Genomic DNA, 72,089 nt, shown 5'->3' with positions numbered 1-72,089 from the left:
CGAAAGCGCCGTTAGTCAGCACATATATTACCAGGCATGCATAGGCGACGCGTAACGCGACAAATGAACGATTAGGCACAGAAACATTTTCCCCACAACATTGAAAAAGTGGCACTGAGAATTCATTTTTGCGACCAAAATTGAAGTGTCTCGAAAGCGCCGTTACTTAGCACAAATATTACCAGGCATGCATAGACGACGCCTAACGCGACAAACGAACGATTAGGCAAAGGAACATTTTCCCCACAACATTGAAAAAGTGGCACTGAGAATTGATTTTTGCGACCAAAATTGAAGTGTCTCGAAAGCGCCGTTTCTCAGCACATATATTACCAGGCATGCATAGACGGCGCCTAACGCGAAAAATGAACGATTAGGCACACAAAAATTTTCCCCACAATATTGAAAAAGTGGCACTGAGAATTCATTATTGCGACGACAATTGAAGTGTCTCGAAAGCGCCGTTACTCACCACATATATCCCCAGGCATGCATAGACGGCGCCTAACGCGAAAAATGAACGATTAGGCACACAAAAATTTTCCCCACAACATTGAAAAAGTGGCACTGAGAATTCATTTTTGCGACCAAAATTGAAGTGTTTCGAAAGCGCCGTTAGTCAGCACATATATTCCCAGGCATGCATAGACGACGTCTAACGCGAAAAATGAACGATTAGGCACAGAAACATTTTCCCCACAACATTGAAAAAGTGGCACTGAGAATTCATTTTTGCGACCAAAATTGAAGTGTTTCGAAAGCGCCGTTACTTAGCACATATATTACCAGGCATGCATAGACGACGCCTAACGCGACAAATGAACGATTAGGCACAGAAACATTTTTCCCACAATATTGAAAAAGTGGCACTGAGAATTCATTATTGCGACGAAAATTGAAGTGTCTCGAAAGCGCCGTTACTTAGCACATATATTCCCATGCATGCATAGAAGACGCCTAACGTGAAAAATGAACGATTAGGCACATAAAAATTTTCCCCAAGACATTGGAAAAGTGGCACTGAGAATTCATTTTTGCGACGAAAATTGAAGTGTCTCGAAAGCGCCGTTACTTAGCACATATATTACCAGGCATGCATAGACGACGTCTAACGCGAAAAATGAACGATTAGGCACAGAAACATTTTCCCCACAACATTGAAAAAGTGGCACTGAAAATTCATTTTTGCGACCAAAATTGAAGTATCTCGAAAGCGCCGTTACTCAGCACATATATTCCCAGGCATGCATAGACGACGCCTAACGCGAAAAATGAACGATTAGGCACAGAAACATTTTCCCCACAACATTGAAAAAGTGGCACTGAGAATTCATTATTGCGACGAAAATTGAAGTGTCTCGAAAGCGCCGTTACTCAGCACATATAATACCAGGCATGCATAGACGACGTCTAACGCGAAAAATGAACGATTAGGCACAGAAACATTTTCCCCACAACATTGAAAAAGTGGCACTGAGAATTCATTATTGCGACGAAAATTGAAGTGTCTCGAAAGCGCCGTTAGTCAGCACATATATTACCAGGCATGCATAGACGACGCCTAACGCGAAAAATGAACGATTAGGCACAGAAACATTTTCCCCACAACATTGAAAAAGTGGCACTGAGAATTCAGTTTATGCGACGACTATTGAAGTGTCTCGAAAGCGCCGTTACTTAGCACATATATTACCAGGCATGCATAGACGACGCCTAACGCGAAAAATGAACGATTAGGCACAGAAACATTTTCCCCACAACATTGAAAAAGTGGCACTGAGAATTCATTTTTGCGACCAAAATTGAAGTGTCTCGAAAGCGCCGTTACTTAGCACATATATTACCAGGCATGCATAGACGACGCCTAACGCGACAAATGAACGATTAGGCACAGAAACATTTTCCCCACAACATTGAAAAAGTGGCACTGAGAATTCATTTTTGCGACCAAAATTGAAGTGTCTCGAAAGCGCCGTTACTCAGCACATATATTACCAGGCTTGCATGCGTGGCTGTTCTCGATAAACACATATACGCCCAACGACGTAGTGAACATCACCTGATCCGTGGCCTTGTGTCTAGGAAACTCGGCAGGAATCGATCAGGGAGGTAGAGGCGTCAGCCTGCTGCCGGCGGTTGGCGGGGACCAGCTAGTGTAACCGTGCGCTTGTGAAAGGCGCGCAGGTCGGGTCACAGCCCGGCACTGCTTTGAAAAGTACTCACCCTTTTTGACGGATTCCGAAATTTCGGTGGCACCATTGTTTTCGACGCTCCTGCTGTCTCCTTTTTTTCCAATGTTATTGGCATTGTGTAACATTTTGAGCACCTTCCTCTGTGCATGTAGTCCCATTCACATGCGTGTTGACCCAAGTTGTCCGCTGGCTTCTGGAACTAGGTGTGTGTTGACTGCTATCTTGCTCTGCAAACGATAGGGTTCTCAGAGAAAGTGGGTTGTGAGACATCTTGGGAAACATTTTCAGGGACAAACCCACAATAAATGTGAACACACCTACCATGAAGGCTTACCTCGCCGATTTTAATGGATCCGCAAGGCATTCTTCTTGCTTAGGTTTTGGCCTATGTTAATGTATAGGTTGTACTGAAGACTGTTGAATACCAGCGTCATGCTGGCGACGAAATGAATACCATGGAGCCATCACACGTTGACGTCAACGGCGTGAAACCCGGGTGATGGCGACGCTGTTATGAGACGATCGAACCATGCTGTTTCCATGCGAAGACCGAAGAAGTTGGGCACGTCGAAATTCTCAACTTGCCAATTCTGACCAATGTACCCAATGGCACAAGCCTAATCGGAAATTGTTTATGGCTCAGGCTGTTTGTACGACCGCGTGCCACGCCGTGATCGATTGCCGGCCTTCTGTGCCGCGTATCTTTCTGACGTTTCTTCGTTTGTTCCGCAGTTTACGTTGCCCGCCGTGCGGCAATTGTCAGTGTGGCGACGTGTCATGCGTGGCTGTTCGCGATAAACACATATACGCCCAACGACCTGCTGAGCATCACCTGATCCGTGGCCTTGTGTCTAGCACACTCGGCAGGAATGGATCAGGGAGGTAGAGGAGTCAGCCTGCTGCCGGAAGTTGGCGGGGACCAGCTTGTGTACCGGTGCGCTTGTGAAAGGGCGCGCAGGTCGGGTCAGAGCCCGCAGCTGCTTTGACAAGTACTCATCCTTTTTGACGGATTGCGAAACTTTGGTGGCAGCCTCGTTTTCGTCGCTGCCGTCTTCCTTTTTTCAATGTTATTGGCATTGTGCGACATTTTCAGCGACCTTCCTCTGTGCATCTAGTCCCATTGACCTGCGCGTTGACCCAAGTTGTCCGCTGGCTCTTCTGGAACTAAGTGTGTGTTGACTGTTATATTGCTCTGCAGACGATAGGATTCTCAGAGAATGTGGCTTGTGAGACATCTTGGGAAACATTTTCAGGGACAAACCTACAATTAATGTGGACACACCTACAATGAAGGCTTACCTCGCCGATTTCAATGGATCCGCAGGGCATTATTCTTGCTTAGGTTTCGGCCTATGTTAATGTATAGGTTGTACTGAAGACTGTTGAATACCAGCGTCATGCTGACGACGCAATGAATACCGTGGAGCCATCACACGTTGACGTCAACGGTGTGAAACCCGGGTGATGGCGACGCTGTTATGAGACGATCGAACCATGCTGTTTCCATGCGAAGACCGAAGAAGTTGGGCACGTCAAAATTCCCAAGATGCCAATTATTACCAATGTACCCAATGGCACAAGCCCAATCGGAAATGGTTTATGGCTCAGGCTCTTTGTTCGACCGCGTGCCACGCCGTGTTCGATTGCCGGCCTTCTGTGCCGCTTTCTGACGTTTATTCGTTTGTTCCACAGTTTACGTTGCCCGCCGTGCCGCAATTGTCAGTGTGGCGACGTGTCATGCGTGGCTGTTCTCGATAAACACTTATACGCCCAACGACCTAGTGAACATCACCTGATCCGTGGCCTTGTGTCTAGGACACTCGGCAGGAATCGATCAGGGAGGTAGAGGCGTCAGCCTGCTGCCGGCGGTTGGCGGGGACCAGCTAGTGTACCCGTGCGCTTGTGAAAGGGCACACAGGTCGGGTCAGAGCCCGGAACTGCTTTGAAAAGTACTCACCCTTTTTGACGGATTGTGAAATTTCGGTGGCAGCATTGTTGTCGTCGGTGCCGTCTTCTTTTCTTTTTTCAATGTTATTGGCATTGTGTGACATTTTCAGCCACCTTCCTCTGTGCATGTAGTCCCATTAACATGCGTGTTGACCCAAGTTGCCCGCTGCCTTCTGGAACTAAGTGTGTGTTGACTGCTATCTTGCTCTGCAGACGATAGGGTTCCCAGAGTATGTGGGTTGTGAGACATCTTGGGAAACATGTTCCGGGACAAACCCACAATAAATGTGAACACACCTACCATGAAGGCTTACCTCGCCGATTTTATTGGATCCGCAAGGCATTCTTCTTGCTTAGGTTTTGGCCTATGTTAATGTATAGGTTGTACTGAAGACTGTTGAATACCAGCGTCATGCTGACGACGCAATGAATACCAAGGAGCCACCACACGCTGACGTCAATGGCGTGAAACCCGGGTGATGGTGACGCTGTGACCAGACGATCGAACGATGCTGATTCCATGCGAAGACCTCAGAAGTTGGCCGCCTCACAATTCCCAAGTTGCCAATTCTGTCCAATGTACCCAATGGCACAAGCCCACTCAAAAATGGTTTATGGCTCAGGCTGTTTGTACGACCGCGTGCCCCGCCCTGTTCGACTGCCGGCCTTCTGTGCCGCTTACCTTTATGACGTTTCTTCGTTTGTTCCACAGTTTACGTTGCCCGCCGTGCCGCAATTGTCTGTGTGGCGACGTGTCATGCGCGGCTGTTCTCGATAAACACATATACGCCCAACGACCTAGTGAACATCACCTGATCCGCGGACTTGTGTCTAGGACACTCGGCAGGAATCGATCAGGGAGGTATAGGCGTCAGCCTGCTGCCGGCGTTTGGCTGGGACCAGTTAGTGTACCCGTGCGCTTGTGAAAGGGCGCGCAGGTCGGGTCAGAGCCCGGAACTGCTTTGAAAAGTACTCACCCTTTTTGACGGATTGCGAAATTTCGGTGGCAGCATTGTTGTCGTCGGTGCCGTCTTCTTTTCTTTTTTCAATGTTACTGGCATTGTGTGACATTTTCAGCCACGTTCCTCTGTGCATGTAGTCCCATTAACATGCGTGTTGACCCAAGTTGTCCGCTGGCTTCTGGAACTAGGTGTGTGTTGACTGCTATCTTGCTCTGCAAACGAGAGGGTTCTCAGAGAATGTGGGTTGTGAGACAACATGGGAAACATTTTCCGGGACAAACCCACAATAAATGTGAACACACCTACCATGAAGGCTTACCTCGCCGATTTTAATGGATCCGCAAGGCATTCTTCTTGCTTAGGTTTTGGCCTATGTTAATGTATAGGTTGTACTGAAGACTGTTGAATACCAGCGTCATGCTGACGACGCAATGAATACCATGGAGCCACCACACGCTGACGTCAATGGCGTGAAACCCGGGTGATGGCGACGCTGTTGTGAGACGATCGAACCATGCTGTTTCCATGCGAAGACCGAAGAAGTTCGGCACGTCTAAATTCCCAAATTGCCAATTCTGACCAATGTACCCAATAGCACAAGCCCAATCGGAAATGGTTTATGGCTCAGGCCGTTTGTACGACCGCGTGCCACGCTGTGTTCGATTGCCGGCCTTCTGTGCCGCTTATCTTTCTGACGTTTCTTCGTTTGTACCACAGTTTACGTTGCCCACCATGCCGCATTTTTCAGTGTGGCGACGCGTCATACGTGGCTGTTCTCGATAAACACATATACGCCCAACGACCTAGTGAACATCACCTGATCCGTGGCCTTGTGTCTAGTACAGTCGGCAGGAATTGACCAGGGAGGTAGAGGCGTCAGCCTGCTGCCGGCGGTTGGCGGGGACCAGCTAGTGTACCCGTTTGCTTGTGAAAGGGCGCGCAGGTCGGGTGAGAGCCCGGAACTGCTATAAAAGTACTCACCCTTTTTGACGGATTGCGAAATTTCGGTGGCAGCATTGTTTTCGTCGCTGCCGTTTTCTTTTTTTTCAATGTTATTGGCATTGTGTGACATTTTCAGCCACCTTCCTCTGTGCATGTAGTCCCATTCACATGCGTGTTGACCCAAGTTGTGCGCTAGCGTCCGGAACTAAGTGTGTGTTGACTGCTATCTTGCTCTGCAGACGATAGGGTTCTCAGAGAATGTGGTTTGTGAGACATCTTGGGAAACCTTTTCAGGGACAAACCCACAATTAATGTGAACACACCTACAATGAAGGCTTACCTCGCCGATTTCAATGGATCCGCAGGGCATTCTTCTTGCTTAGGTTTCGGCCTATGTTAATGTATAGATTGTACTGAAGACTGTTGAATACCAGCGTCATGCTGACGACGCAATGAAAACCATGCCGCCAACACACGCTGACACCAATGGCGTGAATCCTGGGTGATGGTGACGCTGTGACGAGACGATCGAACGGTGCTGATTCCATGCGAAGATCTCAGAAGTTGGGCGCCTCACAATTCCCAAGTTGCCAATTCTGACCAATGTACCCAATGGCACAAGCCCACTCAAAAATGGTTTATAGCTCAGGCTGTTTGTACTACCGCGTGCCCCGCCCTGTTCGATTGCCGGCCTTCTGTGCCGCTTATCTTTATGACGTTTCTTCGTTTGTTCCACAGTTTTCGTTGCCCGCCGTGCCGCAATTGTCTGTGTTGCGACGTGTCATGCACGGCCGTTCTCGATAAACACATATACGCCCAACGACCTAGTGAACATCACCTGATCCGTGGACTTGTGTCTAGGACACTCGGCAGGAATCGATCAGGGAGGTATAGGCGTCAGCCTGCTGCCGGCGGTTGGCGGGGACCAGCTAGTGTACCCGTGCACTTGTGAAAGGGCGCGCAGGTCGGGTCAGAGCCCGGAACTGCTTTGAAAAGTACTCACCCTTTTTGACGGATTCCGAAATTTCGGTGGCAGCATTGTTTTCGTCACTGCCGTCTCCTTTTTTTCCAATGTTATTGGCATTGTGTAACATTTTCAGCACCTTCCTCTGTGCATGTAGTCCCATTCACATGCGTGTTGACCCAAGTTGTCTGCTGGCTTCTGGAACTAGGTGTGTGTTGACTGCTATCTTGCTCTGCAGACGATAGGGTTCTCAGAGAATGTGGCTTGTGAGACATCTTGGGAAACATTTTCAGGGGCAAACCCACAATTAATGTGAACACACCTACAATGAAGCCTTCCCTCGTCAAATTCAATGGATCCGCAGGGCATTCTTCTTGCGTAGGTTTTCGCCTATGTTAATGTATAGGTTGTACTGAACACTGTTGAATACCAGCGTCATGCTGAGAACGCAATGAATACCATGGAGCCACCACACGTTGACGTGAACGGCGTGAAACCCGGGTGAGGGCGACGCTGTTATGAGACGATCGGACCATGCTGTTTCCATGCGAAGACCGAAGAAGTTGGGCACGTCAAAATTCCCAAGATGCCGATTCTGACCAATGTACCCAATGGCACAAGCCCAATCACAAATGGTTTATGGCTCAGGCCGTTTGTACGACCGCGTGCCACGCCGTGTTCGATTGCCGGCCTCCTGTGCCGCTTATCTTTCTGACGTTTCTTGTTTGTACCACAGTTTACGTTGCCCGCCGTGCCGCAATTGTCACTATGGCGACGTGTCATGCGTGGCTGTTCTCGATAAACACATATACGCCCAACGACGTAGTGAACATCACCTGTTCCGTGGCCTTGTGTCTAGGAAACTCGGCAGGAATCGATCAGGGAGGTAGAGGCGTCAGCCTGCTGCCGGCGGTTGGCGGGGACCAGTTAGTGTACCCGTGCGCTTGTGAAAGGGCGCGCAGGTCGGGTCAGAGCCCGGAACTTGTTTGAAATGTACTTACTCTTTTTGACGGATTGCGAAATTTCGGTGGCAGCATTGTTTTCGTCGCTGCCGTCTTCTTTTGTTTCGAATATTGGCATTGTGTGACATTTTCAGCAACCTTCCTCTGTGCATGCAGTCCCATTCACATGCGCGTTGCCCCAAGTTGTCCGCTGGCTTCTGGAACTAAGTGTATGTTGACTGCTATCTTGCTCTGCAGACGATAGGGTTCTCAGAGAATGTGGCTTGTGAGACATTTTGGGAAACATCTTCAGGGACAAACCCACAATTAATGTGAGCACACCTACAATGAAGGCTTACCTCGCCGATTTCAATGGATCCGCAGGGCATCTTCTTGCTTAGGTTTTGGCCTATGTTAATGTATAGGTTGTACTGAAGACTGTTGAATACCAGCGTCATGCTGACGACGCAATGAAAACAATGGAGCCAACACACGCTGACGCCAATGGCGTGAATCCCGGGTGATGGTGACGCTGTGACGAGACGATCGAACAATGCTGATTCCATGCGAAGACCTCAGAAGTTGGGCGCCTCACAATTCCCAAGTTGCCAATTCTGACCAATGTACCCAATGGCACAAGCCCACTCAAAAATGGTTTATGGCTCAGGCTGTTTGTACGACCGCGTGCCCCGCCCTGTTCGATTGCCGGCCTTCTGTGCCACTTATCTTTCTGAGGTTTCTTCGTTTGTTCCACAGTATTACGTTGCCCGCCGTGCCGCAATTGTCAGTGTGGCGACGTGTCATGCGCAGCTGTTCTCGATAAACACATATACGCCCAACGACCTAGTGAACATCTCCTGATCCGTGGCTTTGTGTCTAGGAAACTCGGCAGGAATCCTTCATTGCGGAATGCTGACGACGCAATGAATACCGTGGAGCCATCACACGTTGACGTCAACGGTGTGAAACCCGGGTGATGGCGACGCTGTTATGAGACGATCGAACCATGCTGTTTCCATGCGAAGACCGAAGAAGTTGGGCACGTCAAAATTCCCAAGATGCCAATTATTACCAATGTACCCAATGGCACAAGCCCAATCGGAAATGGTTTATGGCTCAGGCTCTTTGTTCGACCGCGTGCCACGCCGTGTTCGATTGCCGGCCTTCTGTGCCGCTTTCTGACGTTTATTCGTTTGTTCCACAGTTTACGTTGCCCGCCGTGCCGCAATTGTCAGTGTGGCGACGTGTCATGCGTGGCTGTTCTCGATAAACACTTATACGCCCAACGACCTAGTGAACATCACCTGATCCGTGGCCTTGTGTCTAGGACACTCGGCAGGAATCGATCAGGGAGGTAGAGGCGTCAGCCTGCTGCCGGCGGTTGGCGGGGACCAGCTAGTGTACCCGTGCGCTTGTGAAAGGGCACACAGGTCGGGTCAGAGCCCGGAACTGCTTTGAAAAGTACTCACCCTTTTTGACGGATTGTGAAATTTCGGTGGCAGCATTGTTGTCGTCGGTGCCGTCTTCTTTTCTTTTTTCAATGTTATTGGCATTGTGTGACATTTTCAGCCACCTTCCTCTGTGCATGTAGTCCCATTAACATGCGTGTTGACCCAAGTTGCCCGCTGCCTTCTGGAACTAAGTGTGTGTTGACTGCTATCTTGCTCTGCAGACGATAGGGTTCCCAGAGTATGTGGGTTGTGAGACATCTTGGGAAACATGTTCCGGGACAAACCCACAATAAATGTGAACACACCTACCATGAAGGCTTACCTCGCCGATTTTATTGGATCCGCAAGGCATTCTTCTTGCTTAGGTTTTGGCCTATGTTAATGTATAGGTTGTACTGAAGACTGTTGAATACCAGCGTCATGCTGACGACGCAATGAATACCAAGGAGCCACCACACGCTGACGTCAATGGCGTGAAACCCGGGTGATGGTGACGCTGTGACCAGACGATCGAACGATGCTGATTCCATGCGAAGACCTCAGAAGTTGGCCGCCTCACAATTCCCAAGTTGCCAATTCTGTCCAATGTACCCAATGGCACAAGCCCACTCAAAAATGGTTTATGGCTCAGGCTGTTTGTACGACCGCGTGCCCCGCCCTGTTCGATTGCCGGCCTTCTGTGCCGCTTACCTTTATGACGTTTCTTCGTTTGTTCCACAGTTTACGTTGCCCGCCGTGCCGCAATTGTCTGTGTGGCGACGTGTCATGCGCGGCTGTTCTCGATAAACACATATACGCCCAACGACCTAGTGAACATCACCTGATCCGCGGACTTGTGTCTAGGACACTCGGCAGGAATCGATCAGGGAGGTATAGGCGTCAGCCTGCTGCCGGCGTTTGGCTGGGACCAGTTAGTGTACCCGTGCGCTTGTGAAAGGGCGCGCAGGTCGGGTCAGAGCCCGGAACTGCTTTGAAAAGTACTCACCCTTTTTGACGGATTGCGAAATTTCGGTGGCAGCATTGTTGTCGTCGGTGCCGTCTTCTTTTCTTTTTTCAATGTTACTGGCATTGTGTGACATTTTCAGCCACGTTCCTCTGTGCATGTAGTCCCATTAACATGCGTGTTGACCCAAGTTGTCCGCTGGCTTCTGGAACTAGGTGTGTGTTGACTGCTATCTTGCTCTGCAAACGAGAGGGTTCTCAGAGAATGTGGGTTGTGAGACAACATGGGAAACATTTTCCGGGACAAACCCACAATAAATGTGAACACACCTACCATGAAGGCTTACCTCGCCGATTTTAATGGATCCGCAAGGCATTCTTCTTGCTTAGGTTTTGGCCTATGTTAATGTATAGGTTGTACTGAAGACTGTTGAATACCAGCGTCATGCTGACGACGCAATGAATACCATGGAGCCACCACACGCTGACGTCAATGGCGTGAAACCCGGGTGATGGCGACGCTGTTGTGAGACGATCGAACCATGCTGTTTCCATGCGAAGACCGAAGAAGTTCGGCACGTCTAAATTCCCAAATTGCCAATTCTGACCAATGTACCCAATAGCACAAGCCCAATCGGAAATGGTTTATGGCTCAGGCCGTTTGTACGACCGCGTGCCACGCTGTGTTCGATTGCCGGCCTTCTGTGCCGCTTATCTTTCTGACGTTTCTTCGTTTGTACCACAGTTTACGTTGCCCACCATGCCGCATTTTTCAGTGTGGCGACGCGTCATACGTGGCTGTTCTCGATAAACACATATACGCCCAACGACCTAGTGAACATCACCTGATCCGTGGCCTTGTGTCTAGTACAGTCGGCAGGAATTGACCAGGGAGGTAGAGGCGTCAGCCTGCTGCCGGCGGTTGGCGGGGACCAGCTAGTGTACCCGTTTGCTTGTGAAAGGGCGCGCAGGTCGGGTGAGAGCCCGGAACTGCTATAAAAGTACTCACCCTTTTTGACGGATTGCGAAATTTCGGTGGCAGCATTGTTTTCGTCGCTGCCGTTTTCTTTTTTTTCAATGTTATTGGCATTGTGTGACATTTTCAGCCACCTTCCTCTGTGCATGTAGTCCCATTCACATGCGTGTTGACCCAAGTTGTGCGCTAGCGTCCGGAACTAAGTGTGTGTTGACTGCTATCTTGCTCTGCAGACGATAGGGTTCTCAGAGAATGTGGTTTGTGAGACATCTTGGGAAACCTTTTCAGGGACAAACCCACAATTAATGTGAACACACCTACAATGAAGGCTTACCTCGCCGATTTCAATGGATCCGCAGGGCATTCTTCTTGCTTAGGTTTCGGCCTATGTTAATGTATAGATTGTACTGAAGACTGTTGAATACCAGCGTCATGCTGACGACGCAATGAAAACCATGCCGCCAACACACGCTGACACCAATGGCGTGAATCCTGGGTGATGGTGACGCTGTGACGAGACGATCGAACGGTGCTGATTCCATGCGAAGATCTCAGAAGTTGGGCGCCTCACAATTCCCAAGTTGCCAATTCTGACCAATGTACCCAATGGCACAAGCCCACTCAAAAATGGTTTATAGCTCAGGCTGTTTGTACTACCGCGTGCCCCGCCCTGTTCGATTGCCGGCCTTCTGTGCCGCTTATCTTTATGACGTTTCTTCGTTTGTTCCACAGTTTTCGTTGCCCGCCGTGCCGCAATTGTCTGTGTTGCGACGTGTCATGCACGGCCGTTCTCGATAAACACATATACGCCCAACGACCTAGTGAACATCACCTGATCCGTGGACTTGTGTCTAGGACACTCGGCAGGAATCGATCAGGGAGGTATAGGCGTCAGCCTGCTGCCGGCGGTTGGCGGGGACCAGCTAGTGTACCCGTGCACTTGTGAAAGGGCGCGCAGGTCGGGTCAGAGCCCGGAACTGCTTTGAAAAGTACTCACCCTTTTTGACGGATTCCGAAATTTCGGTGGCAGCATTGTTTTCGTCACTGCCGTCTCCTTTTTTTCCAATGTTATTGGCATTGTGTAACATTTTCAGCACCTTCCTCTGTGCATGTAGTCCCATTCACATGCGTGTTGACCCAAGTTGTCTGCTGGCTTCTGGAACTAGGTGTGTGTTGACTGCTATCTTGCTCTGCAGACGATAGGGTTCTCAGAGAATGTGGCTTGTGAGACATCTTGGGAAACATTTTCAGGGGCAAACCCACAATTAATGTGAACACACCTACAATGAAGCCTTCCCTCGTCAAATTCAATGGATCCGCAGGGCATTCTTCTTGCGTAGGTTTTCGCCTATGTTAATGTATAGGTTGTACTGAACACTGTTGAATACCAGCGTCATGCTGAGAACGCAATGAATACCATGGAGCCACCACACGTTGACGTGAACGGCGTGAAACCCGGGTGAGGGCGACGCTGTTATGAGACGATCGGACCATGCTGTTTCCATGCGAAGACCGAAGAAGTTGGGCACGTCAAAATTCCCAAGATGCCGATTCTGACCAATGTACCCAATGGCACAAGCCCAATCACAAATGGTTTATGGCTCAGGCCGTTTGTACGACCGCGTGCCACGCCGTGTTCGATTGCCGGCCTCCTGTGCCGCTTATCTTTCTGACGTTTCTTGTTTGTACCACAGTTTACGTTGCCCGCCGTGCCGCAATTGTCACTATGGCGACGTGTCATGCGTGGCTGTTCTCGATAAACACATATACGCCCAACGACGTAGTGAACATCACCTGTTCCGTGGCCTTGTGTCTAGGAAACTCGGCAGGAATCGATCAGGGAGGTAGAGGCGTCAGCCTGCTGCCGGCGGTTGGCGGGGACCAGTTAGTGTACCCGTGCGCTTGTGAAAGGGCGCGCAGGTCGGGTCAGAGCCCGGAACTTGTTTGAAATGTACTTACTCTTTTTGACGGATTGCGAAATTTCGGTGGCAGCATTGTTTTCGTCGCTGCCGTCTTCTTTTGTTTCGAATATTGGCATTGTGTGACATTTTCAGCAACCTTCCTCTGTGCATGCAGTCCCATTCACATGCGCGTTGCCCCAAGTTGTCCGCTGGCTTCTGGAACTAAGTGTATGTTGACTGCTATCTTGCTCTGCAGACGATAGGGTTCTCAGAGAATGTGGCTTGTGAGACATTTTGGGAAACATCTTCAGGGACAAACCCACAATTAATGTGAGCACACCTACAATGAAGGCTTACCTCGCCGATTTCAATGGATCCGCAGGGCATCTTCTTGCTTAGGTTTTGGCCTATGTTAATGTATAGGTTGTACTGAAGACTGTTGAATACCAGCGTCATGCTGACGACGCAATGAAAACAATGGAGCCAACACACGCTGACGCCAATGGCGTGAATCCCGGGTGATGGTGACGCTGTGACGAGACGATCGAACAATGCTGATTCCATGCGAAGACCTCAGAAGTTGGGCGCCTCACAATTCCCAAGTTGCCAATTCTGACCAATGTACCCAATGGCACAAGCCCACTCAAAAATGGTTTATGGCTCAGGCTGTTTGTACGACCGCGTGCCCCGCCCTGTTCGATTGCCGGCCTTCTGTGCCACTTATCTTTCTGAGGTTTCTTCGTTTGTTCCACAGTATTACGTTGCCCGCCGTGCCGCAATTGTCAGTGTGGCGACGTGTCATGCGCAGCTGTTCTCGATAAACACATATACGCCCAACGACCTAGTGAACATCTCCTGATCCGTGGCTTTGTGTCTAGGAAACTCGGCAGGAATCCTTCAGGGAGGTAGAGGCGTCAGCCTGCTGCCGGCGGCTGGCGGGGACCGGCTAGTGTACCCGTGCGCTTGTGAAAGGGCGCGCAGGTCGGGTCAGAGCACGGAACTGCTTTGAGAAGTACTCACCCTTTTTGACGAATTGCGAAATTTCGGTGGCAGCATTGTTTTCGCCGCTGCCGTCTTCTTTTTTTTCAATGTTATTGGCATTGTGTGACATTTTCAGCCACCTTCCTCTGTGCATGCGGTCCCATTCACATGCGTGTTGACCTAAGTTGTCCGCTAGCGTCCGGAACTAAGTGTGTGTTGACTGCTATCTTGCTATGCAGACGATAGGGTTCTCAGAGAATGTGGCTTGTGAGACATCTTCGGAAACATTTTCAGGGACAAACCCACAATTAATGTGAACACACCTACAATGAAGGCTTACCTCGCCGATTTCAATGGATCCGCAGGGCATTCTTCTTGCTTAGGTTCCGGCCTATGTTAATGTACAGATTGTACTGAAGACTGTTGAATACCAGCGTCATGCTGACGATGAAATGAATACCATGGAGCCATCACACGTTGACAACGGCGTGAAACCCGGGTGATGGCGATGCTGTTATGAGACGATCGGACCATGCTGTTTCGATGCGAAGACCGAAGAAGTTGGGTACGTCAAAATTCCCAGGATGCCGATTCTGACCAATGTACCCAATGGCACAAGCCCAATCACAAATGGTTTATGGCTCAGGCCGTTTGTACGACCGCGTGCCACGCCGTGTTCGATTGCCGGCCTCCTGTGCCGCTAATCTTTCTGACGTTTCTTGTTTGTACCACAGTTTATGTTGCCCGCCATGCCGCATTTTTCAGTGTGGCGACGTGTCATGCGTGGCTGTTCTCGATAAACACATATACGCCCAACGACCTAGTGAACATCACCTGATCCGTGGCCTTGTGTCTAGGAAACTCGGCAGGAATCCTTCAGGGAGGTAGAGGCGTCAGCCTGCTGCCGGCGGCTGGCGGGGACCAGCTAGTGTACCCGTGCGCTTGTGAAAGGGCGCGCAGGTCGGGTCAGAGCCCGGTACTTGTTTGAAATGTACTTACTCTTTTTGTCGGATTGCGAAATTTCGGTGGCAGCATTGTTTTCGTCGCTGCCGTCTTCTTTTGTTTCAAATATTGGCATTGTGTGATATTTTCAGCCACCTTCCTCTGTGCATGTAGTCCCATTCACATGCGCGTTGCCCCAAGTTGTCCGCTGGCTTCTGGAACTAAGTGTATGTTGACTGCTATCTTGCTCTGCAGACGATAGGGTTCTCAGAGAATGTGGCTTGTGAGACATCTTGGGAAACATTTTCAGGGACAAACCCACAATTAATGTGAGCACACCGACAATGAAGGCTTACCTCGCCGATTTTAATGGATCCGAAGGGCATTCTTCTTGCTTAGGTTTCGGCCTATGTTAATGTACAGGTTGTACTGAAGACTGTTGAATACCAGCGTCATGCTGACGATGCAATGAAAACCATGGAGCCAACACACGCTGACGCCAATGGCGTGAAACCCGGGTGATCGTGACGCTGTGACGAGACGATCGAACGATGCTGATTCCATGCGAAGACCTCAGAAGTTGGCCGCCTCACTATTCCCAAGTTGCCAATTCTGACCAATGTACCCAATGGCACAAGCCCATTCAAAAATGGTTTATGGCTCAGGCTGTTTGTACGACCGCGTGCCCCGCCCTGTTCGATTGCCGGCCTTCTGTGCCGCTTATCTTTATGACGTTTCTTCCTTTGTTCCTCAGTTTACGTTGACCGCCGTGCCGCAACTGTCTTTGTGGCGGCGTGTCATAAGCGGCTGTTCTCGATAAACACATATACGCCCAACGACCTAGTGAAGATCACCTGATCCGTGGACTTGTGTCTAGGACACTCGGCAGGAATCGATCAGGGAGGTATAGGCGTCAGCCTGCTGCCGGTGTTTGGCGGGGACCAGCTAGTGTACCCGTGCGCTTGTGAAAGCGCGCGCAGGTCGGGTCAGAGCCCGGAACTGCTTTGAAAAGTACTTACCCTTTTTGACGGATGGCGAAATTTCGGTGGCAGCATTGTTGTCGTCGCTGCCGTCTTCTTTTCTTTTTTCAATGTTATTGGCATTGTGTGACATTTTCAGCCACCTTCCTCTGTGCATGTAGTCCAATTCACATGCGTGTTGACCCAAGTTGTCCGCTAGCTTCTGGAAGTAAGTGTGTGTTGACTGCTATCTTGCGCTGCAGACGATAGGGTTCTCAGAGAATGTGGCTTGTGAGACATCTTGGGAAATATTTTCAGGGACAAACCCACAATTAATGTGAACACACCTACAATGAAGGCTTACCTCGCCGATTTCAATGGATCCGCAGGGCATTCTTCTTGCTTAGGTTTCGGCCTATGTTAATGTATAGGTTGTACTGAAGACTCTTGAATACCAGCGTCATGCTGACGACGCAATGAATACCATGGAGCCATCACACGTTGACGTCAACGGCGTGAAACCCGGGTGATGGCGACGCTGTTATGAGACGATCGAACCATGCTGTTTCCATGCGAAGACCGAAGAAGTTGGGCACGTCAAAATTCCCAAGATGCCAATTATGACCAATGTACCCAATGGCACAAGCCCAATCGGAAATGGTTTATGGCTCAGGCCGTTTGTACGACCGCGTGCCACGCCGAGTTCGATTGCCGGCCTTCTGTGCCGCTTATCTTTCTGACGTTTCTTAGTTTGTACCGCAGTTTACGTTGCCCGCCATGCCGCATTTTTCAGTGTGGCGACGTGTCATGCGTGGCTGTTCTCGATAAACACATATACGCCCAACGACCTAGTGAACATCACCTGATCCGTGGCCTTGTGTCTAGTACAGTCGGCAGGAATTGACCAGGGAGGTAGAGGCATCAGCCTGCTGCCGGCGGTTGGCGGGGACCAGCTAGTGTACCCGTGTGCTTGTGAAAGGGCGCGCAGGTCGGGTGAGAGCCCGGAACTGCTATAAAAGTACTCACCCTTTTTGACGGAATGCGAAATTTCGGTGGCAGCATTGTTTTCGTCGCTGCCGTCTTCATTTTTTTTCAATGTTATTGGCATTGTGTGACATTTTCAGCCACCTTCCTCTGTGCTTGTAATCCCATTCACATGCGTGTTGACCCAAGTTGTCCGCTAGCGTCCGGAACTAAGTGTGTGTTGACTGCTATCTTGCTCTGCAGACGATAGGGTTCTCAGAGAATGTGGTTTGTGAGACATCTTGGTAAACATTTTCAGGGACAAACCCACAATTAATGTGAACACACCTACAATGAAGGCTTACCTCGCCGATTTCAATGGATCCGCAGGGCATTCTTCTTGCTTAGGTTTCGGCCTATGTTAATGTATAGATAGTACGGAAGACTGTTGAATACCAGCGTCATGCTGACGATGAAATGAATACCATGGAGCCATCACACGTTGACAACAATGGCGTGAAACCCGGGTGATGGCGACGCTGTTATGAGACGATCGGACCATGCTGTTTCCATGCGAAGACCGAAGAAGTTGGGCACGTCAAAATTCCCAAGATGCCAATTATGACCAATGTACCCAATGGCACAAGCCCAATCGGAAATGGTTTATGGCTCAGGCCGTTTGTACGACCGCGTGCCACGCCGAGTTCGATTGCCGGCCTTCTGTGCCGCTTATCTTTCTGACGTATCTTAGTTTGTACCGCAGTTTACGTTGCCCGCCATGCCGCATTTTTCAGTGTGGCGACGTGTCATGCGTGGCTGTTCTCGATAAACACATATACGCCCAACGACCTAGTGAACATCACCTGATCCGTGGCCTTGTGTCTAGTACAGTCGGCAGGAATTGACCAGGGAGGTAGAGGCGTCAGCCTGCTGCCGGCGGTTGGCGGGGACCAGCTAGTGTACCCGTGTGCTTGTGAAAGGGCGCGCAGGTCGGGTGAGAGCCCGGAACTGCTATAAAAGTACTCACCCTTTTTGACGGAATGCGAAATTTCGGTGCCAGCATTGTTTTCGTCGCTGCCGTCTTCATTTTTTTCAATGTTATTGGCATTGTGTGACATTTTCAGCCACCTTCCTCTGTGCATGTAATCCCATTCACATGCGTGTTGACCGAAGTTGTCCGCTAGCGTCCGGAACTAAGTGTGTGTTGACTGCTATCTTGCTCTGCAGACGATAGGGTTCTCAGAGAATGTGGTTTGTGAGACATCTTGGTAAACATTTTCAGGGACAAACCCACAATTAATGTGAACACACCTACAATGAAGGCTTACCTCGCCGATTTCAATGGATCCGCAGGGCATTCTTCTTGCTTAGGTTTCGGCCTATGTTAATGTATAGATAGTACGGAAGACTGTTGAATACCAGCGTCATGCTGACGATGAAATGAATACCATGGAGCCATCACACGTTGACAACAATGGCGTGAAACCCGGGTGATGGCGACGCTGTTATGAGACGATCGGACCATGCTGTTTCCATGCGAAGACCGAAGAAGTTGGGCACGTCAAAATTCCCAAGATGCCAATTATGACCAATGTACCCAATGGCACAAGCCCAATCGGAAATGGTTTATGGCTCAGGCCGTTTGTACGACCGCGTGCCACGCCGAGTTCGATTGCCGGCCTTCTGTGCCGCTTATCTTTCTGACGTATCTTAGTTTGTAGCGCAGTTTACGTTGCCCGCCATGCCGCATTTTTCAGTGTGGCGACGTGTCATGCGTGGCTGTTCTCGATAAACACATATACGCCCAACGACCTAGTGAACATCACCTGATCCGTGGCCTTGTGTCTAGTACAGTCGGCAGGAATTGACCAGGGAGGTAGCGGCGTCAGCCTGCTGCCGGCGGTTGGCGGGGACCAGCTAGTGTACCCGTGTGCTTGTGAAAGGGCGCGCAGGTCGGGTGAGAGCCCGGAACTGCTATAAAAGTACTCACCCTTTTTGACGGAATGCGAAATTTCGGTGCCAGCATTGTTTTCGTCGCTGCCGTCTTCATTTTTTTCAATGTTATTGGCATTGTGTGACATTTTCAGCCACCTTCCTCTGTGCATGTAATCCCATTCACATGCGTGTTGACCGAAGTTGTCCGCTAGCGTCCGGAACTAAGTGTGTGTTGACTGCTATCTTTCTCTGCAGACGATAGGGTTCTCAGAGAATGTGGTTTGTGAGACATCTTGGTAAACATTTTCAGGGACAAACCCACAATTAATGTGAACACACCTACAATGAAGGCTTACCTCGCCGATTTCAATGGATCCGCAGGGCATTCTTCTTGCTTAGGTTTCGGCCTATGTTAATGTATAGATAGTACGGAAGACTGTTGAATACCAGCGTCATGCTGACGATGAAATGAATACCATGGAGCCATCACACGTTGACAACAATGGCGTGAAACCCGGGTGATGGCGACGCTGTTATGAGACGATCGGACCATGCTGTTTCCATGCGAAGACCGAAGAAGTTGGGCACGTCAAAATTCCCAAGATGCCAATTATGACCAATGTACCCAATGGCACAAGCCCAATCGGAAATGGTTTATGGCTCAGGCCGTTTGTACGACCGCGTGCCACGCCGAGTTCGATTGCCGGCCTTCTGTGCCGCTTATCTTTCTGACGTATCTTAGTTTGTACCGCAGTTTACGTTGCCCGCCATGTCGCATTTTTCAGTGTGGCGACGTGTCATGCGTGGCTGTTCTCGATAAACACATATACGCCCAACGACCTAGTGAACATCACCTGATCCGTGGCCTTGTGTCTAGTACAGTCGGCAGGAATTGACCAGGGAGGTAGAGGCGTCAGCCTGCTGCCGGCGGTTGGCGGGGACCAGCTAGTGTACCCGTGTGCTTGTGAAAGGGCGCGCAGGTCGGGTGAGAGCCCGGAACTGCTATAAAAGTACTCACCCTTTTTGACGGAATGCGAAATTTCGGTGCCAGCATTGTTTTCGTCGCTGCCGTCTTCATTTTTTTCAATGTTATTGGCATTGTGTGACATTTTCAGCCACCTTCCTCTGTGCATGTAATCCCATTCACATGCGTGTTGACCGAAGTTGTCCGCTAGCGTCCGGAACTAAGTGTGTGTTGACTGCTATCTTGCTCTGCAGACGATAGGGTTCTCAGAGAATGTGGTTTGTGAGACATCTTGGTAAACATTTTCAGGGACAAACCCACAATTAATGTGAACACACCTACAATGAAGGCTTACCTCGCCGATTTCAATGGACCCGCAGGGCATTCTTCTTGCTTAGGTTTCGGCCTATGTTAATGTATAGATAGTACGGAAGACTGTTGAATACCAGCGTCATGCTGACGATGAAATGAATACCATGGAGCCATCACACGTTGACAACAATGGCGTGAAACCCGGGTGATGCCGACGCTGTTATGAGACGATCGGACCATGCTGTTTCCATGCGAAGACCGAAGAAGTTGGGCACGTCAAAATTCCCAAGATGCCCATTCTCACCAATGTACCCAATGGCACAAGCCCACTCAAAAATGGTTTATGGCTCAGGCTGTTTGTACGACCGCGTGCCCCGCCCTGTTCGATTGCCGGCCTTCTGTGCCGCTTATCTTTATGACGTTTCTTCGTTTGTTCCACAGTTTACGTTGCCCGCCGTGCCGCAATTGTCTGTGTGGCGACGTGTCATGCGCGGCTGTTCTCGATAAACACATATACGCCCAACGACCTAGTGAACATCACCTGATCCGCGGACTTGCGTCTAGGAAACTCGGCAGGAATCGATCAGGGAGGTATAGGCGTCAGCCTGCTGCCCGCGTTTGGCGGGGACCAGTTACTGTACCCGTGCGCTTGTGAAAGGGCGCGCAGGTCGGGTCAGAGCCCGGAACTGCTTTGAAAAGTACTCACCCTTTTTGACGGATTGCGAAATTTCGGTGGCAGCATTGTTGTCGTCGGTGCCGTCTTCTTTTCTTTTTTCAATGTTACTGGCATTGTGTGACATTTTCAGCCACCTTCCTCTGTGCATGTAGTCCCATTAACATGCGTGTTGACCCAAGTTGCCCGCTGGCTTCTGGAACTAGGTGTGTGTTGACTGCTATCTTGCTCTGTAGACGATAGGGTTCTCAGAGAATGTGGAGTGTGAGACATCTTGGGAAACATTTTCAGGGGCAAACCCTCAATTAATGTGAACACACCTACAATGAAGGCTTACCTCGTCGAATTCAATCGATCCGCAGGGCATTCTTCTTGCATAGGTTTTCGCCTATGTTAATGTATAGGTTGTACTGAAGACTGTTGAATACCAGCGTCATGCTGACGACGCAATGAATACCATGGAGCCACCACACGCTGACGTCAATGGCGTGAATCCCGGGTGATGGTGACGCTGTGACGAGACGATCGAACGGTGCTGATTCCATGCGAAGATCTCAGAAGTTGGGCGCCTCACAATTCCCAAGTTGCCAATTCTGACCAATGTACCCAATGGCACAAGCCCACTCAAAAATGGTTTATGGCTCAGGCTGTTTGTACTACCGCGTGCCCCGCCCTGTTCGATTGCCGGCCTTCTGTGCCGCTTATCTTTATGACGTTTCTTCGTTTGTTCCACAGTTTTCGTTGCCCGCCGTGCCGCAATTGTCTGTGTTGCGACGTGTCATGCGCGGCCGTTCTCGATAAACACATATACGCCCAACGACCTAGTGAACATCACCTGATCCGTGGACTTGTGTCTAGGACGCTCGGCAGGAATCGATCAGGGAGGTATAGGCGTCAGCCTGCTGCCCGCGTTTGGCGGGGACCAGTTACTGTACCCGTGCGCTTGTGAAAGGGCGCGCAGGTCGGGTCAGAGCCCGGAACTGCTTTGAAAAGTACTCACCCTTTTTGACGGATTCCGAAATTTCGGTGGCAGCATTGTTTTCGTCGCTGCCGTCTCCTTTTTTTCCAATCTTATTGGCATTGTGTAACATTTTCAGCACCTTCCTCTGTGCATGTAGTCCCATTCACATGCGTGTTGACCCAAGTTGTCTGCTGGCTTCTGGAACTAGGTGTGTGTTGACTGCTATCTTGCTCTGCAGACGATAGGGTTCTCAGAGAATGTGGCTTGTGAGACATCTTGGGAAACATTTTCAGGGGCAAACCCACAATTAATGTGAACACACCTACAATGAAGCCTTCCCTCGTCGAATTCAATGGATCCACAGGGCATTCTTCTTGCGTAGGTTTTCGCCTATGTTAATGTATAGGTTGTACTGAACACTGTTGAATACCAGCGTCATGCTGAGAACGCAATGAATACCATGGAGCCATCACACGTTGACGTCAACGGCGTGATACCCGGGTGATGGCGACGCTGTTATGTGACGATCGAACCATGCTGTTTCCATGCGAAGACCGAAGAAGTTGGGCACGTCAAAATTCCCAAGATGCCGATTCTGACCAATGTACCCAATGGCACAAGCCCAATCACAAGTGGTTTATGGCTCAGGCCGTTTGTACGACCGCGTGCCACGCCGTGTTCGATTGCCGGCCTCCTGTGCCGCTTATCTTTCTGACGTTTCTTGTTTGTACCACAGTTTACGTTGCCCGCCGTGCCGCAATTGTCACTATGGCGACGTGTCATGCGTGGCTGTTCTCGATAAACACATATACGCCCAACGACGTAGTGAACATCACCTGTTCCGTGGCCTTGTGTCTAGGAAACTCGGCAGGAATCGATCAGGGAGGTAGAGGCGTCAGCCTGCTGCCGGCGGTTGGCGGTGACCAGTTAGTGTACCCGTGCGCTTGTGAAAGGGCGCGCAGGTCGGGTCAGAGCCCGGAACTGCTTTGAAAAGTACTCACCCTTTTTGACGGATTCCGAAATTTCGGTGGCAGCATTGTTTTCGTCGCTGCCGTCTCCTTTTTTTCCAATCTTATTGGCATTGTGTAACATTTTCAGCACCTTCCTCTGTGCATGTAGTCCCATTCACATGCGTGTTGACCCAAGTTGTCCGCTGGCTTCTGGAACTAAGTGTGTGTTGACTGCTATCTTGCTTTGCAGACGATAGGGTTCTCAGAGAATGTGGTTTGTGAGACATCTTGGTAAACATTTTCAGGGACAAACCCACAATTAATGTGAACAAACCTACAATGAAGGCTTACCTCGCCGATTTCAATGGATCCGCAGGGCATTCTTCTTGCTTAGGTTCCGGCCTATGTTAATGTATAGATTGTACTGAAGACTGTTGAATACCAGCGTCATGCTGACGATGAAATGAATACCATGGAGCCATCACACGTTGACAACGGCGTGAAACCCGGGTGATGGCGACGCTGTTATGAGACGATCGGACCATGCTGTTTCGATGCGAAGACCGAAGAAGTTGGGTACGTCAAAATTCCCAGGATGCCGATTCTGACCAATGTACCCAATGGCACAAGCCCAATCACAAATGGTTTATGGCTCAGGCCGTTTGTACGACCGCGTGCCACGCCGTGTTCGATTACCGGCCTCCTGTGCCGCTAATCTTTCTGACGTTTCTTGTTTGTACCACAGTTTATGTTGCCCGCCATGCCGCATTTTTCAGTGTGGCGACGTGTCATGCGTGGCTGTTCTCGATAAACACATATACGCCCAACGACCTAGTGAACATCACCTGATCGGTGGCTTTGTGTCTAGGAAACTCGGCAGGAATCGATCAGGGAGGTAGAGGCGTCAGCCTGCTGCCGGCGGTTGGCGGGGACCGGCTAGTGTACCCGTGCGCTTGTGAAAGGGCGCGCAGGTCGGGTCAGAGCCCGGAACTGCTTTGAGAAGTACTCAACCTTTTTGACGAATTGCGAAATTTCGGTGGCAGCATTGTTTTCGTCGCTGCCGTCTTCTTTTTGTTCAATGTTATTGGCATTGTGTGACATTTTCAGCCACCTTCCTCTGTGCATGTAGTCCCATTCACATGCGTGTTGACCCAAGTTGTCCGCTAGCGCCCGGAACTAAGTGTGTGTTGACTGCTATCCTGCTCTGCAGACGATAGGGTTCTCAGAGAATGTGGCTTGTGAGACATCTTCGGAAACATTTTCAGGGACAAACCCACAATTAATGTGAACACACCTACAATGAAGGCTTACCTCGCCGATTTCAATGGATCCGCAGGGCATTCTTCTTGCTTAGGTTTCGGCCTATGTTAATGTATAGGTTGTACTGAAGACTGTTGAATACCAGCGTCATGCTGACGACACAACAAATACCATGCAGCCACCACCTGCTTACGTCAATGGCGAGAAACGCGGTTGATGGTGACGCTGTGACGAGACGATCAAACGATGCTGATTCCATGCGAAGACTTCAGAATTGGGGCGCCTCACAATTCCCAAGTTCCCAATTCTGACCAATCTACCCAATGGCACAAGCCCACTCAAAAATGGTTTATGGCTCAGGCTGTTTCTACGACCGCGTGCCACGCCGTGTTCGATCGCCGGCCTTCTGTGCCGCTTTCTGACGTTTCTTCGTTTGTTCCACAGTTTAGGTTGCCCGCCGTGCCGCAATTGTCAGTGTGGCGACGTGTCATGCGCAGCTGTTCTCGATAAACACATATGCGCCCAACGACCTAGTGAGCATCACCTGATCCGTGGCTTTGTGTCTAGGAAACTCGGCAGGAATCCATCAGGGAGGTAGAGGCGTCAGCCTGCTGCCGGCGGTTGGCGGGGACCGGCTAGTGTACCCGTGCGCTTGTGAAAGGGCGCGCAGGTCGGGTCAGAGCACGGAACTGCTTTGAGAAGTACTCACCCTTTTTGACGAATTGCGAAATTTCGGTTGCAGCATTGTTTTCGTCGCTGCCGTCTTCTTTTTGTTCAATGTTATTGGCATTGTGTGACATTTTCAGCCACCTTCCTCTGTGCATGTAGTCCCATTCACATGCGTGTTGACCCAAGTAGTCCGCTAGCGTCCGGAACTAAGTGTGTGTTGACTGCTATCCTGCTCTGCAGACGATAGGGTTCTCAGAGAATGTGGCTTGTGAGACATCTTCGGAAACATTTTCAGGGACAAACCCACAATTAATGTGAACACACCTACAATGAAGGCTTACCTCGCCGATTTCAATGGATCCGCAGGGCATTCTTCTTGCCTAGGTTTCGGCCTATGTTAATGTATAGGTTGTACTGAAGACTGTTGAATACCAGCGTCATGCTGACGACACAACAAATACCATGCAGCCACCACCTGCTTACGTCAATGGCGAGAAACGCGGTTGATGGTGACGCTGTGACGAGACGATCAAACGATGCTGATTCCATGCGAAGACCTCAGAATTGGGGCGCCTCACAATACCCAAGTTCCCAATTCTGACCAATCTACCCAATGGCACAAGCCCACTCAAAAATGGTTTATGGCTCAGGCTGTTTCTACGACCGCGTGCCACGCCGTGTTCGATTGCCGGACTTCTGTGCCGCTTTCTGACGTTTCTTCGTTTGTTCCACAGTTTACGTTGCCCGCCGTGCCGAAATTGTCAGTGTGGCGACGTGTCATGCGTGGCTGTTCTCGATAAACCCATATAAGCCCAACGACCTAGTCAACATCACCTGATCCGTGGCCTTGTGTCTAGGACACTCGGCAGGAATCGATCAGGGAGGTAGAGGCGTCAGCCTGCTGCCGCCGGTTGGCGGGGACCAGCTAGTGTACCCGTGCGCTTGTGAAAGGGCGCGCAGGTCGGGTCAGAGCCCGGAGCTGCTTTGAAAAGTACTCACCCTTTTTGACGGATTGCGAAATTTCGGTGGCAGCATTGTTTTTGTCGCTGCCGTCTTCTTTTTTTTCAATGTTATTGTCATTGTGTGACATTTTCAGCCACCTTCCTCTGTGCATGTAGTCCCATTCACATGCGTGTTTGCCCAAGTTGTCCACTGGCTTCTGCAACTAAGTGTGTGTTGACTGCTATCTTGCTCTGCAGACGATAGGATTCTCAGAGAATGTGGCTTGTGAGACATCTTGGGAAACATTTTCAGGGACAAACCCACAATTAATGTGGACACACCTACAATGAAGGCTTACCTCGCCGATTTCAATGGATCCGCGGCGCTTTCTTCTTGCTTACGTTTTGGCCTATGTTAATGTATAGGTTGTACTGAAGACTGTTGAATACCAGCGTCGTGCTGACGACGCAATGAATAGCTTGGAGCCATCACACGTTGGCGTGAATGGCATGAAACCCGGGTGATGGCGACGCTGTTATGAGACGATCGAACCATGCTGTTTCCATGCGAAGTTGAAGAAGTTCAGCACGTCAAAATTCCCAAGTTGCCAATTCTGACCAATGTACCCAATGGCACGAGCCCAATCGGAAATGGTTTATGGCTCAGGCTGTTTGTACGACAGCGTGCCACGCCGTGTTCGATTGCCGGCCTTCTGTGCCGCTTTCTGACGTTTCTTCGTTTGTTCCACAGTTTACGTTGCCCGCCGTGCCGCAATTGTCAGTGTGGCGACGTGTCATGCGTGGCCGTTCTCGATAAACCCATATACGCCCAACGACCTAGTCAACATCACCTGATCCGTGGCCTTGTGTCTAGGACACTCGGCAGGAATCGATCAGGGAGGTAGAGGCGTCAGCCTGCTGCCGCCGGTTGGCGGGGACCAGCTAGTGTACCCGTGCGTTTGTGAAAGGGCGCGCAGGTCGGGTCAGAGCCCGGAACTGCTTTGAAAATACTCACCCTTTTTGACGGATTGCGAAATTTCGGTGGCAGCATTGTTTTTGTTGCTGCCGTATTCTTTTTTTTTTCAATGGTATTGGCATTGTGTGACATTTTCAGCACCTTCCTCTGTGCATGTAGTCCCATTCACATGCGTGTTGACCCAAGTTGTCCGCTGGCTTCTGGAACTAAGTGCGTGTTGACTGCTATCTTGCTCTGCAGACGATAGGGTTCTCAGAGAATGTGGCTTGTGAGACATCTTGGGAAACATTTTCAGGCACAAACCCACAATAAATGTGAACACACCTACAATGAAGGCTTACCTCGCCGATGTCAATGGATCCGCGGCGCTTTCTTCTTGCTTACGTTTTGGCCTATGTTAATGTATAGGTTATACTGAAGACTGTTGAATACCCGCGTCATGCTGACGACGCAATGAATACCATGGAGCCACCACACGTTGGCGTCAACGGCGTGAAACCCGGGTGATGGCGACGCTGTTATGAGACGATCGAACCATGCTGTTTCCATGCGAAGACCGAAGAAGTTGGGCACGTCAAAATTCCCAAGTTGCCAATTCTGACCAATGTACCCAATGGCACAAGCCCACTCAAAAATGGTTTATGGCTCAGGCTGTTTGTACGACAGCGTGCCACGCCGTGTTCGATTGCCCACCTTCTGTGCCGCTTATCTTTCTGACGTTTCTTCGTTTGTTCCGCAGTTTACGTTGCCCGCCGTGCGGCAATTGTCAGTGTGGCGACGTGTCATGCGTGGCTGTTCTCGATAAACACATATACGCCCGACGACCTAGTCAACATCACCTGATCCGTGGCCTTGTGTCTAGGACACTCGGCAGAAATCGATCAGGGAGGTATAGGCGTCAGCCTACTGCCGGCGGTTGGCGGGGACCAGCTAGTGTACCCGTGCGCTTGTGAAAGGGCGAACAGGTCGGGTCAGAGCCCTGAATGCTTTGAAAAGTACTCACCCTTTTTGACGGATTGCGAAATTTCGGTGGCAGCACTGTTTTCGTCGCTGCCGTCTTCTTCTTTTTCAATGTTATTGGCATTGGGTGACATTTTCAGCCACCTTCCTCTGTGCATGTAGTCCCATTCACATGCGTGTTGACCCAAGTTGTCCGCTAGCGTCCGGAACTAAGTGTGTGTTGACTGCTATCTTGGTCTGCAGACGATAGGGTTCTCAGAGAATGTGGCTTGTCAGACATCTTGGGAAACATTTTCAGGGACAAACCCACAATTAATGTGAACACACCTACAATGAAGGCTTACCTCGCCGATTTCAATGGATCCGCAGGGCATTCTTCTTGCTTAGGTTTCGGCCTATGTCAATGTATAGGTTGTACTGAAGACTGTTGAATACCAGCGTCATGCTGACGACGCAATGAATACCATGGAGCCATCACACGTTGACGTCAACGGCGTCAAACCCGGGTGATGGCGACGCTGTTATGAGACAATCGAACCATGCTGTTTCCACGCGAACACCGAAGAAGTTGGGCACGTCAAAATTCCCAATTTGCCAATTCTGACCAATGTACCCAATGGCACAAGCCCACTCAAAAATGGTTTATGGCTCAGGCTGTTTGTACGACAGCATGCCACGCCGTGTTCGATTGCCCGCCTTCTGTGCCGCTTATCTTTCTGACGTTTCTTCGTTTGTTCCACAGTTTACGTTGCCCGCCGTGCCGCAATTGTCAGTGTGGCGACGTGTCATGCGCGGCTGTTCTCGATAAACACATAGACGCCCAACGACCTAGTGAACATCACCTGATCTGTGGCCTTGTGTCTAGGACACTCGGCAGGAATCGATCAGGGAGGTAGAGGCGTCAGCCTGCTGCCGGCGTTTGGCGGAGACCAGCTAGTGTACCCGTGCGCTTGTGAAAGGGCACACAGGTCGGGTCAGAGCCCGGAACTGCTCTGAAAAGTACTCACCCTTTTTGACGGATCGCGAAATTTCGGTGGCAGCATTGTTTTCGTCGCTGCCGTCTTCTTCTTTTTCAATGTTGGCATTGTGTAACATAATCAGCCACGTTCCTCTGTGCATGTAGTCCCATTCACATGCGTGTTGAGCCAAGTTGTCCGCTGGCTTCTGGAACTAAGTGTGTGTTGACTGCTATCTTGCTCTGCAGACGATAGGGTTCTCAGAGAATGTGGGTTGTGAGACATCTTGGGAAACATTTTCCGGGACAAACCCACAATAAATGTGAACACACCTACAATGAAGGCTTACCTCGCCGATTTCAATGGATCCGCGATGCATTCTTCTTGCTTAGGTTTTGGCCTAGGTTAATGTATAGGCTGTACTGAAGGCTGCTGAATACCAGCGTCATGGTGACGACGCAATCAATACCATGGAGCCACCACACGCTAACGTCAACATCGTGAAACGCGGGTGATGGTGCCGCTGTGACGAGACGATCGAACGGTGCTGATTCCATGCGAAGATCTCAGAAGTTGGCCGCCTCACAATTCCCAAGTTGCCAATTCTGACCAATGTACCCAATGGCACGAGCCCAATCGGAAATGGTTTATGGCTCAGGCTGTTTGCTAGACCGCGTGCCACGCCGTGTTCGATTGCCGGCCTCCTGTGCCGCTTATCTTTCTGACGTTTCTTCGTTTGTTCCCTAGTTTACGTTGCCCGCCGTGCCGCAATTGTCAGTGTGGCGACGTGTCATGCGCGGCTATTCTCGATAAACACATATACGCCCAACGACCTAGGGAACATCACCTGATCCGTGGCCTTGTGTCTAGGACACTCGGCAGGAATCGATCAGGGAGGTAGAGGCGTCAGCCTGCTGCCGGCGGTTGGCGGAGACCAGCTAGTGTACCCGTGCGCTTGTGAAAGGGCACACAGGTCGGGTCAGAGCCCGGAACTGCTCTGAAAAGTACTCACCCTTTTTGACGGATCGCGAAATTTCGGTGGCAGCATTGTTTTCGTCGCTGCCGTCTTCTTCTTTTTCAATGTTGGCATTGTGTAACATAATCAGCCACGTTCCTCTGTGCATGTAGTCCCATTCACATGCGTGTTGACCCAAGTTGTCCGCTGGCTTCTGGAACTAAGTGTGTGTTGACTGCTATCTTGCTCTGCAGACGATAGGGTTCTCAGAGAATGTGGGTTGTGAGACATCTTGGGAAACATTTTCCGGGACAAACCCACAATAAATGTGAACACACCTACAATGAAGGCTTACCTCGCCGATTTCAATGGATCCGCGATGCATTCTTCTTGCTTAGGTTTTGGCCTATGTTAATGTATAGGTTGTACTGAAGACTGTTGAATACCCGGGTCATGCTGACGACGCAATGAATACCATGGAGCCACCACACGTTGGCGTCAACGGCGTGAAACCCGGGTGATGGCGACGCTGTTATGAGACGATCGAACCATGCTGTTTCCATGCGAAGACCGAAGAAGTTGGGCACGTCAAAATTCCCAAGTTGCCAATTCTGACCAATGTACCCAATGGCACAAGCCCACTCAAAAATGGTTTATGGCTCAGGCTGTTTGTACGACAGCGTGCCACGCCGTGTTCGATTGCCCACCTTCTGTGCCGCTTATCTTTCTGACGTTTCTTCGTTTGTTCCGCAGTTTACGTTGCCCGCCGTGCGGCAATTGTCAGTGTGGCGACGTGTCATGCGCGGCTATTGTCGATAAACACATATACGCCCAACGACCTAGGGAACATCACCTGATCCGTGGCCTTGTGTCTAGGACACTCGGCAGGAATCGATCAGGGAGGTAGAGGCGTCAGCCTGCTGCCGGCGGTTGGCGGAGACCAGCTAGTGTACCCGTGCGCTTGTGAAAGGGCGCGCAGGCCGGGTCAGAGCCTGGAACTGCTTTGAAAAGTACTCACCCTTTATGACGGATTCCGAAATTTCGGTGGCAGCATTGTGTTCGTCGCTGCCGTCTTCTTTTTTTTTCCAATGTTATTGGCATTGTGTAACATTTTCAGCACCTTCCTCTGTGCATGTAGTCCCATTTACATGCGTGTTGACCCAAGTTGTCCGCTGGCTTCTGGAACTAAGTGTGTGTTGACTGCTATCTTGCTCTGCAGACGATAGGGTTCTCAGAGAATGTGGCTTGTGAGACATCTTGGGAAACATTTTCAGGGACAAACCCACAATTAATGTGAACACACCTACAATGAAGGCTTACCTCGCCGATTTCAATTGATCCGCAGGGCATTCTTCTTGCTTAGGTTTCGGCCTATGTTAATGTATAGGTTGTACTGAAGACTGTTGAATACCAGCGTCATGCTGACGACGCAATGAATACCATGGAGCCATCACACGTTGACGTCAACGGCGTGATACCCGGGTGATGGCGAGGCTGTTATGTGACGATCGAACCATGCTGTTTTCATGCGAAGACCGAAGAAGTTCGGCACGTCTAAATTCCCAAATTGCCAATTCTGACCAATGTACCCAATGGCACAAGCCCAATCGGAAATGGTTTATGGCTCAGGCTGTTTGTTCGACCGCGTGCCACGCCGTGTTCGATTGCCGGCCTTCTGTGCTGCTTTCTGACGTTTCTTCGTTTGTTCCACAGTTTACGTTGCCCGCCGTGCCGCAATTGTCAGTGTGGCGACGTGTCATGCGTGGCTGTTTTCGATAAACACATATACGCCCGACGACCTAGTCATCATCACCTGATCCGTGGCCTTGTGTCTAGGACACTCGGCAGAAATCGATCAGGGAGGTATAGGCGTCAGCCTACTGCCGGCGGTTGGCGGGGACCAGCTAGTGTACCCGTGCGCTTGTGAAAGGGCGCACAGGTCGGGTCAGAGCCCTGAATGCTTTGAAAAGTACTCACCCTTTTTGACGGATTGCGAAATTTCGGTGGCAGCACTGTTTTCGTCGCTGCCGTCTTCTTCTTTTTCAATGTTATTGGCATTGTGTGACATTTTCAGCCACCTTCCTCTGTGCATGTAGTCCCATTCACATGCGTGTTGACCCAAGTTGTCCGCTAGCGTCCGGAACTAAGTGTGTGTTGACTGCTATCTTGGTCTGCAGACGATAGGGTTCTCAGAGACTGTGGCTTGTCAGACATCTTGGGAAACATTTTCAGGGACAAACCCACAATTAATGTGAACACACCTACAATGAAGGCTTACCTCGCCGATTTCAATGGATCCGCAGGGCATTCTTCTTGCTTAGGTTTCGGCCTATGTTAATGTATAGGTTGTACTGAAGACTGTTGAATACCAGCGTCATGCTGACGACGCAATGAATACCATGGAGCCATCACACGTTGACGTCAACGGCGTCAAACCCGGGTGATGGCGACGCTGTTATGAGACGATCGAACCATGCTGTTTCCACGCGAACACCGAAGAAGTTGGGCACGTCAAAATTCCCAAGTTGCCAATTCTGACCAATGTACCCAATGGCACAAGCCCACTCAAAAATGGTTTATGGCTCAGGCTGTTTGTACGACAGCATGCCACGCCGTGTTCGATTGCCCGCCTTCGGTGCCGCTTATCTTTCTGACGTTTCTTCGTTTGTTCCACAGTTTACGTTGCCCGCCGTGCCGCAATTCTCAATGTGGCGACGTGTCATGCGCGGCTGTTCTCAATAAACACATAGACGCCCAACGACCTAGTGAACATCACCTGATCTGTGGCCTTGTGTCTAGGACACTCGGCAGGAATCGATCAGGGAGGTAGAGGCGTCAGCCTGCTGCCGGCGGTTGGCGGAGACCAGCTAGTGTACCCGTGCGCTTGTGAAAGGGCACACAGGTCGGGTCAGAGCCCGGAACTGCTCTGAAAAGTACTCACCCTTTTTGACGGATCGCGAAATTTCGGTGGCAGCATTGTTTTCGTCGCTGCCGTCTTCTTCTTTTTCAATGTTGGCATTGTGTAACATAATCAGCCACGTTCCTCTGTGCATGTAGTCCCATTCACATGCGTGTTGAGCCAAGTTGTCCGCTGGCTTCTGGAACTAAGTGTGTGTTGACTGCTATCTTGCTCTGCAGACGATAGGGTTCTCAGAGAATGTGGGTTGTGAGACATCTTGGGAAACATTTTCCGGGACAAACCCACAATAAATGTGAACACACCTACAATGAAGGCTTACCTCGCCGATTTCAATGGATCCGCGATGCATTCTTCTTGCTTAGGTTTTGGCCTAGGTTAATGTATAGGCTGTACTGAAGGCTGCTGAATACCAGCGTCATGGTGACGACGCAATCAATACCATGGAGCCACCACACGCTAACGTCAACATCGTGAAACGCGGGTGATGGTGCCGCTGTGACGAGACGATCGAACGGTGCTGATTCCATGCGAAGATCTCAGAAGTTGGCCGCCTCACAATTCCCAAGTTGCCAATTCTGACCAATGTACCCAATGGCACGAGCCCAATCGGACATGGTTTATGGCTCAGGCTGTTTGCTAGACCGCGTGCCACGCCGTGTTCGATTGCCGGCCTCCTGTGCCGCTTATCTTTCTGACGTTTCTTCGTTTGTTCCCTAGTTTACGTTGCCCGCCGTGCCGCAATTGTCAGTGTGGCGACGTGTCATGCGCGGCTATTCTCGATAAACACATATACGCCCAACGACCTAGGGAACATCACCTGATCCGTGGCCTTGTGTCTAGGACACTCGGCAGGAATCGATCAGGGAGGTAGAGGCGTCAGCCTGCTGCCGGCGGTTGGCGGAGACCAGCTAGTTTACCCGTGCGCTTGTGAAAGGGCGCGCAGGCCGGGTCAGAGCCTGGAACTGCTTTGAAAAGTACTCATCCTTTTTGACGGATTCCGAAATTTCGGTGGCAGCATTGTGTTCGTCGCTGCCGTCTTCTTTTTTTTTCCAATGGTATTGGCATTGTGTAATATTTTCAGCACCTTCCTCTGTGCATGTAGTCCCATTTACATGCGTGTTGACCCAAGTTGTCCGCTCGCTTCTGGAACTAAGTGTGTGTTGACTGCTATCTTGCTCTGCAGACGATAGGGTTCTCAGAGAATGTGGCTTGTGAGACATCTTGGGAAACATTTTCAGGGACAAACCCACAATTAATGTGAACACACCTACAATGAAGGCTTACCTCGCCGATTTCAATTGATCCGCAGGGCATTCTTCTTGCTTAGGTTTCGGCCTATGTTAAAGTATAGGTTGTACTGAAGACTGTTGAATACCAGCGTCATGCTGACAACGCAATGAATACCATGGAGCCATCACACGTTGACGTCAACGGCGTGATAATCGGGTGATGGCGACGCTGTTATGTGACGATCGAACCATGCTGTTTCCATGTGAAGACCGAAGAAGTTCGGCACGTCTAAATTCCCAAATTGCCAATTCTGACCAATGTACCCAATGGCACAAGCCCAATCGGAAATGGTTTATGGCTCAGGCTGTTTGTACGACAGCGTGCCACGCCGTGTTCGATTGCCCACCTTCTGTGCCGCTTATCTTTCTGACGTTTCTTCGTTTGTTCCGCAGTTTACGTTGCCCGCCGTGCGGCAATTGTCAGTGTGGCGACGTGTCATGCGCGGCTATTCTCGATAAACACATATACGCCCAACGACCTAGGGAACATCACCTGATCCGTGGCCTTGTGTCTAGGACACTCGGCAGGAATCGATCAGGGAGGTAGAGGCGTCAGCCTGCTGCCGGCGGTTGGCGGAGACCAGCTAGTGTACCCGTGCGCTTGTGAAAGGGCGCGCAGGCCGGGTCAGAGCCTGGAACTGCTTTGAAAAGTACTCACCCTTTTTGACGGATTCCGAAATTTCGGTGGCAGCATTGTGTTCGTCGCTGCCGTCTTCTTTTTTTTTCCAATGTTATTGGCATTGTGTAACATTTTCAGCACCTTCCTCTGTGCATGTAGTCCCATTTACATGCGTGTTGACCCAAGTTGTCCGCTGGCTTCTGGAACTAAGTGTGTGTTGACTGCTATCTTGCTCTGCAGACGATAGGGTTCTCAGAGAATGTGGCTTGTGAGACATCTTGGGAAACATTTTCAGGGACAAACCCACAATTAATGAGAACACACCTACAATGAAGGCTTACCTCGCCGATTTCAATTGATCCGCAGGGCATTCTTCTTGCTTAGGTTTCGGCCTATGTTAATGTATAGGTTGTACTGAAGACTGTTGAATACCAGCGTCATGCTGACAACGCAATGAATACCATGGAGCCATCACACGTTGACGTCAACGGCGTGATACTCGGGTGATGGCGACGCTGTTATGTGACGATCGAACCATGCTGTTTCCATGCGAAGACCGAAGAAGTTCGGCACGTCTAAATTCCCAAATTGCCAATTCTGACCAATGTACCCAATGGCACAAGCCCAATCGGAAATGGTTTATGGCTCAGGCTGTTTGTACGACAGCGTGCCACGCCGTGTTCGATTGCCCACCTTCTGTGCCGCTTATCTTTCTGACGTTTCTTCGTTTGTTCCGCAGTTTACGTTGCCCGCCGTGCGGCAATTGTCAGTGTGGCGACGTGTCATGCGCGGCTATTCTCGATAAACACATATACGCCCAACGACCTAGGGAACATCACCTGATCCGTGGCCTTGTGTCTAGGACACTCGGCAGGAATCGATCAGGGAGGTAGAGGCGTCAGCCTGCTGCCGGCGGTTCGCGGAGACCAGCTAGTGTACCCGTGCGCTTGTGAAAGGGCGCGCAGGCCGGGTCAGAGCCTGGAACTGCTTTGAAAAGTACTCACCCTTTTTGACGGATTCCGAAATTTCGGTGGCAGCATTGTGTTCGTCGCTGCCGTCTTCTTTTTTTTTCCAATGTTATTGGCATTGTGTAACATTTTCAGCACCTTCCTCTGTGCATGTAGTCCCATTTACATGCGTGTTGACCCAAGTTGTCCGCTGGCTTCTGGAACTAAGTGTGTGTTGACTGCTATCTTGCTCTGCAGACGATAGGGTTCTCAGAGAATGTGGCTTGTGAGACATCTTGGGAAACATTTTCAGGGACAAACCCACAATTAATGTGAACACACCTACAATGAAGGCTTACCTCGCCGATTTCAATTGATCCGCAGGGCATTCTTCTTGCTTAGGTTTCGGCCTATGTTAATGTATAGGTTGTACTGAAGACTGTTGAATACCAGCGTCATGCTGACGACGCAATGAATACCATGGAGCCATCACACGTTGACGTCAACGGCGTGATACCCGGGTGATGGCGACGCTGTTATGTGACGATCGAACCATGCTGTTTTCATGCGAAGACCGAAGAAGTTCGGCACGTCTAAATTCCCAAATTGCCAATTCTGACCAATGTACCCAATGGCACAAGCCCAATCGGAAATGGTTTATGGCTCAGGCTGTTTGTTCGACCGCGTGCCACGCCGTGTTCGATTGCCGGCCTTCTGTGCTGCTTTCTGACGTTTCTTCGTTTGTTCCACAGTTTACGTTGCCCGCCGTGCCGCAATTGTCAGTGTGGCGACGTGTCATGCGTGGCTGTTCTCGATAAACACATATACGCCCGACGACCTAGTCAACATCACCTGATCCGTGGCCTTGTGTCTAGGACACTCGGCAGAAATCGATCAGGGAGGTATAGGCGTCAGCCTACTGCCGGCGGTTGGCGGGGACCAGCTAGTGTACCCGTGCGCTTGTGAAAGGGCGCACAGGTCGGGTCAGAGCCCTGAATGCTTTGAAAAGTACTCACCCTTTTTGACGGATTGTGAAATTTCGGTGGCAGCACTGTTTTCGTCGCTGCCGTCTTCTTCTTTTTCAATGTTATTGGCATTGTGTGACATTTTCAGCCACCTTCCTCTGTGCATGTAGTCCCATTCACATGCGTGTTGACCCAAGTTGTCCGCTAGCGTCCGGAACTAAGTGTGTGTTGACTGCTATCTTGGTCTGCAGACGATAGGGTTCTCAGAGAATGTGGCTTGTGAGACATCTTGGGAAACATTTTCAGGGACAAACCCACAATTAATGTGAACACACCTACAATGAAGGCTTACCTCGCCGATTTCAATTGATCCGCAGGGCATTCTTCTTGCTTAGGTTTCGGCCTATGTTAATGTATAGGTTGTACTGAAGACTGTTGAATACCAGCGTCATGCTGACGACGCAATGAATACCATGGAGCCATCACACGTTGACGTCAACGGCGTGATACCCGGGTGATGGCGACGCTGTTATGTGACGATCGAACCATGCTGTTTCCATGCGAAGACCGAAGAAGTTCGGCACGTCTAAATTCCCAAATTGCCAATTCTGACCAATGTACCCAATGGCACAAGCCCAATCGGAAATGGTTTATGGCTCAGGCTGTTTGTTCGACCGCGTGCCACGCCGTGTTCGATTGCCGGCCTTCTGTGCCGCTTTCTGACGTTTCTTCGTTTGTTCCACAGTTTACGTTGCCCGCCGTGCCGCAATTGTCAGTGTGGCGACGTGTCATGCGTGGCTGTTCTCGATAAACACATATACGCCGAACGACCTAGTCAACATCACCTGATCCGTGGCCTTGTGTCTAGGACACTCGGCAGAAATCGATCAGGGAGGTAGAGGCGTCAGCCTGCTGCCGGCGGTTGGCGGGGATCAGCTAGTGTACCCGTGCGCTTGTGAAAGGGTGCCAGGTCGGGTCAGAGCCCGGAACTGCTTTGAAAAGTGCTCACACTTTTTGACGAATTCCGAAATTTCGGTGGCCGCATTGTTTTCGTCGCTGCCGTCTTCTTTTTTTTCAATGTTATTGGCATTGTGTAACATTTTCTGCACCTTCCTCTGTGCATGTAGTCCCATTCACATGCGTGTTGACCCAATTTGTCCGCTGGCTTCTGGAACTAAGTGCGTGTTGACTGCTATCTTGCTCTGCAGACGATAGGGTTCTCAGAGAATGTGGCTTGTGAGACATCTTGGGAAACATTTTCAGGGACAAACCCACAATTAATGTGAACACACCTACAATGAAGGCTTACCTCGCCGATTTCAATGGATCCGCAGGGCATTCTTCTTGCTTAGGTTTCGGCCTATGTTAATGTATAGGTTGTACTGAAGACTGTTGAATACCAGCGTCATGCTGACGACGCAATGAATGCCATGGAGCAATCACACGTTGACGTCAACGGTGTGAAACCCGGGTGATGGCGACGCTGTTATGAGACGATCGAACCATGCTGTTTCCATGCGAAGACCGAAGAAGTTGGGCACGTCAAAATCCCCAAGTTGCCAATTCTGACCAATGTACCCAATGGCACAAGCCCACTCAAAAATGGTTTATGGCTCAGGCTGTTTGTTCGACCGCGTGCCACGCCGTGTTCGATTGCCGGCCTTCTGTGCCGCTTTGTGACGTTTCTTCGTTAGTTCCACAGTTTACGTTGCCCGCCGTGCCGCAATTGTCAGTGTGGCGACGTGTCATGCGTGGCTATTCTCGATAAACACATATACGCCCAACGACCTAGTGAACATCACCTGATCCGTGGCCTTGTGTCTAGGACACTCGGCACGAATCGATCCACGAGGTAGAGGCGTCAGCCTGCTGCCGGCGGTTGGCGGGGACCAGCTAGTGTACCCGTGCGCTTGTGAAAGGGCGCGCAGGCCGGGTCAGAGCCTGGAACTGCTTTGAAAAGTACTCACCCTTTTTGACGGATTCCGAAATTTCGGTGGCAGCATTGTGTTCGTCGCTGCCGTCTTCTTTTTTTTTCCAATGTTATTGGCATTGTGTAACATTTTCAGCACCTTCCTCTGTGCATGTAGTCCCATTTACATGCGTGTTGACCCAAGTTGTCCGCTGGCTTCTGGAACTAAGTGTGTGTTGACTGCTATCTTGCTCTGCAGACGATAGGGTTCTCAGAGAATGTGGCTTGTGAGACATCTTGGGAAACATTTTCAGGGACAAACCCACAATTAATGAGAACACACCTACAATGAAGGCTTACCTCGCCGATTTCAATTGATCCGCAGGGCATTCTTCTTGCTTAGGTTTCGGCCTATGTTAATGTATAGGTTGTACTGAAGACTGTTGAATACCAGCGTCATGCTGACAACGCAATGAATACCATGGAGCCATCACACGTTGACGTCAACGGCGTGATACTCGGGTGATGGCGACGCTGTTATGTGACGATCGAACCATGCTGTTTCCATGCGAAGACCGAAGAAGTTCGGCACGTCTAAATTCCCAAATTGCCAATTCTGACCAATGTACCCAATGGCACAAGCCCAATCGGAAATGGTTTATGGCTCAGGCTGTTTGTACGACAGCGTGCCACGCCGTGTTCGATTGCCCACCTTCTGTGCCGCTTATCTTTCTGACGTTTCTTCGTTTGTTCCGCAGTTTACGTTGCCCGCCGTGCGGCAATTGTCAGTGTGGCGACGTGTCATGCGCGGCTATTCTCGATAAACACATATACGCCCAACGACCTAGGGAACATCACCTGATCCGTGGCCTTGTGTCTAGGACACTCGGCAGGAATCGATCAGGGAGGTAGAGGCGTCAGCCTGCTGCCGGCGGTTCGCGGAGACCAGCTAGTGTACCCGTGCGCTTGTGAAAGGGCGCGCAGGCCGGGTCAGAGCCTGGAACTGCTTTGAAAAGTACTCACCCTTTTTGACGGATTCCGAAATTTCGGTGGCAGCATTGTGTTCGTCGCTGCCGTCTTCTTTTTTTTTCCAATGTTATTGGCATTGTGTAACATTTTCAGCACCTTCCTCTGTGCATGTAGTCCCATTTACATGCGTGTTGACCCAAGTTGTCCGCTGGCTTCTGGAACTAAGTGTGTGTTGACTGCTATCTTGCTCTGCAGACGATAGGGTTCTCAGAGAATGTGGCTTGTGAGACATCTTGGGAAACATTTTCAGGGACAAACCCACAATTAATGTGAACACACCTACAATGAAGGCTTACCTCGCCGATTTCAATTGATCCGCAGGGCATTCTTCTTGCTTAGGTTTCGGCCTATGTTAATGTATAGGTTGTACTGAAGACTGTTGAATACCAGCGTCATGCTGACGACGCAATGAATACCATGGAGCCATCACACGTTGACGTCAACGGCGTGATACCCGGGTGATGGCGACGCTGTTATGTGACGATCGAACCATGCTGTTTTCATGCGAAGACCGAAGAAGTTCGGCACGTCTAAATTCCCAAATTGCCAATTCTGACCAATGTACCCAATGGCACAAGCCCAATCGGAAATGGTTTATGGCTCAGGCTGTTTGTTCGACCGCGTGCCACGCCGTGTTCGATTGCCGGCCTTCTGTGCTGCTTTCTGACGTTTCTTCGTTTGTTCCACAGTTTACGTTGCCCGCCGTGCCGCAATTGTCAGTGTGGCGACGTGTCATGCGTGGCTGTTCTCGATAAACACATATACGCCCGACGACCTAGTCAACATCACCTGATCCGTGGCCTTGTGTCTAGGACACTCGTCAGAAATCGATCAGGGAGGTATAGGCGTCAGCCTACTGCCGGCGGTTGGCGGGGACCAGCTAGTGTACCCGTGCGCTTGTGAAAGGGCGCACAGGTCGGGTCAGAGCCCTGAATGCTTTGAAAAGTACTCACCCTTTTTGACGGATTGTGAAATTTCGGTGGCAGCACTGTTTTCGTCGCTGCCGTCTTCTTCTTTTTCAATGTTATTGGCATTGTGTGACATTTTCAGCCACCTTCCTCTGTGCATGTAGTCCCATTCACATGCGTGTTGACCCAAGTTGTCCGCTAGCGTCCGGAACTAAGTGTGTGTTGACTGCTATCTTGGTCTGCAGACGATAGGGTTCTCAGAGAATGTGGCTTGTGAGACATCTTGGGAAACATTTTCAGGGACAAACCCACAATTAATGTGAACACACCTACAATGAAGGCTTACCTCGCCGATTTCAATTGATCCGCAGGGCATTCTTCTTGCTTAGGTTTCGGCCTATGTTAATGTATAGGTTGTACTGAAGACTGTTGAATACCAGCGTCATGCTGACGACGCAATGAATACCATGGAGCCATCACACGTTGACGTCAACGGCGTGATACCCGGGTGATGGCGACGCTGTTATGTGACGATCGAACCATGCTGTTTCCATGCGAAGACCGAAGAAGTTCGGCACGTCTAAATTCCCAAATTGCCAATTCTGACCAATGTACCCAATGGCACAAGCCCAATCGGAAATGGTTTATGGCTCAGGCTGTTTGTTCGACCGCGTGCCACGCCGTGTTCGATTGCCGGCCTTCTGTGCCGCTTTCTGACGTTTCTTCGTTTGTTCCACAGTTTACGTTGCCCGCCGTGCCGCAATTGTCAGTGTGGCGACGTGTCATGCGTGGCTGTTCTCGATAAACACATATACGCCGAACGACCTAGTCAACATCACCTGATCCGTGGCCTTGTGTCTAGGACACTCGGCAGAAATCGATCAGGGAGGTAGAGGCGTCAGCCTGCTGCCGGCGGTTGGCGGGGATCAGCTAGTGTACCCGTGCGCTTGTGAAAGGGTGCCAGGTCGGGTCAGAGCCCGGAACTGCTTTGAAAAGTGCTCACACTTTTTGACGAATTCCGAAATTTCGGTGGCCGCATTGTTTTCGTCGCTGCCGTCTTCTTTTTTTTCAATGTTATTGGCATTGTGTAACATTTTCTGCACCTTCCTCTGTGCATGTAGTCCCATTCACATGCGTGTTGACCCAATTTGTCCGCTGGCTTCTGGAACTAAGTGCGTGTTGACTGCTATCTTGCTCTGCAGACGATAGGGTTCTCAGAGAATGTGGCTTGTGAGACATCTTGGGAAACATTTTCAGGGACAAACCCACAATTAATGTGAACACACCTACAATGAAGGCTTACCTCGCCGATTTCAATGGATCCGCAGGGCATTCTTCTTGCTTAGGTTTCGGCCTATGTTAATGTATAGGTTGTACTGAAGACTGTTGAATACCAGCGTCATGCTGACGACGCAATGAATGCCATGGAGCAATCACACGTTGACGTCAACGGTGTGAAACCCGGGTGATGGCGACGCTGTTATGAGACGATCGAACCATGCTGTTTCCATGCGAAGACCGAAGAAGTTGGGCACGTCAAAATCCCCAAGTTGCCAATTCTGACCAATGTACCCAATGGCACAAGCCCACTCAAAAATGGTTTATGGCTCAGGCTGTTTGTTCGACCGCGTGCCACGCCGTGTTCGATTGCCGGCCTTCTGTGCCGCTTTGTGACGTTTCTTCGTTAGTTCCACAGTTTACGTTGCCCGCCGTGCCGCAATTGTCAGTGTGGCGACGTGTCATGCGTGGCTATTCTCGATAAACACATATACGCCCAACGACCTAGTGAACATCACCTGATCCGTGGCCTTGTGTCTAGGACACTCGGCACGAATCGATCCACGAGGTAGAGGCGTCAGCCTGCTGCCGGCGGTTGGCGGGGACCAGCTAGTGTACCCGTGCGCTTGTGAAAGGGCGCGCAGGTCGGGTCAGAGCCCGGAACTGCTTTGAAAAGTACTCACCCTTTTTGACGGATTCCGAAATTTCGGTGGCAGCATTGTTTTCGTCGCTGCCGTCTTCTTTTTTTTCCAATGTTATTGGCATTGTGTTACATTTTCAGCACCTTCCTCTGTGCATGTAGTCCCATTCACATGCGTGTTGACCCAAGTTGTCCGCTGGCTTCTGGAACTAAGTGTGTGTTGACTGCTATCTTGCTCTGCAGACGATAGGGATCTCAGAGAATCTGGCTTGTGCGACATCTTGGGAAACATTTTCAGGGGCAAACCCTCAATTAATGTGAACTCACCTACAGTGAAGGCTTCCCTCGGCGAATTCAATGGATCCGTAGAGCATTCTTCTTGCATGAGTTTTCGCCTATGTTAATGTATAGGTTGTACTGAACACTGTTGAATACCAGCGTCATGCTGACAACGCAATGAATACCATGAATTCACCACACGTTGACGTCAACGGCGTGAAACCCGGGTGATGGCGACGCTGTTATGAGACGATCGAACCATGCTGTTTCCATGCGAAGACCGAAGACGTTCGGCACGTCTAATTTCCCAAATTGCCAATTCTGACCAATGTACCAAATGGCACAAGCCCAATCGGAAATGGTTTATGGCTCAGGCTCTTTGTTCGACCGCGTGCCACGCCGTGTTCGATTGCCGGCCTTCTGTGCCGCTTTGTGACGTTTCTTCGTTAGTTCCACAGTTTACGTTGCCCGCCGTGCCTCAATTGTCAGTGTGGCGACGTGTCATGCGTGGCTATTCTCGATAAACACATATACGCCCAACGACCTAGTGAACATCACCTGATCCGTGGCCTTGTGTCTAGGACACTCGGCACGAATCGATCCACGAGGTAGAGGCGTCAGCCTGCTGCCGGCGGTTGGCGGGGACCAGCTAGTGTACCCGTGCGCTTGTGAAAGGGCGCGCAGGTCGGGTCAGAGCCCGGAACTGCTTTGAAAAGTACTCACCCTTTTTGACGGATTCCGAAATTTCGGTGGCAGCATTGTTTTCGTCGCTGCCGTCTTCTTTTTTTTCCAATGTTATTGGCATTGTGTTACATTTTCAGCACCTTCCTCTGTGCATGTAGTCCCATTCACATGCGTGTTGACCCAAGTTGTCCGCTGGCTTCTGGAACTAAGTGTGTGTTGACTGCTATCTTGCTCTGCAGACGATAGGGATCTCAGAGAATCTGGCTTGTGCGACATCTTGGGAAACATTTTCAGGGGCAAACCCTCAATTAATGTGAACTCACCTACAGTGAAGGCTTCCCTCGGCGAATTCAATGGATCCGTAGAGCATTCTTCTTGCATGAGTTTTCGCCTATGTTAATGTATAGGTTGTACTGAACACTGTTGAATACCAGCGTCATGCTGACAACGCAATGAATACCATGAATTCACCACACGTTGACGTCAACGGCGTGAAACCCGGGTGATGGCGACGCTGTTATGAGACGATCGAACCATGCTGTTTCCATGCGAAGACCGAAGACGTTCGGCACGTCTAATTTCCCAAATTGCCAATTCTGACCAATGTACCAAATGGCACAAGCCCAATCGGAAATGGTTTATGGCTCAGGCTCTTTGTTCGACCGCGTGCCACGCCCTGTTCGATTGCCGGCCTTCTGTGCCGCTTTCTGACGTTTCTTCGTTTGTTCCACAGTTTACGTTGCCCGCCGTGCCGCAATTGTCAGTGTGGCGACGTGTCATGCGTAGCTGTTCTCGATAAACACTTATACGCCCAACGACCTAGTGAACATCACCTGATCCGTGGCCTTGTGTCTAGGACACTCGGCAGGAATCGATCAGGGAGGTAGAGGCGTCAGCCTGCTGACAGCGGTTGGCGGAGACCAGCTAGTGTACCCGTGCGCTTGTGAAAGGGCACACAGGTCGGGTCAGAGCCCGGAACTGCTTTGAAAAGTACTCACCCTTTTTGACGGATTCCGAAATTTCGGTGGCAGCATTGTTTTCGTCGCTGCCGTCTTCTTTTTTTTCCAATGTTATTGGCATTGTGTTACATTTTCAGCACCTTCCTCTGTGCATGTAGTCCCATTCACATGCGTGTTGACCCAAGTTGTCCGCTGGCTTCTGGAACTAAGTGTGTGTTGACTGCTATCTTGCTCTGCAGACGATAGGGATCTCAGAGAATCTGGCTTCTGCGACATCTTGGGAAACATTTTCAGGGGCAAACCCTCAATTAATGTGAACTCACCTACAGTGAAGGCTTCCCTCGGCGAATTCAATGGATCCGTAGAGCATTCTTCTTGCATAGGTTTTCGCCTATGTTTATGTATAGGTTGTACTGAACACTGTTGAATACCAGCGTCATGCTGACAACGCAATGAATACCATGAATTCACCACACGTTGACGTCAACGGCGTGAAACCCGGGTGATGGCGACGCTGTTATGAGACGATCGAACCATGCTGTTTCCACGCGAAGACCGAAGAAGTTGGGCACGTCAAAATTCCCATGTTGCCAATTCTGACCAATGTACCCAATGGCACAAGCCCACTCAAAAATGGTTTATGGCTCAGGCTGTTTGTACGACAGCGTGCAACGCCGTGTTCGATGGCCCGCCTTCTGTGCCGCTTATCTTTCTGACGTTTCTTCGTTTGCTCCACAGTTTACGTTGCCCGCCGTGCCGCAATTGTCAGTGTGGCGACGTGTCATGCGCGGCTGTTCTCGATAAACACATAGACGCCCAACGACCTAGTGAACATCACCTGATCTGTGGCCTTGTGTCTAGGACACTCGGCAGGAATCGATCAGGGAGGTAGAGGCGTCAGCCTGCTGCCGGCGGTTGGCGGAGACCAGCTAGTGTACCCGTGCGCTTGTGAAAGGGCACAATGGTCGGGTCAGAGCCCGGAACTGCTTTGAAAAGTACTCACCCTTTTTGACGGATTCGGAAATTTCGATGGCAGCATTGTTTTCGTCGCTGCCGTCTTTTTCTTTTTCAATGTTGGCATTGTGTAACATAATCAGCCACGTTCCTCTGTGCATGTAGTCCCATTCACATGCGTGTTGACCCAAGTTGTCCGCTGGCTTCTGGAACTAAGTGTGTGTTGACTGCTATCTTGCTTTGCAGACGATAGGGTTCTCAGAGAATGTGGTTTGTGAGACATCTTGGTAAACATTTTCAGGGACAAACCCACAATTAATGTGAACACACCTACAATGAAGGCTTACCTCGCCGATTTCAATGGATCCGCAGGGCATTCTTCTTGCTTAGGTTTCGGCCTATGTTAATGTATAGATAGTACGGAAGACTGTTGAATACCAGCGTCATGCTGACGATGAAATGAATACCATGGAGCCATCACACGTTGACAACAATGGCGTGAAACCCGGGTGATGGCGACGCTGTTATGAGACGATCGGACCATGCTGTTTCCATGCGAAGACCGAAGAAGTTGGGCACGTCAAAATTCCCAAGATGCCAATTATGACCAATGTACCCAATGGCACAAGCCCAATCGGAAATGGTTTATGGCTCAGGCCGTTTGTACGACCGCGTGCCACGCCGAGTTCGATTGCCGGCCTTCTGTGCCGCTTATCTTTCTGACGTTTCTTAGTTTGTACCGCAGTTTACGTTGCCCGCCATGCCGCATTTTTCAGTGTGGCGACGTGTCATGCGTGGCTGTTCTCGATAAACACATATACGCCCAACGACCTAGTGAACATCACCTGATCCGTGGCCTTGTGTCTAGTACAGTCGGCAGGAATTGACCAGGGAGGTAGAGGCGTCAGCCTGCTGCCGGCGGTTGGCGGGGACCAGCTAGTGTACCCGTGTGCTTGTGAAAGGGCGCGCAGGTCGGGTGAGAGCCCGGAACTGCTATAAAAGTACTCACCCTTTTTGACGGAATGCGAAATTTCGGTGCCAGCATTGTTTTCGTCGCTGCCGTCTTGATTTTTTTCAATGTTATTGGCATTGTGTGACATTTTCAGCCACCTTCCTCTGTGCATGTAATCCCATTCACATGCGTGTTGACCGAAGTTGTCCGCTAGCGTCCGGAACTAAGTGTGTGTTGACTGCTATCTTGCTCTGTAGACGATAGGGTTCTCAGAGAATGTGGTTTGTGAGACATCTTGGTAAACATTTTCAGGGACAAACCCACAATTAATGTGAACACACCTACAATGAAGGCTTACCTCGCCGATTTCAATGGACCCGCAGGGCATTCTTCTTGCTTAGGTTTCGGCCTATGTTAATGTATAGATAGTACGGAAGACTGTTGAATACCAGCGTCATGCTGACGATGAAATGAATACCATGGAGCCATCACACGTTGACAACAATGGCGTGAAACCCGGGTGATGGCGACGCTGTTATGAGACGATCGGACCATGCTGTTTCCATGCGAAGACCGAAGAAGTTGGGCACGTCAAAATTCCCAAGATGCCCATTCTCACTAATGTACCCAATGGCACAAGCCCACTCAAAAATGGTTTATGGCTCAGGCTGTTTGTACGACCGCGTGCGCCGCCCTGTTCGATTGCCGGCCTTCTGTGCCGCTTATCTTTATGACGTTTCTTCGTTTGTTCCACAGTTTACGTTGCCCGCCGTGCCGCAATTGTCTGTGTGGCGACGTGTCATGCGCGGCTGTTCTCGATAAGCACATATACGCCCAACGACCTAGTGAACATCACCTGATCCGCGGACTTGCGTCTAGGACACTCGGCAGGAATCGATCAGGGAGGTATAGGCGTCAGCCTCCTGCCGGCGTTTGGCGGGGACCAGTTAGTGTACCCGTGCGCTTGTGAAAGGGCGCGCAGGTCGGGTCAGAGCCCGGAACTGCTTTGAAAAGTACTCACCCTTTTTGACGGATTGCGAAATTTCGGTGGCAGCATTGTTGTCGTCGGTGCCGTCTTCTTTTCTTTTTTCAATGTTACTGGCATTGTGTGACATTTTCAGCCACCTTCCTCTGTGCATGTAGTCCCATTAACATGCGTGTTGACCCAAGTTGCCCGCTGGCTTCTGGAACTAGGTGTGTGTTGACTGCTATCTTGCTCTGTAGACGATAGGGTTCTCAGAGAATGTGGAGTGTGAGACATCTTGGTAAACATTTTCAGGGGCAAACCCTCAATTAATGTGAACACACCTACAATGAAGGCTTACCTCGTCGAATTCAATCGATCCGCAGGGCATTCTTCTTGCATAGGTTTTCGCCTATGTTAATGTATAGGTTGTACTGAAGACTGTTGAATACCAGCGTCATGCTGACGACGCAATGAATACCATGGAGCCACCACACGCTGACGTCAATGGCGTGAATCCCGGGTGATGGTGACGCTGTGACGAGACGATCGAACGGTGCTGATTCCATGCGAAGATCTCAGAAGTTGGGCGCCTCACAATTCCCAAGTTGCCAATTCTGACCAATGTACCCAATGGCACAAGCCCAATCAAAAATGGTTTATGGCTCAGGCTGTTTGTACTACCGCGTGCCCCGCCCTGTTCGATTGCCGGCCTTCTGTGCCGCTTATCTTTATGACGTTTCTTCGTTTGTTCCACAGTTTTCGTTGCCCGCCGTGCCGCAATTGTCTGTGTTGCGACGTGTCATGCGCGGCCGTTCTCGATAAACACATATACGCCCAACGACCTAGTGAACATCACCTGATCCGTGGACTTGTGTCTAGGACACTCGGCAGGAATCGATCAGGGAGGTATAGGCGTCAGCCTGCTGCCGGCGGTTGGCGGAGACCAGCTAGTGTACCCGTGCACTTGTGAAAGGGCGCGCAGGTCGGGTCAGAGCACGGAACTGCTTTGAAAAGTACTCACCCTTTTTGACGGATTCCGAAATTTCGGTGGCAGCATTGTTTTCGTCGCTGCCGTCTCCTTTTTTTTCCAATCTTATTGGCATTGTGTAACATTTTCAGCACCTTCCTCTGTGCATGTAGTCCCATTCACATGCGTGTTGACCCAAGTTGTCTGCTGGCTTCTGGAACTAGGTGTGTGTTGACTGCTATCTTGCTCTGCAGACGATAGGGTTCTCAGAGAATGTGGCTTGTGAGACATCTTGGGAAACATTTTCAGGGGCAAACCCACAATTAATGTGAACACACCTACAATGAAGCCTTCCCTCGTCGAATTCAATGGATCCACAGGGCATTCTTCTTGCGTAGGTTTTCGCCTATGTTAATGTATAGGTTGTACTGAACACTGTTGAATACCAGCGTCATGCTGAGAACGCAATGAATACCATGGAGCCACCACACGTTGACGTGAACGGCGTGAAACCCGGGTGATGGCGACGCTGTTATGAGACGATCGGACCATGCTGTTTCCATGCGAAGACCGAAGAAGTTGGGCACGTCAAAATTCCCAAGATGCCGATTCTGACCAATGTACCCAATGGCACAAGCCCAATCACAAGTGGTTTATGGCTCAGGCCGTTTGTACGACCGCGTGCCACGCCGTGTTCGATTGCCGGCCTCCTGTGCCGCTTATCTTTCTGACGTTTCTTGTTTGTTCCACAGTATTACGTTGACCGCCGTGCCGCAATTGTCAGTGTGGCGACGTGTCATGCGCAGCTGTTCTCGATAAACACATATGCGCCCAACGACCTAGTGAACATCACCTGATCCGTGGCTTTGTGTCTAGGAAACTCGGCAGGAATCCATCAGGGAGGTAGAGGCGTCAGCCTGCTGCCGGCGGTTGGCGGGGACCGGCTAGTGTACCCGTGCGCTTGTGAAAGGGCGCGCAGGTCGGGTCAGAGCACGGAACTGCTTTGAGAAGTACTCACCCTTTTTGACGAATTGCGAAATTTCGGTGGCAGCATTGTTTTCGCCGCTGCCGTCTTCTTTTTTTTCAATGTTATTGGCATTGTGTGACATTTTCAGCCACCTTCCTCTGTGCATGTAGTCCCATTCACATGCGTGTTGACCCAAGTTGTCCGCTAGCGTCCGGAACTAAGTGTGTGTTGACTGCCATCTTGCTATGCAGACGATAGGGTTCTCAGAGAATGTGGCTTGTGAGACATCTTCGGAAACATTTTCAGGGACAAACCCACAATTAATGTGAACACACCTACAATGAAGGCTTACCTCGCCGATTTCAATGGATCCGCAGGGCATTCTTCTTGCTTAGGTTCCGGCCTATGTTAATGTATAGATTGTACTGAAGACTGTTGAATACCAGCGTCATGCTGACGATGAAATGAATACCATGGAGCCATCACACGTTGACAACGGCGTGAAACCCGGGTGATGGCGACGCTGTTATGAGACGATCGGACCATGCTGTTTCGATGCGAAGACCGAAGAAGTTGGGTACGTCAAAATTCCCAGGATGCCGATTCTGACCAATGTACCCAATGGCACAAGCCCAATCACAAATGGTTTATGGCTCAGGCCGTTTGTACGACAGCGTGCCACGCCGTGTTCGATTGCCCACCTTCTGTGCCGCTTATCTTTCTGACGTTTCTTGTTTGTACCACAGTTTATGTTGCCCGCCATGCCGCATTTTTCAGTGTGGCGACGTGTCATGCGTGGCTGTTCTCGATAAACACATATACGCCCAACGACCTAGTGAACATCACCTGATCCGTGGCTTTGTGTCTAGGAAACTCGGCAGGAATCGATCAGGGAGGTAGAGGCGTCAGCCTGCTGCCGGCGGTTGGCGGGGACCGGCTAGTGTACCCGTGCGCTTGTGAAAGGGCGCGCAGGTCGGGTCAGAGCCCGGAACTGCTTTGAGAAGTACTCACCCTTTTTGACGAATTGCGAAATTTCGGTGGCAGCATTGTTTTCGTCGCTGCCGTCTTCTTTTTGTTCAATGTTATTGGCATTGTGTGACATTTTCAGCCACCTTCCTCTGTGCATGTAGTCCCATTCACATGCGTGTTGACCCAAGTTGTCCGCTAGCGTCCGCAACTAAGTGTGTGTTGACTGCTATCCTGCTCTGCAGACGATAGGGTTCTCAGAGAATGTGGCTTGTGAGACATCTTCGGAAACATTTTCAGGGACAAACCCACAATTAATGTGAACACACCTACAATGAAGGCTTACCTCGCCGATTTCAATGGATCCGCAGGGCATTCTTCTTGCTTAGGTTTCGGCCTATGTTAATGTATAGGTTGTACTGAAGACTGTTGAATACCAGCGTCATGCTGACGACGCAATGAATACCATGGAGCCATCACACGTTGACGTCAACGGCGTCAAACCCGGGTGATGGCGACGCTGTAATGAGACGATCGAACCATGCTGTTTCCACGCGAACACCGAAGAAGTTGGGCACGTCAAAATTCCCAAGTTGCCAATTCTGACCAATGTACCCAATGGCACAAGCCCACTCAAAAATGGTTTATGGCTCAGGCTGTTTGTACGACAGCATGCCACGCCGTGTTCGATTGCCCGCCTTCTGTGCCGCTTATCTTTCTGACGTTTCTTCGTTTGTTCCGCAGTTTACGTTGCCCGCCGTGCGGCAATTGTCAGTGTGGCGACGTGTCATGCGCGGCTATTCTCGATAAACACATATACGCCCAACGACCTAGGGAACATCACCTGATCCGTGGCCTTGTGTCTAGGACACTCGGCAGGAATCGATCAGGGAGGTAGAGGCGTCAGCCTGCTGCCGGCGGTTGGCGGAGACCAGCTAGTGTACCCGTGCGCTTGTGAAAGGGCGCGCAGGCCGGGTCAGAGCCTCGAACTGCTTTGAAAAGTACTCACCCTTTTTGACGGATTCCGAAATTTCGGTGGCAGCATTGTGTTCGTCGCTGCCGTCTTCTTTTTTTTTTCCAATGTTATTGGCATTGTGTAACATTTTCAGCACCTTCCTCTGTGCATGTAGTCCCATTTACATGCGTGTTGACCCAAGTTGTCCGCTGGCTTCTGGAACTAAGTGTGTGTTGACTGCTATCTTGCTCTGCAGACGATAGGGTTCTCAGAGAATGTGGCTTGTGAGACATCTTGGGAAACATTTTCAGGGACAAACCCACAATTAATGTGAACACACCTACAATGAAGGCTTACCTCGCCGATTTCAATTGATCCGCAGGGCATTCTTCTTGCTTAGGTTTCGGCCTATGTTAATGTATAGGTTGTACTGAAGACTGTTGAATACCAGCGTCATGCTGACGACGCAATGAATACCATGGAGCCATCACACGTTGACGTCAACGGCGTGATACCCGGGTGATGGCGACGCTGTTATGTGACGATCGAACCATGCTGTTTTCATGCGAACACCGAAGAAGTTCGGCACGTCTAAATTCCCAAATTGCCAATTCTGACCAATGTACCCAATGGCACAAGCCCAATCGGAAATGGTTTATGGCTCAGGCTGTTTGTTCGACCGCGTGCCACGCCGTGTTCGATTGCCGGCCTTCTGTGCTGCTTTCTGACGTTTCTTCGTTTGTTCCACAGTTTACGTTGCCCGCCGTGCCGCAATTGTCAGTGTGGCGACGTGTCATGCGTGGCTGTTCTCGATAAACACATATACGCCCGACGACCTAGTCAACATCACCTGATCCGTGGCCTTGTGTCTAGGACACTCGGCAGAAATCGATCAGGGAGGTATAGGCGTCAGCCTACTGCCGGCGGTTGGCGGGGACCAGCTAGTGTACCCGTGCGCTTGTGAAAGGGCGCACAGGTCGGGTCAGAGCCCTGAATGCTTTGAAAAGTACTCACCCTTTTTGACGGATTGCGAAATTTCGGTGGCAGCACTGTTTTCGTCGCTGCCGTCTTCTTCTTCTTCAATGTTATTGGCATTGTGTGACATTTTCAGCCACCTTCCTCTGTGCATGTAGTCCCATTCACATGCGTGTTGACCCAAGTTGTCCGCTAGCGTCCGGAACTAAGTGTGTGTTGACTGCTATCTTGGTCTGCAGACGATAGGGTTTTCAGAGAATGTGGCTTGTCAGACATCTTGGGAAACATTTTCAGGGACAAACCCACAATTAATGTGAACACACCTACAATGAAGGCTTACCTCGCCGATTTCAATGGATCCGCAGGGCATTCTTCTTGCTTAGGTTTCGGCCTATGTTAATGTATAGGTTGTACTGAAGACTGTTGAATACCAGCGTCATGCTGACGACGCAATGAATACCATGGAGCCATCACACGTTGACGTCAACGGCGTCAAACCCGGGTGATGGCGACGCTGTTATGAGACGATCGAACCATGCTGTTTCCACGCGAACACCGAAGAAGTTGGGCACGTCAAAATTGCCAAGTTGCCAATTCTGACCAATGTACCCAATGGCACAAGCCCACTCAAAAATGGTTTATGGCTCAGGCTGTTTGTACGACAGCATGCCACGCCGTGTTCGATTGCCCGCCTTCTGTGCCGCTTATCTTTCTGACGTTTCTTCGTTTGTTCCACAGTTTACGTTGCCCGCCGTGCCGCAATTGTCAGTGTGGCGACGTGTCATGCGCGGCTGTTCTCGATAAACACATAGACGCCCAACGACCTAGTGAACATCACCTGATCTGTGGCCTTGTGTCTAGGACACTCGGCAGGAATCGATCAGGGAGGTAGAGGCGTCAGCCTGCTGCCGGCGGTTGGCGGAGACCAGCTAGTGTACCCGTGCGCTTGTGAAAGGGCACACAGGTCGGGTCAGAGCCCGGAACTGCTCTGAAAAGTACTCACCCTTTTTGACGGATCGCGAAATTTCGGTGGCAGCATTGTTTTCGTCGCTGCCGTCTTCTTCTTTTTCAATGTTGGCATTGTGTAACATAATCAGCCACGTTCCTCTGTGCATGTAGTCCCATTCACATGCGTGTTGAGCCATGTTGTCCGCTGGCTTCTGGAACTAAGTGTGTGTTGACTGCTATCTTGCTCTGCAGACGATAGGGTTCTCAGAGAATGTGGGTTGTGAGACATCTTGGGAAACATTTTCCGGGACAAACCCACAATAAATGTGAACACACCTACAATGAAGGCTTACCTCGCCGATTTCAATGGATCCGCGATGCATTCTTCTTGCTTAGGTTTTGGCCTAGGTTAATGTATAGGCTGTACTGAAGGCTGCTGAATACCAGCGTCATGGTGACGACGCAATCAATACCATGGAGCCACCACACGCTAACGTCAACATCGTGAAACGCGGGTGATGGTGCCGCTGTGACGAGACGATCGAACGGTGCTGATTCCATGCGAAGATCTCAGAAGTTGGCCGCCTCACAATTCCCAAGTTGCCAATTCTGACCAATGTACCCAATGGCACGAGCCCAATCGGAAATGGTTTATGGCTCAGGCTGTTTGCTAGACCGCGTGCCACGCCGTGTTCGATTGCCGGCCTCCTGTGCCGCTTATCTTTCTGACGTTTCTTCGTTTGTTCCCTAGTTTACGTTGCCCGCCGTGCCCCAATTGTCAGTGTGGCGACGTGTCATGCGCGGCTATTCTCGATAAACACATATACGCCCAACGACCTAGGGAACATCACCTGATCCGTGGCCTTGTGTCTAGGACACTCGGCAGGAATCGATCAGGGAGGTAGAGGCGTCAGCCTGCTGCCGGCGGTTGGCGGAGACCAGCTAGTGTACCCGTGCGCTTGTGAAAGGGCACACAGGTCGGGTCAGAGCCCGGAACTGCTCTGAAAAGTACTCACCCTTTTTGACGGATCGCGAAATTTCGGTGGCAGCATTGTTTTCGTCGCTGCCGTCTTCTTCTTTTTCAACGTTGGCATTGTGTAACATAATCAGCCACGTTCCTCTGTGCATGTAGTCCCATTCACATGCGTGTTGACCCAAGTTGTCCGCTGGCTTCTGGAACTAAGTGTGTGTTGACTGCTATCTTGCTCTGCAGACGATAGGGTTCTCAGAGAATGTGGGTTGTGAGACATCTTGGGAAACATTTTCCGGGACAAACCCACAATAAATGTGAACACACCTACAATGAAGGCTTACCTCGCCGATTTCAATGGATCCGCGATGCATTCTTCTTGCTTAGGTTTTGGCCTATGTTAATGTATAGGTTGTACTGAAGACTGTTGAATACCCGGGTCATGCTGACGACGCAATGAATACCATGGAGCCACCACACGTTGGCGTCAACGGCGTGAAACCCGGGTGATGGCGACGCTGTTATGAGACGATCGAACCATGCTGTTTCCATGCGAAGACCGAAGAAGTTGGGCACGTAAAAATTCCCAAGTTGCCAATTCTGACCAATGTACCCAATGGCACAAGCCCACTCAAAAATGGTTTATGGCTCAGGCTGTTTGTACGACAGCGTGCCACGCCGTGTTCGATTGCCCACCTTCTGTGCCGCTTATCTTTCTGACGTTTCTTCGTTTGTTCCGCAGTTTAAGTTGCCCGCCGTGCGGCAATTGTCAGTGTGGCGACGTGTCATGCGCGCCTATTCTCGATAAACACATATACGCCCAACGACCTAGGGAACATCACCTGATCCGTGGCCTTGTGTCTACGACACTCGGCAGGAATCGATCAGGGAGGTAGAGGCGTCAGCCTGCTGCCGGCGGTTGGCGGAGACCAGCTAGTGTACCCGTGCGCTTGTGAAAGGGCGTGTAGGCCGGGTCAGAGCCTGGAACTGCTTTGAAAAGTACTCACCCTTTTTGACGGATTCCGAAATTTCGGTGGCAGCATTGTGTTCGTCGCTGCCGTCTTCTTTTTTTTTCCAATGTTATTGGCATTGTGTAACATTTTCAGCACCTTCCTCTGTGCATGTAGTCCCATTTACATGCGTGTTGACCCAAGTTGTCCGCTGGCTTCTGGAACTAAGTGTGTGTTGACTGCTATCTTGCTCTGCAGACGATAGGGTTCTCAGAGAATGTGGCTTGTGAGACATCTTGGGAAACATTTTCAGGGACAAACCCACAATTAATGTGAACACACCTACAATGAAGGCTTACCTCGCCGATTTCAATTGATCCGCAGGGCATTCTTCTTGCTTAGGTTTCGGCCTATGTTAATGTATAGGTTGTACTGAAGACTGTTGAATACCAGCGTCATGCTGACGACGCAATGAATACCATGGAGCCATCACACGTTGACGTCAACGGCGTGATACCCGGGTGATGGCGACGCTGTTATGTGACGATCGAACCATGCTGTTTTCATGCGAAGACCGAAGAAGTTCGGCACGTCTAAATTCCCAAATTGCCAATTCTGACCAATGTACCCAATGGCACAAGCCCAATCGGAAATGGTTTATGGCTCAGGCTGTTTGTTCGACCGCGTGCCACGCCGTGTTCGATTGCCGGCCTTCTGTGCTGCTTTCTGACGTTTCTTCGTTTGTTCCACAGTTTACGTTGCCCGCCGTGCCGCAATTGTCAGTGTGGCGACGTGTCATGCGTGGCTGTTCTCGATAAACACATATACGCCCGACGACCTAGTCAACATCACCTGATCCGTGGCCTTGTGTCTAGGACACTCGGCAGAAATCGATCAGGGAGGTATAGGCGTCAGCCTACTGCCGGCGGTTGGCGGGTACCAGCTAGTGTACCCGTGCGCTTGTGAAAGGGCGCACAGGTCGGGTCAGAGCCCTGAATGCTTTGAAAAGTACTCACCCTTTTTGACGGATTGCGAAATTTCGGTGGCAGCACTGTTTTCGTCGCTGCCGTCTTCTTCTTTTTCAATGTTATTGGCATTGTGTGACATTTTCAGCCACCTTCCTCTGTGCATGTAGTCCCATTCACATGCGTGTTGACCCAAGTTGTCCGCTAGCGTCCGGAACTAAGTGTGTGTTGACTGCTATCTTGGTCTGCAGACGATAGGGTTCTCAGAGACTGTGGCTTGTCAGACATCTTGGGAAACATTTTCAGGGACAAACCCACAATTAATGTGAACACACCTACAATGAAGGCTTACCTCGCCGATTTCAATGGATCCGCAGGGCATTCTTCTTGCTTAGGTTTCGGCCTATGTTAATGTATAGGTTGTACTGAAGACTGCTGAATACCAGCGTCATGCTGACGACGCAATGAATACCATGGAGCCATCACACGTTGACGTCAACGGCGTCAAAACCGGGTGATGGCGACGCTGTTATGAGACGATCGAACCATGCTGTTTCCACGCGAACACCGAAGAAGTTGGGCACGTCAAAATTGCCAAGTTGCCAATTCTGACCAATGTACCCAATGGCACAAGCCCACTCAAAAATGGTTTATGGCTCAGGCTGTTTGTACGACAGCATGCCACGCCGTGTTCGATTGCCCGCCTTCTGTGCCGCTTATCTTTCTGACGTTTCTTCGTTTGTTCCACAGTTTACGTTGCCCGCCGTGCCGCAATTGTCAGTGTGGCGACGTGTCATGCGCGGCTGTTCTCGATAAACACATAGACGCCCAACGACCTAGTGAACATCACCTGATCTGTGGCCTTGTGTCTAGGACACTCGGCAGGAATCGATCAGGGAGGTAGAGGCGTCAGCCTGCTGCCGGCGGTTGGCGGAGACCAGCTAGTGTACCCGTGCGCTTGTGAAAGGGCACACAGGTCGGGTCAGAGCCCGGAACTGCTCTGAAAAGTACTCACCCTTTTTGACGGATCGCGAAATTTCGGTGGCAGCATTGTTTTCGTCGCTGCCGTCTTCTTCTTTTTCAATGTTGGCATTGTGTAACATAATCAGCCACGTTCCTCTGTGCATGTAGTCCCATTCACATGCGTGTTGAGCCAAGTTGTCCGCTGGCTTCTGGAACTAAGTGTGTGTTGACTGCTATCTTGCTCTGCAGACGATAGGGTTCTCAGAGCATGTGGGTTGTGAGACATCTTGGGAAACATTTTCCGGGACAAACCCACAATAAATGTGAACACACCTACAATGAAGGCTTACCTCGCCGATTTCAATGGATCCGCGATGGATTCTTCTTGCTTAGGTTTTGGCCTAGGTTAATGTATAGGCTGTACTGAAGGCTGCTGAATACCAGCGTCATGGTGACGACGCAATCAATACCATGGAGCCACCACACGCTAACGTCAACATCGTGAAACGCGGGTGATGGTGCCGCTGTGACGAGACGATCGAACGGTGCTGATTCCATGCGAAGATCTCAGAAGTTGGCCGCCTCACAATTCCCAAGTTGCCAATTCTGACCAATGTACCCAATGGCACGAGCCCAATCGGAAATGGTTTATGGCTCAGGCTGTTTGCTAGACCGCGTGCCACGCCGTGTTCGATTGCCGGCCTCCTGTGCCGCTTATCTTTCTGACGTTTCTTCGTTTGTTCCCTAGTTTACGTTGCCCGCCGTGCCGCAATTGTCAGTGTGGCGACATGTCATGCGCGGCTATTCTCGATAAACACATATACGCCCAACGACCTAGGGAACATCACCTGATCCGTGGCCTTGTGTCTAGGACACTCGGCAGGAATCGATCAGGGAGGTAGAGGCGTCAGCCTGCTGCCGGCGGTTGGCGGAGACCAGCTAGTGTACCCGTGCGCTTGTGAAAGGGCGCGCAGGCCGGGTCAGAGCCTGGAACTGCTTTGAAAAGTACTCATCCTTTTTGACGGATTCCGAAATTTCGGTGGCAGCATTGTGTTCGTCGCTGCCGTCTTCTTTTTTTTTCCAATGGTACTGGCATTGTGTAATATTTTCAGCACCTTCCTCTGTGCATGTAGTCCCATTTACATGCGTGTTGACCCAAGTTGTCCGCTGGCTTCTGGAACTAAGTGTGTGTTGACTGCTATCTTGCTCTGCAGACGATAGGGTTCTCAGAGAACGTGGCTTGTGAGACATCTTGGGAAACATTTTCAGGGACAAACCCACAATTAATGTGAACACACCTACAATGAAGGCTTACCTCGCCGATTTCAATTGATCCGCAGGGCATTCTTCTTGCTTAGGTTTCGGCCTATGTTAATGTATAGGTTGTACTGAAGACTGTTGAATACCAGAGTCATGCTGACAACGCAATGAATACCATGGAGCCATCACACGTTGACGTCAACGGCGTGATACTCGGGTGATGGCGACGCTGTTATGTGACGATCGAACCATGCTGTTTCCATGCGAAGACCGAAGAAGTTCGGCACGTCTAAATTCCCAAATTGCCAATTCTGACCAATGTACCCAATGGCACAAGCCCAATCGGAAATGGTTTATGGCTCAGGCTGTTTGTTCGACCGCGTGCCACGCCGTGTTCGATTGCCGGCCTTCTGTGCCGCTTTCTGACGTTTCTTCGTTTGTTCCACAGTTTACGTTGCCCGCCGTGCCGCAATTGTCAGTGTGGCGACGTGTCATGCGTGGCTGTTCTCGATAAACACATATACGCCGAACGACCTAGTCAACATCACCTGATCCGTGGCCTTGTGTCTAGGACACTCGGCAGAAATCGATCAGGGAGGTAGAGGCGTCAGCCTGCTGCCGGCGGTTGGCGGGGATCAGCTAGTGTACCCGTGCGCTTGTGAAAGGGTGCCAGGTCGGGTCAGAGCCCGGAACTGCTTTGAAAAGTGCTCACACTTTTTGACGAATTCCGAAATTTCGGTGGCCGCATTGTTTTCGTCGCTGCCGTCTTCTTTTTTTTCAATGTTATTGGCATTGTGTAACATTTTCTGCACCTTCCTCTGTGCATGTAGTCCCATTCACATGCGTGTTGACCCAATTTGTCCGCTGGCTTCTGGAACTAAGTGCGTGTTGACTGCTATCTTGCTCTGCAGACGATAGGGTTCTCAGAGAATGTGGCTTGTGAGACATCTTGGGAAACATTTTCAGGGACAAACCCACAATTAATGTGAACACACCTACAATGAAGGCTTACCTCGCCGATTTCAATGGATCCGCAGGGCATTCTTCTTGCTTAGGTTTCGGCCTATGTTAATGTATAGGTTGTACTGAAGACTGTTGAATACCAGCGTCATGCTGACGACGCAATGAATGCCATGGAGCAATCACACGTTGACGTCAACGGTGTGAAACCCGGGTGATGGCGACGCTGTTATGAGACGATCGAACCATGCTGTTTCCATGCGAAGACCGAAGAAGTTGGGCACGTCAAAATCCCCAAGTTGCCAATTCTTACCAATGTACCCAATGGCACAAGCCCACTCAAAAATGGTTTATGGCTCAGGCTGTTTCTTCGACCGCGTGCCACGCCGTGTTCGATTGCCGGCCTTCAGTGCCGCTTTGTGACGTTTCTTCGTTTGTTCCACAGTTTACGTTGCCCGCCGTGCCGCAATTGTCAGTGTGGCGACGTGTCATGCGTGGCTATTCTCGATAAACACATATACGCCCAACGACCTAGTGAACATCACCTGATCCGTGGCCTTGTGTCTAGGACACTCGGCACGAATCGATCCACGAGGTAGAGGCGTCAGCCTGCTGCCGGCGGTTGGCGGGGACCAGCTAGTGTACCCGTGCGCTTGTGAAAGGGCGCGCAGGTCGGGTCAGAGCCCGGAACTGCTTTGAAAAGTACTCACCCTTTTTGACGGATTCCGAAATTTCGGTGGCAGCATTGTTTTCGTCGCTGCCGTCTTCTTTTTTTTCCAATGTTATTGGCATTGTGTTACATTTTCAGCACCTTCCTCTGTGCATGTAGTCCCATTCACATGCGTGTTGACCCAAGTTGTCCGCTGGCTTCTGGAACTAAGTGTGTGTTGACTGCTATCTTGCTCTGCAGACGATAGGGATCTCAGAGAATCTGGCTTGTGCGACATCTTGGGAAACATTTTCAGGGGCAAACCCTCAATTAATGTGAACTCACCTACAGTGAAGGCTTCCCTCGGCGAATTCAATGGATCCGTAGAGCATTCTTCTTGCATAGGTTTTCGCCTATGTTAATGTATAGGTTGTACTGAACACTGTTGAATACCAGCGTCATGCTGACAACGCAATGAATACCATGAATTCACCACACGTTGACGTCAACGGCGTGAAACCCGGGTGATGGCGACGCTGTTATGAGACGATCGAACCATGCTGTTTCCATGCGAAGACCGAAGACGTTCGGCACGTCTAATTTCCCAAATTGCGAATTCTGACCAATGTACCCAATGGCACAAGCCCAATCGGAAATGGTTTATGGCTCAGGCTCTTTGTTCGACCGCGTGCCACGCCGTGTTCGATTGCCGGCCTTCTGTGCCGCTTTCTGACGTTTCTTCGTTTGTTCCACAGTTTACGTTGCCCGCCGTGCCGCAATTGTCAGTGTGGCGACGTGTCATGCGTAGCTGTTCTCGATAAACACTTATACGCCCAACGACCTAGTGAACATCACCTGATCCGTGGCCTTGTGTCTAGGACACTCGGCAGGAATCGATCAGGGAGGTAGAGGCGTCAGCCTGCTGACAGCGGTTGGCGGAGACCAGCTAGTGTACCCGTGCGCTTGTGAAAGGGCACACAGGTCGGGTCAGAGCCCGGAACTGCTTTGAAAAGTACTCACCCTTTTTGACGGATTGCGAAATTTCGGTGGCAGCATTGTTTTCGTCGCTGCCGTCTTCTTCTTTTTCAATGTTGGCATTGTGTAACATAATCAGCCACGTTCCTCTGTGCATGTAGTCCCATTCACATGCGTGTTGACCCAAGTTGTCCGCTGGCTTCTGGAACTAAGTGTGTGTTGACTGCTATCTTGCTCTGCAGACGATAGGGTTCTCAGAGAATGTGGGTTGTGAGACATCTTGGGAAACATTTTCCGGGACAAACCCACAATAAATGTGAACACACCTATCATGAAGGCTTACCTCGCCGATTTTAATTGATCCGCAAGGCATTCTTCTTGCTTAGGTTTTGGCCTATGTTAATGTATAGGTTGTACTGAAGACTGTTGAATACCAGCGTCATGCTGACGACGCAATGAATACCATGCAGCCACCAGATGCTGACGTCAATGGCGTGAAACGCTAGTGATGGTGACGCTGTGACGAGACGATCGAACAATGCTGATTTCATGCGATGACCTCAGAAGTTGGGCGCCTCACAATTCCCAAGTTGCCAATTCTGACCAATGTACCCAATGGCACAAGCCCACTCAAAAATGGTTTATGGCTCAGGCTGTTTGTACGACCGCGTGCCCCGCCCTGTTCGATTGCCGGCCTTCTGTGCCGCTTATCTTTCTGACATTTCTTCGTTTGTTCCACAGTATTACGTTGCCCGCCGTCCCGCAATTGTCAGTGTGGCGACGTGTCATGCGCGGCTGTTCTCGATAAACACATATACGCCCAACGACCTAGTGAACATCACCTGATCCGTGGCGCTGTGTCTAGGACACTCGGCAGGAATCGATCAGGGAGGTAGAGGCGTCAGCCTGCTGATGGCGGTTGGCGGGGACCAGCTAGTGTACCCGTGCGCTTGTGAAAGGGCGCGCAGGTCGGGTCAGAGCCCGGAACCACTTCGAAAAGTACTCACCCTTTTTGACGGATCGCGAAATTTCGGTGGCGGCATTGTTTTAGTCGCTGCCGTCTTCTTTTTTTCAATGTTATTGACATTGTGTAACATTTTCAGCCACCTTCCTCTGTGCATGTAGTACCATTCACATGCGTGTTGACCCAAGTTGTCCGCTGGATTTTGGAACTAAGTGTGTGTTGACTGCTATCTTGCTCTGCAGACGATAGAGTTCTCAAAGAATGTGGCTTGTGAGACATCTAGGGAAACATTTTCAGGGACAAACCCACAATTAATGTGAACACACCTACAATGAAGGCTTACCTCGCCGATTTCAATGGATCCGCAGGGCATTCTTCTTGCTTAGGTTTTGGCCGATGTTAATGTATAGGTTGTACTGAAGACTGTTGAATACCAGCGTCATGCTGATGACGCAATTAATACCATGCAGCCACCAGATGCTGACGTCAATGGCGTGAAACGCGGGTGATGGTGACGCTGTCACGAGACGATCGAACAATGCTGATTCCATGCGAAGACCTCAAAAGTTGGGCGCCTCACAATTCCCAAGTTGCCAATTCTGACCAATGTACCCAATGGCACAAGCCCACTCAAAAATGGTTTATGGCTCAGGCTGTTTGTACGACCGCGTGCCCCGCCCTGTTCGATTGGCGGCCTTCTGTGCCACTTATCTTTCTGAGGTTTCTTCGTTTGTTCCACAATATTACGTTGCCCGCCGTCCCGCAATTGTCAGTGTGGCGACGTGTCATGCGCGGCTGTTCTCGATAAACACATATACGCCCAACGACCTAGTGAACATCACCTGATCCGTGGCGCTGTGTCTAGGACACTCGGCAGGAATCGATCAGGGAGGTAGAGGCGTCAGCCTGCTGATGGCGGTTGGCGGGGACCAGCTAGTGTACCCGTGCGCTTGTGAAAGGGCGCGCAGGTCGGGTCAGAGCCCGGAACTGCTTTGAAAAGTACTCACCCTTTTTGACGGATTCCGAAATTTCGGTGGCAGCATTGTTTTCGTCGCTGCCGTCTTCTTTTTTTTCCAATGTTATTGGCATTGTGTTACATTTTCAGCACCTTCCTCTGTGCATGTAGTCCCATTCACATGCGTGTTGACCCAAGTTGTCCGCTGGCTTCTGAAACTAAGTGTGTGTTGACTGCTATCTTGCTCTGCAGACGATAGGGATCTCAGAGAATCTGGCTTCTGCGACATCTTGGGAAACATTTTCAGGGGCAAACCCTCAATTAATGTGAACTCACCTACAGTGAAGGCTTCCCTCGGCGAATTCAATGGATCCGTAGAGCATTCTTCTTGCATAGGTTTTCGCCTATGTTTATGTATAGGTTGTACTGAACACTGTTGAATACCAGCGTCATGCTGACAACGCAATGAATACCATGAATTCACCACACGTTGACGTCAACGGCGTGAAACCCGGGTGATGGCGACGCTGTTATGAGACGATCGAACCATGCTGTTTCCACGCGAAGACCGAAGAAGTTGGGCACGTCAAAATTCCCATGTTGCCAATTCTGACCAATGTACCCAATGGCACAAGCCCACTCAAAAATGGTTTATGGCTCAGGCTGTTTGTACGACAGCGTGCAACGCCGTGTTCGATTGCCCGCCTTCTGTGCCGCTTATCTTTCTGACGTTTCTTCGTTTGCTCCACAGTTTACTTTGCCCGCCGTGCCGCAATTGTCAGTGTGGCGACGTGTCATGCGCGGGTGTTCTGGATAAACACATAGACGCCCAACGACCTAGTGAACATCACCTGATCTGTGGCCTTGTGTCTAGGACACTCGGCAGGAATCGATCAGGGAGGTAGAGGCGTCAGCCTGCTGCCGGCGGTTGGCGGAGACCAGCTAGTGTACCCGTGCGCTTGTGAAAGGGCACACAGGTCGGGTCAGAGCCCGGAACTGCTTTGAAAAGTACTCACCCTTTTTGACGGTTTGCGAAATTTCGGTGGCAGCACTGTTTTCGTCGCTGCCGTCTTCTTCTTTTTCAATGTTATTGGCATTGTGTGACATTTTCAGTCACCTTCCTCTGTGCATGTAGTCCCATTCACATGCGTGTTGACCCAAGTTGTCCGCTAGCGTCCGGAACTAAGTGTGTGTTGACTGCTATCTTGGTCTGCAGACGATAGGGTTCTCAGAGAATGTGGCTTGTCAGACATCTTGGGAAACATGTTCAGGGACAAACCCACAATTAATGTGAACACACCTACAATGAAGGCTTACCTCGCCGATTTCAATGGATCCGCAGGGCATTCTTCTTGCTTAGGTTTCGGCCTATGTTAATGTATAGGTTGTACTGAAGACTGTTGAATACCAGCGTCATGCTGACGACGCAATGAATACCATGGAGCCATCACACGTTGACGTCAACGGCGTGAAACCCGGGTGATGGCGACGCTGTTATGAGACGATCGAACCATGCTGTTTCCACGCGAAGACCGAAGAAGTTGGGCACGTCAAAATTCCCAAGTTGCCAATTCTGATCAATGTACCCAATGGCTCAAGCCCACTCAAAAATGGTTTATGGCTCAGGCTGTTTGTACGACAGCGTGCCACGCCGTGTTCGATTGCCCGCCTTCTGTGCCGCTTATCTTTCTGACGTTTCTTCGTTTGTTGCACAGTTTACGTTGCCCGCCGTGCCGCAATTGTCAGTGTGGCGACGTATCATGCGCGGGTGTTCTGGATAAACACATAGACGCCCAACGACCTAGTGAACATCACCTGATCTGTGGCCTTGTGTCTAGGACACTCGGCAGGAATCGATCAGGGAGGTAGAGGCGTCAGCCTGCTGCCGGCGGTTGGCGGGGACCAGCTAGTGTACCCGTGCGCTTGTGAAAGGTCGCGCAGGTCGGGTCAGAGCCCGGAACTGCTTCGAAAAGTACTCACCCTTTTTGACGGATTGCGAAATTTCCGTGGCAGCATTGTTTTCGTCGCTGCCGTCTTCTTTTTTTTTCAATGTTATTGGCATTGTGTGACATTTTCAGCCACCTTCCTCTATGCATGTAGTTCCATTCACATGCGTGTTGACCCAAGTTGTCCGCTGGCTTCTGGAACTAAGTGTGTGTTCACTGCTATCTTGCTCTGCAGACGATAGGGTTCTCAGATAATGTGGCTTGTGAGAAATCTGGGGAAACATTTTAAAGGGAAGCTGAAACACTTTTCGAAAAAAAAGAGTTCTCTGCGGCATTCTACAGTTTTGAGTCCCCTGAACACGAATATCTGGTTCAAAAAGGGCGGAAACAAACGCAAGCGGCTGTTTTTCCAAGAAAACGCGCACCAGCGCCTCAGGGCATCGCGCGAACGCCGCTGTTGCCCGTGATTGGTCGGGGCCGCTGTGACGTCGTTGGCGGTAGTCGCCGGTCGGCGCCGCCGCATGTCCGTTTCAGAGCGTAGCACCATTCCTTTCTCTCTGGTAGCACGCGGTTCTGCTGTTCTGGCTTCATAGCTGAGTTGCAAGATGGAACGTTCTCGCTGTCTCCGACAGCTTGTATTGTCCCCGTACATGTTTGAACCCACAGCCGATACGGAAAACGATGGCGGCAACAGAGTCAACGACGATATTGAGTGTGCCAACAGCGAGAGCGATGTGTGCACCTTCTCGCGCGCTGAAAATCTTAGCTGGTACGCATGTTTTTTTTTTTTTTCTTGTAGCTGCACGTTGCAATGACGGGAGAAAAAATGCGCTAAAGTGTCACTGGGAACATGCTGCTGGAAGAATGCCGAAGCACTAACTTCTCATTAGATTTACACGGGTGCAATTCCGCGATGTCAAGCACCTTGCCGCTGCTTGTCTAAAGTCCCGTGGTTTTTTCAGCGTTGATACACGATCGCGAACATAAGTGTCGCGTTTCAAAGCGCGCACATGCAGTGCTGTGAGGTACAGTCATGGAAGTTGCTTATCATACACATCCAGAGATGACCAGAGGTATTATATGTGCAATATTCATACTATGGTTCGACGACTTTGCGAGTGTGGCTCGATCAAGAATCGGTATGCGTGCTCCATGCTAGTGTTGACATAAAGATATCAGGCAGTTTTAGCACCGCCGTGTGGTAAACACGATAACTGAACCGTATGTCGAATGTCACTAGGCAAGCCTACACTCCATTTGATACCTCAGGTGCATCGCTGTGGAAGCTACGCTCGAAGTCCGGTCACCAAAATTTATTACTGCGCGCGTTTGCGTCTATGCTTCGCAGCGTGCCAGCGGCGTTTGCTCGCGCGAGCATGCACGTGAAGCTGCCGCGACGGGCCGCAATTAAAAAATACCGAAAAGAAGTTTTTTTTAAAAGAACGTGTTAGCAGCCGTATAAGTACACGGATGGTTTCTATGGGTAAATTCTTTTTTTTTCATTCCGAACTGAGCTTATATATGGAAAGCTTTCTGAAAAATTGGGTCAAGAAACACCGAACTTTTTCCAAGTGCGAACGCAGCCACTGCAAGAAGTATCTCAAGCCTCCACAGCGTTGCACCTGATGTATGAAACGGAGTATAGCAACGCTAGCAACAACGCGTTTTCGCATTTGTCGTAAGGCTATCCGCCTACGCTAAAACTGTGTTACCGGACGTTAAGGGCTGCAAATGTTCGTATTTCTCCAGTGCATCAATGTGGGCCTAATCACGCTTTCATTAAACTAGGTGCACCTGCATGTGCTGCGTATTGATGGAAGATGAAGAGAACTGCTTGTGCTGCCAGGAGGTGCAAGACATTAGAAAAAAAACAGAAGCGCACGCAGTGCGTAACAAGTTCAAGACAATTCAGGACTGTGTGCCTCAGCAGGGCAGTACTGGAAGTGGCACTTGCCCAGAAAGGAGTCGAACCGGCTGGACAAGGCAAGAAGTTTACACACAGGTGTGAAAATGATATGGCCAATGGAAAAAGAGTGATGCAAAAGCAATTTTTTTTTACAGGCAGTTAAGGTATGCAGCATACCGCCAGTTTGTCTGGCTAGCATGGAAAAAGTTGGGAAAGAAGAACCGTCGAATTCTGCCAAGCTGTGTACTTGAAGTTGTTCGAGCTTCAGTTTGTGAATTTGTGAAACACCACATCGTCTCGCCCGCCTGTGTTCGCGCAGCCGAATGCTGCACAGAACGAGGGCATGTTGGGCGCCCTTGGCTGTAGGCACTCACGCAGCACCCGAAGGAAAGAACAGTTTACGAAAATCGCAAAACAAACGTGAGCGGCGGCGGCGGCGGCGGCAGATCTCTCGTAGCACATGTCAGCACGCCGGTCCGCAGCTCGGTTGGCTCGGTCTCCGCCCATGACGTCACTCTCGCCGGTTCTCTCCTCTGCCAACGTCCTTACCCGGCGCTCCGGGAAGCGATGGGGGCGTGTCCGCGCGGGTGATTTAGAAAGCGATTTCCGCCCGTTATATTAACAAAACGAAAAAAAAAATTTCAGAATCGTAAATTATTAGGTCTGTTCTTCCCAATCCCAGCAATTCATAGAAATTGAAAACCGTTTCAGCTTCCCTTTAAGGGACAAACCCACAATTAATGTGAACACACCTACAATGAAGGCTTACCTCGCCGATTTCAATGGATCCGCAGGCCATTCTTGTTGCTTAGGTTTTGGCCGATGTTAATGTATAGGTTGTACTGAAGACTGTTGAATACCAGCGTCATGCTGACGACGCGATTAATACCATGCAGCCACCAGATGCTGACGTCAATGGCGTGAAACGCGAGTGATGGTGACGCTGTGACGAGACGATCGAACAATGCTGATTCCATGCGAAGACCTCAGAAGTTGGGCGCCTCACAATTCCCAAGTTCCCAATTCTGACCAATGTACCCAATGGCACAAGCGCACTCAAAAATGGTTTATGGCTCAGGCTGTTTGTACGACCGCGTGCCCCGCCCTGTTCGATTGCCGGCCTTCTGTGCCACTTATCTTTCTGAGGTTTCTTCGTTTGTTCCAGAGTATTACGTTGCCCGCCGTCCCGCAATTGTCAGTGTGGCGACGTGTCATGCGCGGCTGTTCTCGATAAACACATATACGCCCAACGACCTAGTGAACATCACCTGATCCGTGGCGCTGTGTCTAGGACACTCGGCAGGAATCGATCAGGGAGGTAGAGGCGTCAGCCTGCTGCCGGCGGTTGGCGGGGACCAGCTAGTGTACCCGTGCGCTTGTGAAAGGGCGCGCAGGTCGGGTCAGAGCCCGGAACTGCTTCGAAAAGTACTCACCCTTTTTGACGGATTGCGAAATTTCCAAATTTCTGTGGCAGCATTGTTTTCGTCGCTGCCGTCTTCTTTTTTTTTCAATGTTATTGGCATTGTGTGACATTTTCAGCCACCTTCCTCTATGCATGTAGTTCCTTTCACATGCGCGTTGACCCAAGTTGTCCGCTGGCTTCTGGAACTAAGTGTGTGTTGACTGCTATCTTGCTCTGCAGACGATAGCGTTCTCAGATAATGTGGCTTGTGAGACATCTGGGGAAACATTTTAAGGGACAAACCCACAATTAATGTGAACGCACCTACAATGAAGGCTTACGTCGCCGATTTCAATGGATCCGCAGGGCATTCTTCTTGCTTACGTTTTGGCCTTTATTAATGTATAGGTTGTACTGAAGACTGTTGAATACCAGCGTCATGCTGACGACGCAATGAATACCATGCAGCCACCAGATGCTGACGTCAATGGCGTGAAACGCTAGTGATGGTGACGCTGTGACGAGACGATCGAACAATGCTGATTTCATGCGAAGACCTCAGAAGTTGGGCGCCTCACAATTCCCAAGTTGCCAATTCTGACCAATGTACCCAATGGCACAAGCCCACTCAAAAATGGTTTATGGCTCAGGCTGTTTGTACGACCGCGTGCCCCGCCCTGTTCGATTGCCGGCCTTCTGTGCCGCTTATCTTTCTGACGTTTCTTCGTTTGTTCCACAGTATTACGTTGCCCGCCGTCCCGCAATTGTCAGTGTGGCGACGTGTCATGCGCGGCTGTTCTCGATAAACACATATACGCCCAACGACCTAGTGAACATCACCTGATCCGTGGCGCTTTGTCTAGGACACTCGGCAGGAATCGATCAGGGAGGTAGAGGCGTCAGCCTGCTGATGGCGGTTGGCGGGGACCAGCTAGTGTACCCGTGCGCTTGTGAAAGGGCGCGCAGGTCGGGTCAGAGCCCGGAACTGCTTTGAAAATACTCACCCTTTTTGACGGATTGCGAAATTTCGGTGGCAGCATTGTTTTTGTTGCTGCCGTATTCTTTTTTTTTCAATGGTATTGGCATTGTGTGACATTTTCAGCACCTTCCTCTGTGCATGTAGTCCCATTCACATGCGTGTTGACCCAAGTTGTCCGCTGGCTTCTGGAACTAAGTGCGTGTTGACTGCTATCTTGCTCTGCAGACGATAGGGTTCTCAGAGAATGTGGCTTGTGAGACATCTTGGGAAACATTTTCAGGCACAAACCCACAATAAATGTGAACACACCTACAATGAAGGCTTACCTCGCCGATGTCAATGGATCCGCGGCGCTTTCTTCTTGCTTACGTTTTGGCCTATGTTAATGTATAGGTTGTACTGAAGACTGTTGAATACCCGGGTCATGCTGACGACGCAATGAATACCATGGAGCCACCACACGTTGGCGTCAACGGCGTGAAACCCGGGTGATGGCGACGCTGTTATGAGACGATCGAACCATGCTGTTTCCATGCGAAGACCGAAGAAGTTGGGCACGTCAAAATTCCCAAGTTGCCAATTCTGACCAATGTACCCAATGGCACAAGCCCACTCAAAAATGGTTTATGGCTCAGGCTGTTTGTACGACAGCGTGCCACGCCGTGTTCGATTGCCCACCTTCTGTGCCGCTTATCTTTCTGACGTTTCTTCGTTTGTTCCGCAGTTTACGTTGCCCGCCGTGCGGCAATTGTCAGTGTGGCGACGTGTCATGCGCGGCTATTCTCGATAAACACATATACGCCCAACGACCTAGGGAACATCACCTGATCCGTGGCCTTGTGTCTAGGACACTCGGCAGGAATCGATCAGGGAGGTAGAGGCGTCAGCCTGCTGCCGGCGGTTGGCGGAGACCAGCTAGTGTACCCGTGCGCTTGTGAAAGGGTGCGCAGGTCGGGTCAGAGCCCGGAACTGCTTTGAAAAGTTCTCACACTTTTTGACGAATTCCGAAATTTCGGTGGCAGCATTGTTTTCGTCGCTGCCGTCTTCCTTTTTTTCAATGTTATTGGCATTGTGTAACATTTTCAGCACCTTCCTCTGTGCATGTAGTCCCATTCACATGCGTGTTGACCCAAGTTGTCCGCTGGCTTCTGGAACTAAGTGTGTGTTGACTGCTATCTTGCTCTGCAGACAATAGGGTTCTCAGAGAATGTGGCTTGTGAGACATCTTGGGAAACATTTTCAGGCACAAACCCACAATAAATGTGAACACACCTACAATGAAGGCTTACCTCGCCGATTTCAATGGATCCGCAGGGCATTCTTCTTGCTTAGGTTTCGGCCTATGTTAATGTATAGGTTGTACTGAAGACTGTTGAATACCAGCGTCATGCTGACGACGCAATGAATACCATGGAGCCATCACACGCTGACGTCAACGGCGTGATACCCGGGTGATGGCGACGCTGTTATGTGACGATCGAACCATGCTGTTTTCATGCGAAGACCGAAGAAGTTCGGCACGTCTAAATTCCCAAATTGCCAATTCTGACCAATGTACCCAATGGCACAAGCCCAATCGGAAATGGTTTATGGCTCAGGCTGTTTGTTCGACCACGTGCCACGCCGTGTTCGATTGCCGGCCTTCTGTGCCGCTTTCTGACGTTTCTTCGTTTGTTCCACAGTTTACGTTGCCCGCCGTGCCGCAATTGTCAGTGTGGCGACGTGTCATGCGTGGCTGTTCTCGATAAACACATATACGCCCGACGACCTAGTCAACATCACCTGATCCGTGGCCTTGTGTCTAGGACACTCGGCAGAAATCGATCAGGGAGGTATAGGCGTCAGCCTACTGCCGGCGGTTGGCGGGGATCAGCTAGTGTACCCGTGCGCTTGTGAAAGGGTGCGCAGGTCGGGTCAGAGCCCTGAATGCTTTGAAAAGTACTCACCCTTTTTGACGGATTGCGAAATTTCGGTGGCAGCACTGTTTTCGTCGCTGCCGTCTTCTTCTTTTTCAATGTTATTGGCATTGTGTGACATTTTCAGCCACCTTCCTCTGTGCATGTAGTCCCATTCACATGCGTGTTGACCCAAGTTGTCCGCTAGCGTCCGGAACTAAGTGTGTGTTGACTGCTATCTTGGTCTGCAGACGATAGGGTTCTCAGAGAATGTGGCTTGTCAGACATCTTGGGAAACATTTTCAGGGACAAACCCAGAATTATTGTGAACACACCTACAATGAAGGCTTACCTCGCCGATTTCAATGGATCCGCAGGGCATTCTTCTTGCTTAGGTTTCGGCCTATGTTAATGTATAGGTTATACTGAAGACTGTTGAATACCAGCATCATGCTGACGACGCAATGAATACCATGGAGCCATCACACGTTGACGTCAACGGCGTGAAACCCGGGTGATGGCGACGCTGTTATGAGACGATCGAACCATGCTGTTTCCACGCGAAGACCGAAGAAGTTGGGCACGTCAAAATTCCCAAGTTGCCAATTCTGACCAATGTACCCAATGGCACAAGCCCACTCAAAAATGGTTTATGGCTCAGGCTGTTTGTACGACAGCATGCCACGCCGTGTTCGATTGCCCGCCTTCTGTGCCGCTTATCTTTCTGACCTTTCTTCGTTTGTTCCACAGTTTACGTTGCCCGCCGTGCCGCAATTGTCAGTGTGGCGACGTGTCATGCGCGGCTGTTCTCGATAAACACATAGACGCCCAACGACCTAGTGAACATCACCTGATCTGTGGCCTTGTGTCTAGGACACTCGGCAGGAATCGATCAGGGAGGTAGAGGCATCAGCCTGCTGCCGGCGGTTGGCGGAGACCAGCTAGTGTACCCGTGCGCTTGTGAAAGGGCACACAGGTCGGGTCAGAGCCCGGAACTGCTCTGAAAAGTACTCACCCTTTTTGACGGATCGCGAAATTTCGGTGGCAGCATTGTTTTCGTCGCTGCCGTCTTCTTCTTTTTCAATGTTGGCATTGTGTAACATAATCAGCCACGTTCCTCTGTGCATGTAGTCCCATTCACATGCGTGTTGACCCAAGTTGTCCGCTGGCTTCTGGAACTAAGTGTGTGTTGACTGCTATCTTGCTCTGCAGACGATAGCGTTCTCAGAGAATGTGGGTTGTGAGACATCTTGGGAAACATTTTCCGGGACAAACCCACAATAAATGAGAACACACCTACAATGAAGGCTTACCTCGCCGATTTCAATGGATCCGCGATGCATTCTTCTTGCTTAGGTTTTGGCCTAGGTTAATGTATAGGCTGTACTGAAGGCTGCTGAATACCAGCGTCATGGTGACGACGCAATCAATACCATGGAGCCACCACACGCTAACGTCAACATCGTGAAACGCGGGTGATGGTGCCGCTGTGACGAGACGATCGAACGGTGCTGATTCCATGCGAAGATCTCAGAAGTTGGCCGCCTCACAATTCCCAAGTTGCCAATTCTGACCAATGTACCCAATGGCACGAGCCCAATCGGAAATGGTTTATGGCTCAGGCTGTTTGCTAGACCGCGTGCCACGCCGTGTTCGATTGCCGGCCTCCTTTGCCGCTTATCTTTCTGACGTTTCTTC

Source organism: Dermacentor andersoni, chromosome 2, assembly GCF_023375885.2.
Source record: "Dermacentor andersoni chromosome 2, qqDerAnde1_hic_scaffold, whole genome shotgun sequence".
Taxonomy (NCBI): Eukaryota; Metazoa; Arthropoda; class Arachnida; order Ixodida; family Ixodidae; genus Dermacentor; species Dermacentor andersoni.
The sequence above is the reverse complement of the archived record's forward strand: the minus strand, read 5'-3'. Positions refer to the sequence as shown.